The following is a 72,089-nucleotide window of genomic DNA, read 5'->3' as shown; positions in this document are numbered from 1 at the left end:
AACCTGAGAAGGCATCCCGTTTCAGGCAAAACCATAATCCGGACTAGAGCCCGACGATGATAAAATCGGCGATGATGACAACGGTGAGTGCCGTCAACAACCTGCTCAGTCCGATCACCGATGCCGGCAACGACAATGGCACGTCAAGCCCGCTGGCCATGGGCTCGGAGCTATGGTCTCGTTTTTGAATTTTGACGTCGGGCCGCGGGACTTCGTCGCGCTCCTCTGCTCAGCGAACTACAACGTCGCCCAAGTCACGACAGTCACGAGGTCGGCATACAATTGCCCCGCTTCATCCAACAACAAGGTGAATAACGACGTGAACCACCCGTCGCTCATCGCCACGTTCGACGCGAACGCGACCCTCGGAAGGATGCGCTTCAGCAGGACAACGATCAGGGGCGGACCCAACTAAAAACTTGAGAGGGGCAAGAATGCATTAACATATTCAAGAACCAACAAGTCAATCATCCATATTGATTAAATATGGGCATAATCATTTCGTACTTCTATATCATGAGGGGGCGAAGCCCCCCCTTCCCCCATGTTTAATATTTTTCATCTACTACCAGCTACATGTTTTTTCATAGATGTAAAATTGGACATACATTATGTTTACATATGCAACCAGTATTTTTTTTTCAAATATAGACCGTCGCAACGCACGAACATTGTACTAGTTATATTAACATGCAACCTCGACCTGAGAAGGCATCCCGTTTCATGCAAAACCATAATCCGGACTGGAGCTCGACGATGATAAAATCGGCGATGATGACAACAGTGAGCGTCGTCAACAACCTGCTCAGTCCGATCATTGATGCCGGCAACGGCAATGGCATGTCAAGACCGCTGGCCATGGGCTCGGAGCTCTGGTCTCGTTTTTGAATTTTGACGTTGGGCCGCAGGACTTCGTCGCGCTCCTCTGCTCCGCAAACTACACCGTCGCCCAAGTCACGACGGTCACGAGGTCGGCCGACCTTCGGAAGGATGCGCTTCGGCAGGACGGCGACCAGGGGTGGACCCAACTAAAAACTTGAGAGGGGGCAAGAATGCATTAACATATTCAAGAACCAACAAGTCAATCATCCATATTGATTAAATATGGGCATAATCATTTCATACTTTTACATCATGAGGGGGCGAAGCCCCTCCCCCCCCCCCCCCCCCCCCCCCCCCCAATTAGCAATTTTCATTATGCAGGGGTGAACCCACAAAAAGAGTTAAGATGACCGACAATGTAGGAACGAACCCCCTCTATCAATTCCACTAATTCATTCCTTATTAAGAGACATCTTTTTTGTGAATACACTACTATATTATTATTTTTGCATATTATAAAAAATCACAATTTTTTGTGTAGATTGTGTGCGAATTCTCAACTTTTTTCTTAAAGGGTAAGACCAATGACACTACTTTATTATTATTATTAGAAAATGTCACTACTTTTATTTTTAGTTTCTATTTTATTTTCATCCTTTAGAAATTGTATACAATATTCTATGTCTGAGACTTTGTTTGGCATTTTTCGGTGGACGTTTAACTAATTCATATTTCCCCTTTTTCTTGTGTGGACAGTAGTCGTGATGTTCATAACTTTGGAAGTACATGTATTTAATATATGTTGTAATAATTATTAAGTTGTATTATCTATACAAAACAATGATAATGGCGTAGCAAAGTAATGATAATGACGCAACAAAGCCACACATTTTCTTATAGTTAGAACTATCACTGCTTATGCTCAGGCGGCAGTTCATTAAGATCGAAGTCACTTATATTAATGAATGAGACCAGATCCCCTGCCTTGGTGGTTTCCTCCTCCGAACACGAAGGACTTGGATTTGCCAGTAGCTCTGTTCCCCCCATGGGAGCATAGCGCTCCCGTCCACTCTAGGTCTTCCGCATTTCTGCGAAAAGGATGTGTAGAATGTGATAAACAAATTGAAAAAGCGAGAGAATCAATTCCATAATTAGTTCACTGGCTTGATCTGGTGCGATCCAAGAGCAAGAGGGATTTACTAGCAAAAATAAATAATAAGCGGCTATAACAACCGTTAGAGTCAAAATAACATAAAAAAAATACGAAGACGGTATGTTCCTCCTTTTTTTGGAAGAGGTTGAGGCTCCTCTCTTATGTGGAAGTCATCTTATTTATTTTTGATTTTGTTTGCATGGGTTCATGCATAGATTTACGTTCAATAATCCCTGGGGCTTTCACTTCCACCCGTCGTCGTTAGTGATCGCTTAGAGCGGGAGGTTGCACGGTGTGTGCAACTACGTGAGCGGCAAAGTCAGACTTGTGTGATTTCATCACATGTGTGATGGTTGATGTGTGTATGTAAAATCTGACCACTAGGATTGAGTTAAAGAGTTAATGACGGTCGACATGTCTATGTAAAATCTGACCACTAGGATCGAGTTAAAGAGTTAATGAGGTCGACATGTCTATGTAAAATCTGACCATTGGGATCGATTTAAAGAGTTAATGGATGGAGTTAGAGTTATTTAGATGGATGATGAAGGGACCTGTGTACTGTGTAGGATGCATCGATTCTTTAGTTTTTGGCAGTTGCTTCATTGTTTAGACTAACATGGGCTTATAGAAATACACAATAAGCTTAGATGAGTGGGGGCATCTTAATAGATTGAGCGGGGGCATATGTAGTATACATGATTATCAATTATGAATGGAAGAAAAAAATTGAGTGGGGGCAGCTACCCCCACAGCCTCATACGTGGATTCGCCCAACACGACGACCTACGTCGGGGCGTGCGCAACGACGTACCAAGCATCGTGGTTGGCGTCGAGCAATGTGGCCGTGTATCCATGTCCGTGACGCCATGGACGCTGGAATTCTGTGGTGCGGGAGAAAAGGCGACATTCGAGGTGGAAATCATGATGACCACGCCCACCAGAGGGGAGCTAGCGCACTTGGCCTTGCTCTAGGTGGAGCTGACCGGCAAGCACCAGCAGGGGCAGACCCAACTGAAAACTTGAGAGGGGGCAAGAATGCATTAACATTTCAAGAACCAACAAGTCAATCATCCATATTGATTAAATATGGACATAATCATTCCCTACTTTTACATCATGAGGGGGCGAACCCCCCCCCCCCCCCGACAGCAATTTTCATTATGCAGGGGTGAACCCACAAAAAAAGTTGAGATGGGCGACAATGTAGGAACGAACCCCCTATATCAATTCCACTAATACATTCCTTATTAAGAGACATCTCTTTTTGCGAAAATTAAACTACTATATTACTATTTTGGCATATTATAGAAAATCACAATTTTTTGTGTAGATTGTGTGCGAATTTTCAACTTTTTCTTAAAGGGTAATACCAATGACACTAGTTTATTATTATTCTTAGTAAACGTCACTACTTTTATTTTTAGTTTCTATTTTATTTTCTTCCTTTAGAAATTGTATAAGGTATTCTATGTTTGAGCTTTTATTTGGCATTTTTCGGTGAACGTTTAACTAATTCATATTTCCCCTTTTTCCTGTGCTAGACAGTAGTCATGATGTTCATAACTTTGGGAGTACATGTATTTAATATATGTTGTAATACTTTTTAACTGGTATTGTCTATACAAAACAATGATAATGATGCAGCAAAGTAATGATAATAACGCAGCAAAGCCACACATTTTCCTTATAGTTAGAACTATCATTGATTATGCTCGAGGGCACTTCATTAAGATCGAAGTCACTTATATCAATGAATGAGACCAGATCCCCTGCCTTGGAGGTTTCCTCCTCCGAACACGAAGGACTTGGATTTGCCAGCAGCTCTGTTCCCCCCATGGGAGCATAGCGCCCCCGTCCACTCCAGGTCTTCCGCATTTTTGCGAAAAGTGCGTCTAGAATGTGATAAACAGGTTGGAAAAGTGAGAGAATCAATTCCATAATTAGTTCTCTGGCTTGATCTGGTGCGATCCAAGAGTAAGAGGGATTTACTAGCAAAAATAGATAGTAAGCGGCTATGACAACCGTTAGAGTCGTAATAATATAAAAAAAATACAAAGAGGGCATGTTCCTCCTTTTTTTGAAAGAGGTTGAGGCTCCTCTCTTCATGGCCAATGTGGAAGTCATATTATTTATTTTTGATTTTCTTTGCATGGGTTCATGCACAGATTTACGTTCAATAATCTCTGGGGCTTTCACTTTAACCCGTCGTTGTTCGTGATCTCTTAGAGCGGGAGGTTGCACGGTGTGTGCAACTACGTGAGCGGCAAAGTCAGACTTGTGTGATTTCATCACTTGGGTGATGGTCGACATGTGTATGTATAATCTGACCACTGGAATCGAGTTAAAGAGTTAATGACGGTCGACATGTGTATGTATAATCTGACCACTGAGATCGATTTAAAGAGTTAATGGATCGAGTTAGAGTTATTTAGATGAATGATAAAGCAACGTGTGTACTCTGTAGGATGCATCGATTCTTTAGTTTTTGGCAGCTGCTTCATTGTTTAGACTAACATCTATACCTACTAATAAAAGAAATAAGTATTTTTAGTACGTTATGTAATTTTATAAAAAACTCCCTAACAATTTGTAGAATCAATCCGTAGTATGTTCCTGAAAAAACGTTTCGCTGAGGCAAACGATTCACTTTGACGTAATTTGGGCTTAATAACGCACGGGCTTGGCTGACCCGCGAACACTTCTGAGCTTTGAACTCAATACCTCTGTATCAGACTTATTACATACGGAATTTGGCATACCACCGTGAGTCTAGATGCCAAATAAGCGAGCACGGACTTGCGCTATGAGCCTATGACACAGGGTTGCTCACGTTATAATCCCACCTTGAGTCTCTATACCAAAACCTATCAATTTATACTCCCTCCGTTCCTAAATATAAGTCTTTTAAGCGATTTCATTAAGGGTCTACATACGGAGCAAAATGATTGAATCTATACTCTAAAGTATGTCTATATACATCCGTATGTAGTCCACTAGTGAAATCTCTACAAAGACTTATATTTAGGAACGAGGGAGTATATATTTGCGAGTTACCTCAAATATCAGCAAGCCATCTAAACAGAGGAAACAAATATGGGGATAAAACTCCATAAATGTGGGAACAGGCAACAACGCATGCATGCCAGATTTGCTCTCTAATTAATAAGATTTGTGGGCTGATGGGGTTTAATTAAATGAGAGGAGGACGTGATAAAAAGGAGACATGCACGCATGCATATCTATCTTGATATTGTCTTTTTCTCATGAGTATGGTCTATTTTCTCATCATGTATATGTCTTCATATTGTCTTTTGCATGAGCATATATGGTCTGTTCGTACCAAGCATAATTGCTTTTGCGATTTTACTATTTCTAGGATCAAAGCATGTCTTTAGGATATTGGTAGTCCATTAGCATAAATGATCCATATGCATCACCGTGGATAAGATAACACTCCCTTTATTTCTTTTCACTCTATATATTACTCCCTCCGTTCCTAAATATAAGTCTTTAAAGAGGTTTCATTAATGGACTACATACTGATGTATATAGACATACTTTAGAGTGTAGATTCATTCATTTTGCTTCGTATGTAGACTCCTAGTGAAATATCTTAAAAGACTTATATTTAGGAACGGAGGGAGTAGATTTGTCATAAGTCAAACTTTTCATAATTTGACCAAGTTGATAGAAAAAATATCAATGCTGACAGTACTAAATTAGTGTCATTATATTCATGGGTAGTGATAGCACATATCGGTGGGCGAATGGACGTCTGCCTCAATGCAAGGGAGCACCGGAGGCGGTCAATGCTGGTGTGGTACCCGCGGCCGTCCTATGAAGAATTGCTGCCATACTAGCTTGGTACAATACTGGTTGTGGTACCTCCATGATTTTTAGAATGAAATCTTTATTAAGAAGAGCAATCTTTATTTCAGGTGTACAATAAGTCATTCTAACTCTTTGAGAAGATTGTTCAAAGTCCATAAGAAAAATCTCCTAGGTTTAGGAAAAAAGCAATTATCATTGATTTAGGTTATTGGTTAATTAATCTGTCGCAGTATTTAACCCGATAAATTCGCTTTTCTTCCTTCTCTTTGGCTAAGCATGCCTCGCATTAACCAAAGCAATTTGTGCATCATTATTGATGAATAGCGCAGTGGATGTTGGAGACAAACTATGAAACCTGCAAACCAAATAGTGCATATATTTCTTAGCCGTTTTGCAAGGATGGTCATGCTGAAAGCACATAATTCTTATGGCCAGTAAAAAGACAAAAATGCTTTTATTCAAGGGATTTCGGTTTTGGAGTTTGCCTTATACCATCATAAGCGAAAAGCCAAAACCAAAAGCACATTTTTAGGAGATTTTCTGGCTTTTAAGGCAAACTGTAAAACATGAAGCATGAACCCGAAACAAACAGACTTATTCATGTTACGACGAATTGATTTGGATCATAAACCAACTACCGTCATTGTTGCCCACTAACGTCGTACGTGAGAAAGCATCAATGCACAAAACAAACTGGGTCGTGTTAAATTGGGTAATCATAGTTCATGAACTGAACATTTGCACCCTAGATTTAGGCTTAATAACAAATGATATATAAGCTGATAATATAGTTATGTTAAAAGTTCTGTTTGAACGATTAAGTCAACTAAATCCATGAACAGACTATATATACTGCATTGACTTTGGAGCATGTTCTGCTTTGGTGGGTGTTTTGATTGACGAAGCAACCAGCCTTTTCTTCATACTGATAACTCAATTTCTTCTCCGTTGCAACGCACGGGCATTTGTGCTAGTGGTGCTTATAAAAGTACACAATAAGCTTAGGTGAGTGGGGGCATCTTAATAGATTAAGTGGGGGCATATGTAGTATACTCCCTCCTTTTCTAAATATAAGTCCTTTTAGAGATTTTACTAGGGACTACATATGAAGCAAAATGAGTGAATCTATATTTTAAAATTATCTATATACATCCGTCTGTAATCTTTTAATAAAGCAGTTAAAAAGATTTATATTTAAAAACGGAGGGGTACATGATTATCAATTATGAATGGAAGAAAAAAATTAAGTGGGGGCAGCCTCACACGTGGATTCGCGCCCTCAACAGCAGAGACGCTACTGTAGGTCGTGCTGTGACGGCGCCTAGTCATGTCGTTGTTTTTTGGTGTTGTGAACTTGTTAGGCTGGTTGTAATGGATAGTATCATATACTAGTATCATGCATATGATACTAGTCTATGATACCACATCCGTAATGTATAGTATCATATGTTAGTATCATAGGGTAGTTCACTTATTGTCATGCAAGACACATAGTAGCACATCATTTAATATGATACGGTATCATGATATGATACTCAACCCTTTCTTTCTTCATTTAATTCTATGCCACCTCATCAAAATTGCCTAGTTGGCATGCATAATACTACCTATGATACTCCCATTACAGACAGCCTTATTATGCTGGGTCGGAGATGGCGCAATTTGACTCGCGAAGGATCAATGAATGACTGGGCGCCGTCACCTGAGCAGCCACACCTATAGTGCTGCTGAGGTGTGGCTGCCGCGGAGCTGGAACCAGTCCTTTGTTCAGTTGTTCACTGAATCACTTCCATGCGATGCATGCATGCACACAAAGCACAATCTCACGAGCAATATTTAGTTCCTTAAGCACCGGCCATTAACATCTACTCTCCCAGTTCCTAAATATAAGTCTTTTTAAAAAATTCATTAAAAGATCACATACGAAGCAAAATAAATGAATCTATATTCTAAAAAATGTCTATATACATATGTAGTCTTCTAGTGCAATTTTTGAAAAAACTTATATTTAAAAACGGAGGGTGTAATTAATCATAAGAAAAACCAGCCGTCACAACTATTATCCGAAGCAATGTGTTGTATGCAATCATTAGTGACTACTAGACGATTTTCCACGGTTGTTGCGGGAATTGGTGGCAATATGTGTGGAGAGCCTAAAACTCCTCCTCCATGGCAGAACGCCAGTGTAGAATACGAAGGGCCACCTGAAAGTGTCGAGGCTCAGAAGTGAGACCAACATCTGCCTCCGCCACACATGCCGCAATACATGCAACCGTTCCGTCAGTGCGCTCCTTTGGCCAAACAATACCACTCTGACTCCACGTACGAGAACGCAGAACAGCGGTAGGTGGAGGAGGTGGAGCCAACGATGAAGTCGGTGAAGCAGTCGCGCCAGGAGACATGTCTCGCAAAGCGGAAGATGGTGCAGGTGACGAAGAAGCCGCACCCGAAGCAGCCCGGCTAGGTGACCGGCCTGGAGAGGACGACCCTCGCGAGGCCGAAGGGGTACGAACAAACGGGCGAAGTCTAACCAAGCGTAGTGGATGCACTCGGATATACGAGTTCAGGCCCCACTCAAAAGTGCTAACAGCCCTACGTCTCAAGCCGTGAGACTGATGTTTTCTTATGGGGTGTAAAAGATTAAAAAGTGCTGAACCCTTGAGCTAGAGCTTGGGAGTGGCTTATATAGTTGTTGCCACGACCGGCTGAGCTTCATTACAAGGCAATTAATGCTAATAAACAAACGACAACTTTAACCCTCGGCGTTACTGGTAATGTGAGTCTTCACTGCACTTTGTGTGATGGGTTAAGTTCTTCGCCGTTGCAGCCTCTTCGGTGCCTTCTCCTCGCTATAGTCCGAGTGCCAAGATGTATCCGACTGGCACGAGGTGATCCGAGTGACTCCACGCAGACCGAGTGATGGTTGTTGAATCGAGTGAGGTCGAGGCTGCACCGGTGACTTTAAGGACACTGATGTATGTAAGGGGTCCTAGGTAGGCCTAGGAAAGCAGGTCCGTAGGCCTACCCCTAATGTACAACCCCATCAATAACCCCCGAATCGGTTGAGGTTTTCCAGACCGAGTGAATGACTTCCTTCAATGTCTTTGGAGATTCTTGGGCCGCGGCTAGGGGTCGCGTCATTCGGACTCTCGGCAAACCTCCACGGATTCAAGAGTGATGAATTCCAACTGTCTAGTCATACTGGTATGTCAGCAGTCGGTAGTGATGGACTATCTTTTGGGAAGATAGATTCCATGAGTTTGGTGAACGAGAGCTCTAAACTCCACGTGCTCAATCGGTGAGTAGGGATAGATCCTTACTCGCCTTGAGGTAAGGATGATCAGGTCGTCCTCATTGATTTCCCGACTGATCGGGATCCCATAGGGGGTCGTGCGAAAAGATCATTCGGCTCACCTCGTCACACGTCGTGGATACGAAATCCATTCGGGATATTAGGTGGGACGAATTTTTCGCAACTTTTGGAATTGAGGGAGCGCGTGCGTGAGCGGCGGTTTCGGGGGAGACGCGGGTAGTGGAAGTAGTGGGGCGACGCCCCGATTTTCACGCATGTGATGTCGCTTTCATGCTACAGTGTGCGCGATCCTCGGGATACTGCAGATCTTCCTCGGGCCGGTGGTTTGCTCGATGGAAACTTCCTGTTGGGTATTTAAGGCGTGGAGTGAAGGAGAGAGAGAGAACCGCGCCTGAGAATCGGGTTCTCCCCATCTCCGCTTCCTCCTCTCACCACCAAAAGCAAGAACTGTCGGCCGCCTCTCTTGACCTCCGGCCCTGACCTCTTCGTCGTCCGCCATGGTAAAGGGGGCGACATCGAGAGCCAAGCGGGCTAAGAAGGGGTCGCGTGGATCCTCCTCGAGCGCCTAATTGCTCCCGTGAGGATGGATCTAGGGCGACTGGATGTCGTCCCGAGTCTCGGGGGGTGCTGGAGCTGGAGAGTGAATGCTTGATTGCCTGGGGGAGCTGGCGACTGCCCGGGGACGGCGAGGTTGAGCCGGCGCCCCAGAACGACGGGCAAGTGCTCTTGGTCACCCACATTGAGAGAGGTTTTTCTCTGCCTCCGCACCCCTTTTTCCGGGCATTTCTTGCTTTCTTCGGGGCTCGGCTCCATCATTTGCCCCCCAATGATGTCTCGTATCTAGCCGCATTCGTGTCTCTGGGTGAGAATTTTCTCGGGTGTCATCCACATTGGGGCTTGTTCAAATGCTTGTTCACGTGTCGAGTGATGACCGTGAAGAAGTCTTCCTCTTCAGGGGGAAGAACCAAGGTGGCACAACTTTGCAGCAGATTAGGCATTCAGCTCAAGCACAAGAGTAGCTTCCCTGAGATGAGTTTCCCGTACTCGGTGAAGAACTGGCAGGACTCTTGGTTCTATTGCCGAGACGTCCCAGTTGGCGAGGGTTACTCAGGCCTCCCGCCCTATACCGTCGATAGGATCCACCCGGCCCCCACCTTGACCTTGTCCAAGGAGGAGAAGACTGATGCAGATATCTTGATGATAGCGGTGGTTGCTTTGATTCGGAAGGGTGTGAATGGGATGGACCTCCTGGAGGTCTTCTTCCAGCGTAGGATCGAGCCTCCCCATGCAAGAGCCCACCCAATGTGGAAATATGAAGGGTCGGATGATCCGACTCGAGTTCATCGTGAGGAGCTCGGGGAAAAGGCGGTGGAGACAAGCTCAAGGCCATTACAGTGGTGAGAGATAAACCGAGGGGCTCGAGGCAAGTGCCTCCTTAAGCAGCGGATCATCAGCTGAATGAGGTAAGTCGTCGAGCATCTGTACCGAGTGAATTTCTTCGTTGTTCCAATTTTCATATGTGATTTTGCTTCTTCCATTCAGCAAGCTTTTACAGGGCTGGTTAGTTCCATACCGGCAGTCGACCGCTCGCCCGTTGACGTGGAGAGTGACACCGAAAACCAAGACACCGAGCTCTCGGAGGACTCGGAGGGTGGAAAATATGATGAAGGAGACGATGAGGAGATGGAGGAGAGCGAGGAGGAATGCACAGACGAAGCGAAATCTTCTCCGTCTAACGAACCCCAGGTCGGGACCGTTCCAAGGCATGCCAGAACCCTGGATTCCACACGGGCGCCCCAAAGACTCCATTGATGGTGCAGCCGAGTGCATCAGCCATGCCCACTCGCAGTTCCAACCGGGGTCGGAGCGAGCCCGAGGCGTCGCCGGAGTAGGCCGCCAAGCAACCCAAGACCTCAACCTCCAAACCTCGTAAGGCCGTTCTGCCTCGCATCAAGGTCGACAGACAATGTATGTTGTCATGAATTATCAGAACCACCAAGGGAGCATATGTGCTTTCACCAACGCAGCGACAACGCGCGAGTCGGTGCGGCCACGAGGTGAACCACTGAGAGACAGTGGGGATCGTGTACCACACTCGCTAGAACCTGATGGAGCGACGTGGCAGCAGCGTGAGGGTCAGTGCAACCACGACAGCGACCTGGAGTGGACGTCCTAGGGACGGCGGGGGACCGCGGGCCAGAACACTACAACCCAAAGGAGCGATGCAGCGACAACATGCAGATTGATGCCGCCGCCGCAGGAAGAACCATGGGACGACGACGCTATAGTCCGAAAGGATGACACAACTGCAACCCATTGCTCAATCAGTGGAAAGACGCACATACGCGATGATGTTCACACAGGATCATGCGAAGGACGAGGAACTAGGATAGCCTTTTATGTTGCAACACTGGATGAATAAAAAGGACATATCATTACTTCATCTAGAGGAAGTCTAAATCCTCCTCATGTGAATTTTTCTTGTTCTTTGCACGAGGGTCAACTTTGGGAAGACCATGAGAACTAGGAGTTCCTCGGTCCTCAAAGATGGCTTCGGGACTAGAGCTTTCACTCAGCTCAACATTCTCCTGTGGCCTATTTTGATTGTCCTCTGAAGCTCACATGCTGCTCAAGTGACCATGTGAAGTAGAGTAGATTGGATAGAGGGGATGAGGATCACAAAATACTTCTAATTTTGCATAATTTGAGCTCAAATTTTAGTTATAGGTTTTCATAGTTTTAAATTCATAATTACCAATTGAAACATTTCATAAGTTCTGAGGCAACAACAGAAACATGTTCACACATTTTGGTGGCACCGAGTGTGTGAACGATTCCTCCGAAGTGCACATGGAAGTTCAGAAAATCAATTCGGTCACACCGAGTGAATACACATTGGTTAGACCGAGATGTATTCTGTGCAATGGCCAAAGTCACTCAGTGAGACCGGAAAGTTCAATCAGTCGTTACGTGATTAATAAGACAGAACCCTAAACCTAGAAACTTGGCTCAACCCTAAACTCTAGGAATTTTCTTCGGTGGATTGGAGCATGCATACAATGGGAATATAATGGGTGATCTCTTGTGCTAATAATTGGAAAAAGAGAGGCACAAGAGGGATGAATCATACCCTAACTCAGTAGTGATTCTCTGCAGCGGAGGCGACAGGATTTAATGTCAATGGAAACCATGGATTCCGACAACGAGACCTCATAGGAGACACTGGCATCGGTCAAGTGACCTTGGCGATGGTAGAGGACAGGTGCGGGAACAAAACGTTTTAAGAAATTTTGAATCGAATCCTGTGCTTGACTTATATACACACGCACTTTCGGGTCGTCTGAGTGAAACAACTCAGTGGTTCTGAAATGTATAATGCTAGAGGCAGTCATTTTCTGTGACAATGACTGGTTTCAATCGGTCTTTCCGATATCAAAAATTAGTTCAGTCTAGGTGCAAATCGGTGGGTATGAATAGGAATGGGTTGATCAGACCGAAATACACTTAGAAGGTTCTAAATCTTAGCCCTACTTAGATCGGTGGCTCCAAGTGCTCCTCATCCGAAGGGTCCGAATAACAACTTGTTCAAATTTTGTGATGAGCAAGAATGAAATTGAGACAAGTTAAGATAGATAGCTAGAGGAGGTTCTTAGGCATTCTTGTCCATACAATTGGCCAAAATATCCAAATCAACCAAACAACAATTGGATGTCCTCGAATGGTAAATGTGCATTGCAACATGCTCACAAAAAATAGCTAATGAAATATCTCAAAGATGCACAATCAATTCTATCATTAATCAAGCAATGGTCGATGACAAAGTCATCTATATATGAGTATATTGACTTAGGAGCCAAATGTGAACATTTGATCATAGGTCATACTCATCGTTTAAGCACAAGTGGGGTTACCGCTTTTACATAAAGCATTAATGTGTTCACATCAGTTGCTTTAGCTCAAGTCTTAGATCAAAGCTCCCCCTAAATGTATGATACCCCCTAAGAGGGATGAACTAACCTTGGGTTTTTTTCGTTGAAGACTTTATGTAGATGTTGTAGTTGTGGATGCTCAATGTTGATGAAGATCATCAAGAGTTGGGAGAAATCCTTGAAATTTGTGGAGCTTTCAATACCTACATGGGTTAGTCCCGCACAAGGAACAATAAGGATATCTATGGTCATGGAGTGAAATACACATGCGATGATGTCCATGGATGCAATGAATACCTTGTCCCTTTCTTCGCAACAAGAGAGTTTGTGACTCCATGAACTAGTGCATGATGTCGAAGTTCTTTACATCACCTAGCAAATCATCATCATCACTATTAAAGTCAATGAATTCGGGATGTGCCACCTTGGGGCCTTTAGCCATGAAGCATCTTCCAATTCCTTAATTTGGTGAATCAAATAAATCATAGGACTTGGAGAATAAAAGAGCTAGATCGGCAACACCTTAAGATTGACTATAGTCGGAGTTGGAGTGATAGTTTTCTCTCGGATTGGTCATCAGAGTCGGAGCGAGATATCCATTCAACAACCCGAGCTTCGGGTCTTCTTCTTGATTTGCTCTTGGTGTACTTGTATTTCCTCTTTGAATCCTTGATTCTCCGGGAAGGTCTTCGTTCATATCGATCTTCTCTACTCCTTCTCTGTCAACGAGGTGATTCGTCTCTTCTATTTCTACTTCTTTGTAATGCCCCAAGTGTAGAACCTACCCTTTTTGGACCTACTTCATGTGGGACCACCTTGTCAGAGATTGTGATGTTAAGTAGGTACCATGATTTCATGTGTGTCCTTGCTATTCTCCTTCTCATGCATGCATGCATAGCATATCATTGCATGCCCATGTGCTCTTGTTGTGCAAAGTGACCATTGGATTACATGAGGTATTTGTGGTCATGATGTTGGATGTGATCTTGTGATGTTGGTGTGTGGTGTGTAGAAGTGGTGGTTTGGGTTTTCAAAGCTCATTGCATTTTCAAAACCTTTTTCCCTCCTGTTATCTCATGTTCAAATTCCTTCTTCCCAACAGCAACTTAAAAATGTCTTGAGCCTAAAGGTTTTTGTGGAGATGTTGATGTGATGGGTTGGAATTTTATTCTTGGTCTTGGGGGGTGAATACATATCACAAAACAGGTTAATTATATGTTGTTTTGGATTTATGAAGTAGCCCCATAAATGCTGGAAGTATTTTTGTTAAATAGCTATTGCATTTTCGGGTCCACGACATTTTTCCTTTTTATTTTATCTTTGTTATTTTGTTCTATGCCTTTTTTTCCTTTCTCTGTTTTAATCTAAATAGGAAAAGGGCAGAGGGGTCTTATTTCCTATGTGGCGCGCTAAGTGGGCTTCCTCCCACCTAGCGGCCCACTTCTCCCCCCTCCTTTGCAGCCCGTCGCGCAACGTCGTCGTCCTCCCGCTTTCCAGCGAGGCAGTAGGGCCCTGCGGTCAACCTCTCTCTTCCTTTCCCCTCTGTTTCACCGGAGAGAGCACGCGCACTGGCCACCGCGCGTCCCTCGCTTCCCCTCTCGCCCTATAAAGCCCCTTGGCGTCCGTGCCTCGGCTAGGGTTTCCCCTTCCGCCGCCGCTCCACCCAGATCCATTCTCCCTCCTTTCTCTCTCGTCGCTGCAAGGTAAGAGCGATCGGTTCCGCCATGGCCGATCCGTGAAGCTCGACGTTGCCGTCGTCGTGGGGCATCTTCTTCCTCGCCGAAGGTGCCCACAGCTCGAGGGCGTCTCCAGGGGTCCATTCCCACCGCTGGATCGTCTTCATCAACCCCTCTGCTACCTCTTCTTCCCGGCGGAGGACTTCTCCGACGAGCTCCTTCACTCCGAGCGCTACTTCCTCTACTTCCTCTTTGGCTACTGCTTCTTCGCCCCGAACGTAAGCCAGTGCTCCTCCTCCCTCCTTCCTGTGCTGGATCGTGCTCCGTAGCCGTAGGTTCGTCGCGTGCTTCGCCTCTGTCGCCGGAGCCGCCGCTCGCCGTGGATCCGTCGTAGTAGGGCTCCTCGGGCCGTAGTACCGCTAGAAATGGAACCCTGGTTGCCCGAGCAACCTTCCATCTAGGACCCGCAGGTTGGTTTGCGGCACAGCGCCGGCGAGACACCTCCCCTGTTTCGGCCAGTTGCCGGTAGCAGATGAGTAGGGGGGTTGTTTTCTTCAGTTTTGCACCGCATACTAGTTCACACGCCGACTCATAGTGCAGTGGTAGCGCGTTGTTGTGCCTGATGAGAGGGCGCGGGTTCGATCCCCCCCTCGGCCCTCTTTTGTTTTGTTGATTTAATTGCATAGTGACCACAGTAACAGATTACCTTGTTACTTCCTCTACCCTGTCGACAAAGTGACAGTAGTGTGGTGGATTGGTGTTGTTGCTGGTCACCAGAGGCTCTGGGTTCGATTCCCAGGAGCCCCTGTTTAATTTTTGTTGCCTTTTCTTTTACTGCCTATTTTCTGTTTTTCTAACTCTTAGACAAAGTGGCCTTTTAGTTCTTTTTCCTGCTAGTGTAGCTAGGTGCAGATTTCTTTGTGTGTGTGTTTGGCACACTAGTGAAGTGATAGATGGTGTTTTGCTAGCCTTGTGAAACCTATGATGATTGCACTTTTGTGGTGTGAAGTTACACTTGGTAGGAGATTGTGCATTTTGTTTTGGTTACTTATAAGTGGTGTGCCTTAAGGCGTGAGAGATTGCACTAGGGCAGCATGTGTAGCACATCTTATGAGCTTTAGTGTGGGCTATGTTGTTCTTGTAGTTTTATTTGCTTGTATAGATTTAGTGGGGTGTGGATGCCTCCCCCTCACCACATGTATTTGGTGTGTATGTGATGCACTAGGTTGCTAGCTATGATAAGCATGTGTAAGTGGAGCTTACTAGTTAAGCATGAGTAGATTCTTATGGGGGTTGCACCTTGAGGGTGACATGACTCCAAGGGTGATCCTTGTGGTGCATGTGAGGGTGTGTACCATCGCATGCCCATATGTGAGGGTGTGCATACTCTGTTGTTAGCATAGGAGTTATATTTTGTTGTGCTTGATGCTAGTGAAGGTGTGGTATATGTGTTGGTGTTGTTGATGTGCATGACACAAACATGGGGTTCAAACCCCCATGTCACTTTGTCATTGTGCACATGAAACTCAACCTATGTAGTTGTCATCTTAGAAGAATACTTTATGGAGTTGCATTTACAGTTTTGTGAAAGTTTGGTCCTTGGTTCCATGGTATAGGTGGAGCCCAAGGGCATGGGTTTTTGTGTGTTAATAGTAGGGGTTTTGCTCTACACCATAGTGGTGTCAATTATCTCTTGGTGTTATATGTGTGCAAACTATGCCTAGACAAAGTGGGCTTGTGGCTGAAAAATTCCAGATTAGTGAACTCTGAAATTTCACAAAGTCTGGGATGCTGGAAACATTTTCTTCCCTTATAAATGAGGATGTGCTGGTCATTCTGTTGAGAACTGGCCTTAGTTCAGTGCTAGGATTTTGAACCTGGTATGTTTTTGAAGCTCCCTGTCAAATTTCAAGTCATTTGGAGTCCAGTAGGTTGTGTTTTGATTGCTTTCAAAAAGCTTCAGAACAGAGACAGAAACTCAGGTGCAGGAATTTTCACTAAGTCCCTGAGATCTGATGGTTTTGGGAAAGTTTGTGGCCTTGTATCTTCTAGAGTTTAATTCATTCTGCTGTGATTCTTGGTGGTGCTTGTAGTTTTCTTGGTTGGCAACATCCACATATATTATTTGTCATGTTTGAAGACCTGTAGCTATGTTTCATGCAGCTCCCAAAGAGCTAAGATGCAGATTATGGCAGATTATGTAGTTTTGTCATTTTGATCAAAGTATGTGCTTAATTGATGTCGTGGTGTTCTACCCTGCTCCAATTCATTCATGTTGGGTTGTGACATGTCTTGGCAAACTGGGGATACCAGATTTGTGCCAATTGTGAGTGTGGTGTTGAATCTTTCACGTAGAGCTTCATATCTTGTTCCGTTGTTTCCCGTTGATCCGTAGCTCCGTTTGCAATGTTCTTTATATGGTTTTGTACCGTTTTCACGAGCCGCATCTGTTCATGTCATTCTCATGCATGTCAAAATAGCTTAGTGCACAGTTCTGTCCAGAAACTTGTTGTAGTTTATTTTGCTTGTGCTAGTGATAGAAATAGTGGTGCATGCTCAACTTTCATCTCATGCATCATGTGATTGTTGCATATTGTGGTTCTGCTGTTCATTGGCTGTTACTATTATGTTGGGTAGCACCGGGAGCGGAGAACGAATACGTGGAGTCAGGAGAGTACGTGCAGGATGAACCAGAACCATTCCAAGTTGAGGATATCACAGGCAAGATGATATGACCTTGATTCCATCTCTAGACTTGTTATGTTAGTTTAGTTTCCATGTCATATTGCTCGCTGCCTACCACTGAAATTAAATTGCCTCTTCATATGCCATGAGCCCAAACACCGTACTCCTTCCTAGCAAACTTGTATGGCTAAGTAGGCTTGCTCAGCTACTAATGTTAGCGTTGCTAGTTGCAGGTGTTTTGACTCATGTGATAACGTGAGCTTGATATCATTATATTATATTCTGTTATTTATTAATGCACCTATATACTTGGTAAATGATGGGAGGCCTAGCCTTTTGTCGGGTGCTTTGTTCCGTTATTGCCGCCTTAGTTACCGGTTATCGGTGTTTGATTCCATAATGATCGCTCCTAACACGTTCGGGGTTGTTATGGGGACCCCCTCGATAAATCGCATAGTGCTAAGGCTTGTCCGGTAGGACCCAACATTGGTACTATTTGCTAATCACCTAATAAACTGCATAGGGAATAGCTACCCCGAGGAATTTAATCAACAATCCGGGCCAGTGCTCCTCATGAGTGTTGGTCCAAACTAGAACACCGTGCGGGGCCATCCCAGGGCAACTCGGGAGATTTCTCTGGCCACCGTACGCTTCGCTTAACCGGCGTGTCCTGAGACTGAGATACGCGGCTCTTATCAGGGTCGTCGACACGTCGGGAGGTCCTGCTAGCCTTGTCTTACCTTAGCGGTATATCTTGCGTATAGGAATCCCAGTGAAGCTTTGGTTTCCCCTAGAGTTGAGATTTTCCTCTAAGGAATCCGACGAGATCACGAGATTCGTGATAGAGGATGCCTTTGTGGCCTGTGTTCGTTTGTGATGGACTAGTTGGAGCACCCTTGCAGGGTTTAATCTTTCGGAAAGCCGTGCCCGCGGTTATGTGGCAACTTGGAATATTTTGTTAACATCCGGTATTAGAAAACTTAAACATAAATTAATAAAACTGCCAACTGTGTGCATAACCGTGATTGTCCCTTCGAAGATCTCTCTTCGATCGAGAACACAGTGGGGTTATGAATGCCGTAGGTAGGTGTTCAGGATCACTTAGTGATCAAGTAAACCCGGCCGTTAGTATAGACCACCTTTACTTCTGCCTTGCGTAAGTTAGCCACTTATTCAAGCATAGGATGCTGCAGCCTGATACACTTCACCCCTACCTTACCCAATAACATGACTAGTTCTGGCACCAAGGTCTTAGATTGCTGAGTCCCCGTGGCTCACGGATTCCTCCGAAACTCCCAACAGGTACAGGTACCCCAGAGACAGATGATCCCGACGGCACCCAGCTGGCGTGGCAGTACGACGAGGAGACAGACCGCCTTTACGTGAACTATCCAGAGGACTGAGCCGTGGTCGTGATCGTGGGCCTGCAGTAGGGTAGCATAGCATTTTCCATGTTTTGTAGTCCGTACCGGAACTACCTTGTTTGTATCTGTGTTGTACTCTGAGTTATTAATAAGAAGACAGTTGAATACCGAATTGTCTACTTGTATTATTATTTTGTGCTATGTTACTTGCTTGCGAAACGCTTAGATGCGCTTATTTCCTATTCGGGGGCCTCGACCCCCAGATCGGAAAGGACCGCATCTTGGTCGTTACATTCTTGGTGACTTATCTCTTTTCTTACGGGGTGTCGTACACTCATTGGAGCAGTGTCCGGGTCTTCAACAGTTATAGCAATTCCGATCATGACTATAATAACAATTATCATTGTATGTTGAGTTGCACCTTATCTCTTTTTCCTCTATTATTGTAGAATTTGTTGAAGTTTTTGACCATGAGGCTTATCTATTCATTGGACACGAGCTTGTCACTTGATGTTTTTGTTGTGGAGCTCCTCTTTGTACTTGAGTGGCATTTCGTGAGCAAAAATCTTTCGAATGACATTCATGGACTTGATATATTTGTAATTGAGCATTATTTATTTTAATGTGCACACAGTGTGTACTTTTCATCTAAGGCTCTAAGGATTTTCTTGATAATGAATTTGTCGGCAATCTCATTCGTGATGAGAGAGCGAGCCTGGAGTACATTTCTGCAACTCCTTCGCCATCCTTCATCTTTACTTGTCAATTTGACTTTGAAGCAGATCCAACTTGGATTCCTTGCCTCTCAAAAAAAACTTGGATTCCTTGACGAACTCGGTTCCTTCATGCATATCAACCGAAGTATCCCAAATTTCCTTGGCATTTTCAAGGTGACTTATCTTCTTGAACTCCTTGGGACACAAACCGTTGAAGAGAGTGTGGCAAGCTTGAGAATCGTATTTCAACATCTTCAATTCTTCCGCGGTTGCTTCAAGGTCCTTTTTTCATATTATAAAAATTCACCTTGCAAGCCAACACAAACAACATCCCAAACGATGGGTTTATGACCAAGAATATGTATTTTCCATCGTATGCTTCCAACTAGCAAAGTTTGTACCATCAAAATATGAACCATTACGGTGATAATTCCCTCACTAGAATCCATACTCTCCTTGGTGGTCACACCAATGCGATGGAGACCAAAGCTCTAATATCATTTTTAGGATCGCAGGTAGGTCTAGTGGGGGTGATTAGACTACTTGATGTAAAAAATACTTAACCTTTTTCCCAATTTTAGTTGTAGACAAGTTTTAGCGATTCACACAAGTCAAGTAACACCTTACACATGCAAGTCTAAGTAGTAGGCAGCAGAAAGTAGAGACATTGCATATGAATGTAAAGGAGGGATCAAAGAAATCAAACACAATGAAGACACGGTGATTTTTTGCGTGATTTCGATAGGTGGTGCCATCGTACGTCCATATTGATTGAGACTTCAACGCATGGAAGGTAACGGTTGTGTGAGTCCATAGAGGGCCCCACGAAGAAGAAGCCTCGCCTATTCTGCCATGGCTTACATCCACGGAGGACTAGTCTCACTCGGGGTAGATCTTCACGAAGTAGGCGGTCTCCTTGTCCTTAAAAACTCCTTGGTTCAACTCAACAAGATTTGGAGGCTCTCAAGTGACACCTAACCAATCTAGGAGACACCACTCTTCAAAAGGTAATAGGTGTTGTGTTGGGGATGAACTCCTTGCTCTTGTGCTTCAAAAGATAGTATCCTCAAAAGGTAATAGGTGTTATGTTGTGTTGGTGAAATGGAGTCTCTAGGGTTTAGGAAGTGGCTCTGTCTATTGTATCTCGGTGGGTCTAGGTTAGAGTATTTTGATGGGTCCGATGATGACTTTTAGGGTTTTGGACAGATTGGGTTGTGAGAATGTGGTTGAAGGTTTTAGAGCAATATCTTCAAGCACTTGAGAAAATGAGTCTTGAAGAACCTCACCCCTTTTAATAGTATTGGTTTTCCTATGGACTCAATGTGATCTTGGATCACATAACCAAAAACATAGAATCTTGGAGCTTTTCACAATCCATGCCCCTTGCATTTTGAGGGGTCCACTCCACAAGTCCTCCTACATTGAACTGTCCTGAAATAATCATTGAATATGCATTAGTTCAATAATGTATATGTTGTTATTAATCACCAAAACTACCCGGGGATTAGTTGTACTTTCAGATGAGCTTGCAGTTGCTGGTTGTGAAGGGTATAGTGTTTATGGCGAATCTAGTGATTGGGTTCAATCCCCCCATCTCTCTCTTAATGTAGGATTGTACTATGTACGGACAACATGGTTAAAGTGGATTGTACAATGTACTGTGCATAATGTGTATGGAGATATGAGATAATGTGAGGGGCTTCATCGTATGGATACAGTCTACGACCTCTGCATATTTAAAACCTACTCGAGTTCCCATGTCCATGGTATGGTCGGTATAAGTCACACTGGTTGTTTCAATCGAGTCAGGAGGATAATAACTTAGTAAATGTATTCAGATTCATAAGTGGATACTTGTGATGATATGCCAAGCAAATGTATTGGAAACACATGGGACAAGTTGGACTTGTCGGTGACGAGATTGGTGGATTGAACTATGTCATGCATGCTTACCTTGTTTGCTTTCAAGACATTTATTTCGGTATGCACATGTTAGTTGGATAATATGATTATCATGCTTGTATGCATTTATTTTGGTTTTAATACTTCTTGATTTTAAGTACTCACGAGCTAGTTATTGTGGCTACACTATAGCACATGAACCATCTCCCAACCAGCATGGAGTCAAGAGGAGAGTTGCTAGACCGCGGTCCAGCCAATTCCCTTTGGATTGGTACCCAGCTTAGTCCTTGGACCCCAATTTAGTCTTTTGTTGTAAAATCTATTTTTATCAAGCCTTTATCGTGAGTGTGTATTCAGTCACTTTGTTAAATCCATACAAACCCTTTGTGTTGATTTAGTATTGTGTGCATGTTAGCAAGTTTTATTATGGCTCGTGTCAGTGTGATTTATGGACCGACACGTGCGAAACATCAATTCTATAAATTGGTATGTGATAGAATGCCTCCAAAAGTACACTTTGATGTATCACGCATGTTAAAATGTTCAAGCACATCATGTATTGGGAGGGAATGTTGAGCTAGCATCCATAAATGATCTTGATCTTCGAAGGAATTTGTCTTTCCCAAAGCCATGTTAAATCCTTTTCTATTCTATCATTATTTGATGAGTCACCCAAGCATTCAACCAATTAACACTGTGAGAACTTACTTGAAGAGACCTCCTATTTAGCGCCTTAAGAGTCGTGAAGAGTGGTTGCGCTCACACTCGTCGTAGCTGGTCACGACTCATTGGTAGTTATTTTCACTTGCTCGCTCGACAGCATCGCGTACATCATTATTTTACTTCGCTCACTTGGCATTTACAGTTTACCTCTCTCCCCATCGCCAACATGACCGTTTGACTTTTACAAAAAAACTCACGAGTTTAAAAAAATATTGTTGGATGTGGAAAAGGTTCATGATTTGGAATAACAAATGATCAAATATTAGAAAATTTTCACGAGTTTCGGAAAAGGTTTGTTGATTTGGAAGATATATGAAAATTAATAAATCACAAATGTTTAGGAAATTTTAAAACTTTTTCAATTGAAAACATGAATTTAAAATGTTCACGGACATGAAAAATATAGATTTTAAAATTCAGAATTGAAAAGAAAAGAAAACCAAAAGGGAGAAAAGAGAAAAGGAAAACTAGAATAGAAAATGAAAAACAAAAAACAAAAAGTAAATGATAAAATGAAAAAAACACAGAAAAAAACCCTACATGCGAAACATTTAGAATGTTCACAAAACAGCTAAACGGGAACTGGGCAGTATCCCCTACCTGGGTTGGGGCTATATCGGTGTGCGCATTTTTATGATCATACTATATTTTCGTCAGAACTATATCTCGCTTACTACAAGACTGTATGGTCATCAGATATTATTTTTTGAAAACAAGAATCAGCACCGGCCTCTACATTGACCGATGCACTATTGCGTTAATTAACAAGATCTTACAAAATAAATATACCCCCTTTGTCCAGAGTAGCCTCACCAAGCCGCTCGCTGGCTAGTTGGTGCATCAACCGATCTAGCAAACCCTGATATGCATTATTTTAGGAAGCTTTTATGAATGATTCAGATCGATTTTAGAATCTAATGCATGTTTCCTTCTCTCTCTCTGTGTGTGCGCGCGCGTATGTGTGGGTGTTTATGTCAGTTTTTATCTGTTTTTAGTTTTTTGTATCTCTTTATCAGGTTACTCTGATTTCTATTTTTCCTTTTCTTCATTTTCAAACATGCAGATGATTTTTAAATTTATATTTTATATTTTATGTATTCATTAGAAAAAATTATATACACAGTTAACATTTTTTAAATACACAATGACCAATTTTTTAAATATGTGTTTGCATATTTTCTGAGTAAATGTTAATGTTTTTCAATTACACTTTGAATTTTTTTTATGTTTATGAAACATTTATTTTAAAACTACATGAACATTTTTCTACATTGTATAAACATTTTTGGGAAATGTCACGAACAAATTTTTGAAAGACGCGAACATGAGCCGTGGGCCGCTGGAACCTCTTTAGTCGGCCCATCAGTGTGCCGCGCAAACCAACGAAGAGACCAGCACTCGCTGCGCGGGACGTGGCGGCTGCGCTGAAACCCCCAAACCCAACCATGGAGAAAGCCACCCTTCCCGCCGCCGCCGCCGCCGCCGGCGTCGACCTTTCCCCGGCGGCGACCGACCTCGGCCGGGTGCACCTCCTTCCCTGCGGCATCAGGCACAACAGCGCCGCCGCCGTCTCCGACTACTTCAAGCCGAGGGACACCGGTCCGTTCGCTCGTTTCCCCTCTTCTTTTCCTGTTTTCTATCCGTTTGGTTGATGAATTGGTGGGTTGGTGCGTGCGTGTAGATGTGGAGGTGGATGGCGTGAAGGTGGAGGAGGCCTTCTTCCGCGGGAGGAATCTGCAGGGCGCCACCGTCGCGCTCCCCGATGGCTACCGAGGTGAGCTCCCGCGATCTGATGGTGCCATACAAACCTGTTTCTGTTCGGTGGAACGGTGACGATATCTTAAATTTGGAAGCTCTGGCGGAGATTTTCAAAAACTGCACAAAGCAAACTTCTCTCTGATGGAATTACGCTGTCCTTCTATCCATATATATGAGACTACTGCTTGATGTTAAAGCTTTTCTTGAGATCTGAATATTTTTAAAGATGAATTGTCGCCTGATCCTGTGTTAAATTAAAATGTACCAGAGTGTACTTACTTAGATAGGCGTAATTCATTTCAACAGGGTAGTGCTTATACTGGAAACCTTGGCAAGGAAACTGAAATTCGGTTTAGCTTACCACAGAAATGGCCATTGAACTGTGACATGGTCTTTTACTATTTTATTTATTATCTTGCATCAAATCCGCATGGAAACAAAATCTTAGACACCTTATTCCTGGCAGAACCTAATATCTTGGGATACTAGGTTTGCAACTATAACAATGTACATCTGGACTATAGTGATGGTACCATATGATGTTGGCCGCGGTCTATCCTTCCACGCTTTCAGTAAAATATGTGAGTTTGGCACCATCTTCTTCTATGTTGATCGAGTTTGTGGTGGTCCGAATCTTACTTGTAGGTTATGTTTTGGAGAAGAAGAAGAACGAAGAAAAGGATGCTCAGGGCATGGATGAGGAGGCTAGCAATTTTGTATCCCGTGCAGAATTCCAGAACATAACTTACTGGAACCATGACACCATGCCATCAGCAGAGGATCCTCTCCCTCGGTGCTTTCATTGGTTAGCCATTGCGAATGCAGTGAGTGTTTTTCTTTTTATTTTACAGAATCTCTTTGATCTACTTGTAGCAGATGAGTTGTCATGCTTCTCTACTGTTTGGCTTCCATCCCTAAAATATTTGGTACATCACTGTTGACCATGTCAGTCAGGGTAAGGTACATAAGACAAAATTTTGGTGAAGTCAATATGATCTATTCCCATACAATGAATTAACCTCTAATTCCTTGGTGAGTTTGATTATGTTAACCATTGTGAATGCAGTGAGTCTTATATTTCTTCCAGAATCTGTTTAATCCAGTTTTGAGCAGATGAGTTTTTATTCTTCTGTACTGTTTAGCTTCCACCCCCCAAATATTTGGTAGACGACTATTGACCGTGTTAGTCAGGGTAAGTTGCATAAGACATAGATGAAGTCAGTATGAGCTATTCCCATAGAATGAATTAACTTCTACTGATTGTTTGGTGAGTTTGATTATGTTAGTAATTCCGCATTTGAAGTTCCATATTCTCTTCATGGCTGTTCAATGGACACTGCTTTGCAAACTAAACACTATCGTTCGTTTGATTGATTCTGTAGTGTGTTGTTCCTGGACCTACTTGTGCTGAGCTTACAGTTGATCACACATGATGTCTCTTCGTTTGGTCGATATTCCTTTCATTTGGTTAGCCAGTCATGCATGATAACATGTAGTGGTATCTACTGAAAGAACTTCTGAGTTTTTATCAGATTGTCCTAACTCGAGCTTCCTGTTCGTGCAGATGCACAAGCCAGTGACTGCTGAAGACATGGCTAACATGTCAGCCAGGCAGAATCAGAACAGTTGACCAAGATCTATTACATAGTGATTCTGTTATTTGGTTCCAGCAGGTGCATCGTCCAAGCAATCTACTACTCTGATGAACTTGGAATTTCGGAATTGTAAGAGTAGCCATTAGCTGCTAGCCTGTGAGGGCCAGGCTCTCTGCGTTAAGAACTTAAGGTGGTCACCCTCCAGTGCCCCTGTTGAAGAATGTTTGCCGAAGTCCTGCATTTAACGTACTGTATTGATTTTTAGAACTCCTGTGCTCTTTCCTGTTTTACAGACCAGCTCATGTGTCAGGCTATCGATATATGTAATGTTGTGAATGGGTTACCAGTGATAACTTTTTAGTTGTCATGTCTTAATATGATGTTGGAAAATTACATTGTCTTAATATGATGTGGAAAATTCTCAAATTTATTACTGTCAATGTGCCATCATTGCTCTCAGCCTCAGAAATGTGCAACAAAATCAAGTCATCATTTCACAGAAACTAACCAATTTAAATCTAATCTACCCATCAATAAACAAAATGACAAATTTTGTTTTAGTTAGAATTTAATAAGGATGCTTTGATTATGAAATCATATCTAATAACGTCGAAGATAGTCATGTGTATTTGTTCCAACAAAAAAGACTCGCATGACTATTCCTGTCATTTTTTCAAGGCTGATATGATAGCTATTCAGTAGTACAAGGGTGGTAGCATTTGGTTTTTTCAAGGCTGATATGATCGCTATTCAGTAGTTCAAGGGTGGTAGCATTTGATTTTTTTCAAGGCTGCTATGATCGCTATTCAGTAGTACTCCCTCCATAAACTAATATAAGAGTGTTTTTTTTAGTAATCTAAGCGCTCTTATATTAGTTTAAGGAGGGAGTACAAGGGTGGTAGCATTTGATGTCTCCTGGGAAGTGGGAACCGTTCCAAAAAACGAATTCAGAACCGATTATTTCTTGAAACGGCAAAACATCTGCAAAATTACATCTGATTACAATGTTACAACATGACTGCGAGCAGAAGCCTCTTCCAGAACTCGATGAAAATCAAAGGATAACAAACCACTGAACCGTGTTCTAAATTCTAACCCGCAGCGCTAAAAAGACAGAAATACAAATTTAAGTGGTACAGCTCAATATGTGGTACAAAATTCTATCATAACTACAAGAAGATGGTAAAAAACAAAATCAACACTATCAGAGCGTGGTGGATATTCTATTGCAAGCCATCGAAGAAACCAGGTCCAGCCTTTGATTTCAGTTCGTGGCCGGCATCTTGGCCTATCGCGACCATGTCATCAAAAGAATATGTTCCACTTCTTGATGTCTCGTATACTGTAAGCAAAATCATGCATGAGCACAAAAATTATTGCCTCATAAATATGGCTAGTTCATATCATATGGTCTTAACTGAAAAGAAAATTATACCTATAGAGCCATCTGGTGAAGCCAATAGCCCCCGGAATGAACAGTTCCCATCCTTGTCACGATAAGCATATGCCGCAATTGGAGTTCGACAGTTACCATCAAGAACAGACAAGAATTCTCTTTCACATGCAACAGCTAATCTGGTATCTTCATGATTCAAAGAGGATAGATACTCCATCTACAAAAAAAGATGGAAAGAGGGGGGAAGTATCAGCATCTTTAGCTACAAGGTGTAAAACAAAAGAACTCAGGCACTCGGCTGGTGTGTTTTGCATGGCTCCAGGGCATCTATGTACGAGTAGTTTCGAATAAAACTAGTATCATTTTAAAAAACCGAAATATTCAATATCGGGTAAAAAATCAAAAATAATAAAAGGATTGGAGGCAAGCTAGGCAATGGCAAGTAAAGACGTGGAATGTGAATAGTTGGTTGACAACGCACACTTGGATGCAACTGCTTCTGGGTGTTAAGATCATGATGTGGTATAATGCCAATAAAGACCACAGTATAGACACTTGAATTTATCACTTTATCAGGGCACATAGGAATTTGAAGAATTAAAACATGGTGGCATATGACGGCTGGTACGACATTTGGATATGGCATTATGCATGCAGCATCTACGATTTTTACTCTACTAGCAGACTGAAACATTAGATCACCTACCATTTTATCATCATTGCTCCTGCAAGCTATTCCAATAGCGCCTTGAGCAACTGCTGGAAGCATTTCATCTACTGACAATACAGATGTTGCAGTTTCCGCCATGTGTAACCGTTTTAGTCCAGCCAGTGCCAACAATGTAGCATGCACATCTCCTTCTTTAAGTTTCCTTAACCGTGTCTGGACATTCCCTCTGAAGTTAACAACCTGAAAAGCATGCACTATTGTTAAGCCCAAAATTAACCAAGAAGAGTCTCTAATAACAATGACTTGTGAAATTAATAAAACAGTACATATTAATGAAGTAGAAGACCAAGTTAAATTGGGATCGGATGGGTTCAAATTAAGAAACAAAATTACAAGAATGCTGCTTGGCACATATAGGACATGAAACAACTTCCCTTCAAAATGACAATCTATTATATATGTGTTTATACAAGTTCTCAGGCAGTTTTATACAAGGAAAAGAAAAGGAAAAACATGAGTTTATCAGTGATGGGTTAGCAATGTGTACTTTTAGCATGAAGAATAAAACTGAAGGAAAGACATGTATTGCATTAATGCAATCATCGAACATACAAACTTACTTTTAGTGATGGGTATTTATAAAGAATCTGAGATTGCCTCCGCAGGGAAGCACTTCCAACAACACTACCAGCAGGAAGCTCTCCAAGAGTTTTTGCAGTCAAGCATATGAATGCATCTCTCACATCTTCTCGTGGGAGGTTACATGGCAATATCGTGCCTTCTGGTAGATATGTTGGGACATCTTTCATCGAGTGGACCGCGATGTCAATCCTTCCCTGCAAGAGCGCATCGTCTATCTCCTTGGTGAATAAACCCTTGCCTCCTATATCCGCCAGGGGTTTGTCCAGGATCATGTCTCCTGTGGTCTTTATGATGATAATCTCAACGGCACCATCCTCAGCCAACTCCGTGTGTGCAGCTTTCAGTTTGTCACGGGTTTCATGAGCTTGTGCAAGAGCAAGAGGACTGTCCTACATATTCAGCAATTTGAATTATAGACTTGCATGTGCAAGCAAGATACTTTGGTACAGAAGAAAGCAATAAAAGTACATGGAACTGAACATTGAAAAAGACAGCTAAAATTCAATCTACTTTTGAGTTTTTCTCCCACCCCTAAAATTGAAGTCCAAAGCAACGCAAATTTCCACCAAGTCATATTCTGAATTCACTGAGACAAAACAAGCAAAAGGTGGCCAATAGTTACACCGATCTCTGTATACATCCACATGCAATCGAGAGCTAGTTCACCGAACTCAACTGAAACATCTCACGTTGACCCCGAATCGAGCTGCTAACATGTATATATGTGCAATTTTGCTGATTGGAAAAGGTCCATTATTTAGCAGTATTAAGGTCAACGGCATGCTGCTACCGATGTTCCACGATTCCATCAAAGCCCAGCTAAAGTGCAGATCCTGGTAAACGTCCTCAACAATTCGCGTCAGAGTTACTGAATTAGGCAATATCTGGCACCTAGGAACGCAATACGGCCAGACAGAGCCGCATCTGAAAAACCGGAGCTCCTAGTAGGGAAACAAAAACAGGATCTTGCAGGCGCCTCCGCACATTGCCGCCCTCAAATCCAACCGAGTAATAAACAACCTAATGAACAACCGAGACTCTGTGATGAAAGGGTTCGAATTTGATCACCTCCCGCGCGTGCCAATCCGGATGAGGGAGACCTTGGGCTGCGCCTCGGCCTGGACGGCGACGGCGGCGCGCACCACCGCCCGGCGCGGGCGCGCGAGGCAGGTCGGCGAGCCGAGGAGGGTGTGGTTGGTGCATCTCAGCGTCGCCATCTCCGGCGGCCGGGGAGGGGGGTGAGGGAGGGTCGGGAGATGCAGGAGGGGGGTGAGGGAGGGTCGGGAGATGCAGGAGGGAGGGAGGGAGGGAGGAGCAGAGCAGGATTCTGCGCTGTTTCGGAGAGGGCGGAGGGATGGATGAGGGGGAGGAGAGGATAATGTATTGTCCGGATTTGCCAACTACTCCTTTCTCTCTCTCTCTCTTTCTCTAGTGCATAGCGCAGAGAGAACACAGGGAGAGAGAAAGAGAGATGAGGTTTATTGGATCTTCTAGGTTTCTGCTCTTTCCCTCGGCCTTTTTGGTCTGACAATGAGGAAAGTGCGGTAATTTCGGCACATCTTCATGGATCGACGCAGCTTGAGTGAATTTAATTTAGCTGCCAGTCCTCATTATACTCAAATTATGTAAGATATCAAGGGATTGTTTATCTTGTTAAGATCTTTTAGGTACACCCTCTGTTGTGTATTTGTTTTCTCATAACTAGCAAAAAAGACTGTGCGTTGTAATGGAAGAGAAAATAATACATGTTCTGAACGTAATCTATTTTTACATGGCATTACATTTGTGTTGCCGACGATGGCATCAGTGCTCACACAACGAAAACGCGTTTGAATGTACAATCACTCGGAATAAGATGAAAAATATGTTGTTTCTCCCCACGAGATTTTCCAAAGGTGTGCATGTGTGTTTAACGATGTTTTCTTTCCTCTCATTTTGGTTTTTAATGTAATGAATATTTATTACAATTCATATGGTCGCCGGAAAGAGAGAAAAAAAAGGACCGTGCACTACAGATTAAGTTTGCACCAAAAATAATATTTAAGAAGTACTCCCTCCGTTTTTAAATATAAGTCTTTGTAGAGATTCTACTAATAGACTACGTACAGATGTATATAGACATATTTTAAAGTGTAGATTCATTTATTTTACTTCGTATGTAGACTCTTAGTGAAATTTCTTTAAAGACTTATATTTAGGAACGGAGGAAGTATTTAACAGCTAAAAATAACACCCTATTTAGATTCTACAATTTTTTCAATCAAATTTCATATATAACATGTTAAAATCGGAGTTACGGTTTAAAAGATATGGATAATTTTGTTTTAGATAAAATATGGATTGATTAACTGAAAAGTCACGGGCTTTTTTGTTAAAACAAAAAAACGTTTCGGTTGACTTAAATAGGGACGACGGGTTGATTACGTGAAACATCAGGGAGTTTTCTGAAAAATGCAAAAAAGATTCGACTATGACTTAAAATTGGACTGCGGGTTGATTATCTAAAATTGCGAGGGCTTTTCTGCAAAATAACAGAAAACGGTTTGTTATGACTTAAAATTGAACTACGGGTTAATTACCTAAAACTGCGAGGGCTTTTCTGCAAAATGACCGACGATGGACAACAGAAGCGATGCGCGCTTTATTATTAGGGGAGATATTTAGGTGCATTTATTCTAATTTCTTGTAATTACTTTATTAGCTCTTGAGAAAAAAGGAAAGTATCTCTCATCCGATTGCATATATCTTTCCTTTAAGAAAAGGAAAGCATCTTTTTCTGGATTGTCTCTATCTCTTTCTTTTCTAGCCTAATTGATTTACCCGTCGCTAACCATTGAATTAGACAAGCGCAATGTTGTTCAAAAATCTCTATAATCTCATGCCTTGGTCACTGTGCCGGAAAAGTACGCCTTACATAGAGAAATGAAGGGAGTATACAGAAGATGAATTTAGCATGGCGGAAGATTAATCTTTTTGACGTGCATTAAGGGATTGTTTTTACATCGACTAAGTATATGAGACTTTATAGAAAAGTTGTAGGATCGAAAGTATGCCTAGAGGGGGTGTGATTAGACTACTTGATAAGATAAAAATTTAGCATTTTTCCAATTTTAGTTGAGGGGCAGTTTTGGCAGTAATGGCAGGTCAAGTACACCCTACACATGCAGTTCTAAGAGTGTAGCAGCGGAATGTAAAACATGCAAGTGTAAAGTAAAGGAGTAAGGTAAGAGCATCTCTAGTAGAACCCTCAAATCCTTAAATGTAAAACCAGTTTTAAGGGTTGAGAATTGCCCAATTTTAACACTTTTAAGGGTTGAAAAACAGGGGCAAAGAGTAGAACCCTCAAACCCAACCCTTATAACGGAATATTCTTTATAAGGGTTGGGTTTGAGGGTTCTACTCTTTGCCCCAACCCCAACCCTTAAAACTGTCATTTGGCATTGCATAATTTTCACTAGAAAAACATAATAAACCTCCAAACAAACACGGAAATAAAGATCATTGATGCATGGTTTAATAGTTTTTACATCACACAATCATCATCTTCCCCCTCTACTCGGCACCATCACCAAAAAATTACACTTGGCGCCATTTCCTAGACCACTTCCACGTCCATCAAGCACCTCCATTGTCGCCGGTGGTGGAGTCTTCCACATCGCCATCGCCACCACAACTCATCGGAGCGTCACCTCGAAGAGTAGAGGACGCACCACGGAATATCCTCTTCCTCTCCGTGATGTCCTCCTTGTAGTCCTTCCACCATTGCAATTGTTCTTGATCCATGTCCTTCTTGGACATCATCATGTGCTGCTTCTCTTCCACCATGAGTTCTTTCCATACCTTTGCCTCTTTCACCTTGATCATCCTCTCCTCCAAGTCGGCCTTGCGCTTTGCTTCTTCACGCTTTGCTTCCACTTGTGCAAGCTTGACCTTTTTCTTCTTCTCGGTGATAAGAAGCTTCGTCTCCAATGTCTTCGTTGTCAATTCCTCTCTTGCCTTCATCATTTGCTCCATCTTCTCCCTTAGGCTTGACGCCTCTCCTTCCATCTTCACCCTTACCTTGCCCTTCTTGGTTCCCTCGGGCTTGCCCAAGTTCCTCTCCCCCTCCTCATCTTCACTATCATCCATCCTAAGCATTGCCGACTTCTTGGGTGCGGTCTCTTGATCCCTCAACTTCCACTTTCAAAGGTTTGAAGAATTGCCCAAGCATGTTTAAATGGGAATGGCTTGCCCTTGTAAGCGGCCATCTCCTTGTACCTCATGCCGGCAATTGTCTCCTATCAACCACACATAATCACATAAGAACACAACAATGGCCACACATAATCACATAATCAAAATAGTGAAGAGATATGTACTCACATAGTCACTCTCCACGGTTCCACTAGGTGGTGCATCCCTCACTTGGTCCATGGCCGCACTCCAACGAGCACAAGCGGGCTTCATCAACTCCCACCGGCCTTGAAGCGACCGGTAAGTGCGAGAGATGAACCCACTATTCTTCGGCTTGATCCTACAATAGTTGTCCTTGATCCTTTGCCAATACAGTTTACCGGTTTGGTCGGTGCCGGTGGTTGCATCCATCCCCACAGCTGCCCAAGCACGAACCAAGAGGATATCTTCCGCCTCGGTGTAGTTTGTCGACCGCGTGCGTGGATGGGAAGCGGCGGTGAATGCCTCCTCCCCTATCTCGGCCACCTCTTCCTCGTCATCCCCTTCATCCTCCTCATCTTCCTCCAAGTCATCAACCCTAAAGGGTTCTAGAGGCGGAGCCCCGAGGTCCACCTCCGCGTCTTGGAGAAGGTTCATGAACGAGGATGGGGTTGCCATTTCCTCGAACACCTTGTGCGCGACGGGAGGAGGTTCGGCGGGCATGGCAGCAGGCTTCTTCCGCGTCGCGAGCTTCTTCCGCTGGTTGGCCACGGCGGAGGACTCGCCGGCGGCCTTGGAGGCAGCCCCTCGCGGCCCACGGGAGGCGCCTTCGGCCGGCTCTTCTTGAGGGCCGGAGCGTCGTCGGGGGCGGAAGCCGGGGCGGTGGCAGGGGCGGGAGCGGCGGCCGGGGCTGGCGCGGACGGAGGCGGTGGCAGGCCTGCCCGCCGCCGCTTGGCCCCGACGGTGGCGGGGGCGGCCGGGGCGGGCGCGGCCGGGACGGGCGAGGGCCGCCGCTTGGCCGGGGCGGGCGCGGCCGGGGCGGGCGAGGGCCGCCGCTTGGCCGGGGCGGGCGCGGCCGGGGCGGGGGCGGGGACGGCCGGGGCCGGGGCGGGCGCATCGGCGGCCGGGGCCGGGGCGGGCGCGGCGGCCGGCGGCGGCGGGGGGCTCCATGGCGGCGGCTGGGGCGAGGCGGGCGCGAGGAAGGCGACGGCTGGAGACGGAAGCGGGATGAAAATTCCTCCCGCGCTGGAGCTGAAGTGGAGTGCAGGTTGGGAGGAGAAACTCCTCCCAACCCTCACTTCTACAGGCTCAAAACTAGTTTGAGGGTCGGACCTCTAAAAATATTTACGGGTTTAAGGGTTTAAGGGTTCTAGTCTACGCCGTTTTTTGGACGAAAACTGTAAAAAAGCGGTTATTTTTAAGGGTTTGGGGGTTTGAGGGTTCTACTAGAGATGCTCTAAGATCATGTCTAGTAGAACCCTCAAACCCTTAAAGCAGTTTTAAGGGTTGAGAAGTGTCAGTTTTTGGCATTTTTAAGGGTTGAAAAACGGGGGCAAAGACTAGAACCCTCAAACCCAACCCTTAAACTGCTTTAAGGGTTGGATTTGAGGGTTCTAGTCTTTGCCTCAACCCCAACCTTTAAAATTGTCATTTCATATATCACACATTTCATCACATTTCATCATATGACATATCACAAATTCCATCACATTTGACATAAAACAATAATCATTCTAGTAATTATTACATCACCGAATAAAACAATAATCATTCAAATTATTACAATAATGTTTGAGCAAATTACAATAATTATTCGAATCATGTTGTGTAGAATCACACAACATTTCATGATGTTCACCAAGGTTTTTTTGTCCCAAAACCGAGCTGGACCCCAAAATATGGCAAACCTTGCTTGCAAAACACCGAAAGCTCTCTCAATATCCTTGCGGGCGGGCCGGGCGGCCGGGGCGGGGCGCGGGTGGGCGGCGGGGCGGCGGGTGGGCGGCGTCGATGCGGGCGTCGGGGGGCGGAGGGGCGGCGGGCGGGGCGTGGAGGGGCGGCGGGCTGGCGGCGGCGGCAGCGGGATCGGGGGAGGGCACGGTGCGGGGATGAAACTTCCCTCCCACGCGAGGGTGGAAGAGGAGTGCTGGTTGGGGGGAGTTTTTCCTCCCAACCCTCACTTCTACAGGTTGGGAAAATGTTTGAGGGTTGGACCTCTAATTTCTTTTACGGGTTTGAGGGTTTAGGGGTTCTAGTCTACGGTTTTTTTCGACAAAAACTGTAAAAAAGCAGTTATTTTTAGGGGTTTGAGGGTTTGAGGGCTCTACTAGACTTGCTATAAGGAGATCAAACGCATGAGGTTGACACGGTGATTTTAAAATGGTTCCGATAGGTGGCGCTATCATATGTCCATGTTAGTGAAGACTTCAACCCACGGAGGGTAATGGTTGCGAGAGTCCACGGAGGGCTCCACCCACAAGGGTCCACGAAGAAGCGGCCTTATCTATTCCACCACGGCTTCCATCCACACAGGACTAGCCTAACTCATGATAGATCTTCACGAAGTAGGCTATATCCTTGCCCTTACAAACATCTTGGTTCAACTCCACAACATGAAGTAGAAGGCTCCCAAGCTACACCTAACCAATCTAGGAGGCAACACCCTCCAAAAGATAATAGATGTAGTAGAACGATGAACTCCTTGATCTTGTGCTTCTAAAGATAGTCTCCTCAACACAAAATCACTCTCTCACAGAATTGGCATGGGTAGGAGAGATTTATTTGATGGAAAGAAACTTGGGGAGGCTAGAGATCAAGCTTCAAATGATTGGATTGGAATATCTTGGTCTCAACACATGAGTAGGTGGCTCTCTCTCAGAAAAATGGATCTCGCAATGAAGTGTGTGGTCTGAGTGCTTCTGCCACGAATGAGAGGTGGGTGAAGGGTTATATATAGGCAGCACACAAAATCCAACCGTTACACCTAAAGGGGCAAACTCGGTGACACCGAAGTCATCAACTCGGTGGTACCGACTTGCACTAAAGGCAGTAACTTTTGAATCTCGGTGGAACCGATATACCCAACTCAGTGCCACCGAAAAGGTGGCTAACGGTCAGATGACACAACTCGGTGACACCGATACTCAAACTCGTAAATTCTGATTTTGTGTATAGAGGCAACAAAAAGTTGGTCACCTAAACTCGGTAGCACCGATATGGTTTCGGTTGCACCGATTTGGTGGGAATGGCTAGGAATTTGTCTGAGATCAAACTTGATGGTGCCGAAATGGGAAAGTTGGTGGCACCGACTTTGAGTGTGTGGTATTGGACAGAATGGTTATGTGGGAAAAATGACTAGGTATTTTGGTGGCTAACTTTGAGCACTTGAGCAACCAGTTCATTTTAATACCTCGCCCACTTTTAATAGTATTGGTTTTCCTATGGACTCAAAAGTTATTTCTCACAAATATAAAATGAACAGTATTCTAGCTTGAAGCTTGAGCCAATCTTATTCCTTTCTTGCATCAAGGAGCATCTCCACATAAGCCTTTAGCCAAAGCATCTTTTGAAATTTTCTGAAATATACTTGAATAAACATATTAGTCCAATGATGCATATGTTGTTATCAATTATCAAAACCACCCTAGGGAGCAATTGTGCTTTCAATCTCCCCCATTTTGGTAATTGATGACAACATATAGATCAAAGCTTCGACAAAAGATATAATCAATGATTAGCATCGAAGCTTTGAGAAGTATGTGAAAAGCAAGAGTTCCCCATAAATTTGTGCATTATTTAAAATTTGCATTTGAATGCAAATGCACAATCAATTAGGATCATGGGTCAATCTTCCATGTCACATACATCTTGGTGGTGCGCATACAAGATAAGAATGAATAGTAATGCACATGACACCAACAAGATAAGTGAATGATCATCACATAGATAGCTTAAAAGATAACAATGTAGCATCAACCAAGCAAAGCGTATGTGTAGGATCGAAAGTATGTCTAGAAGGGGGGGGTGATTAGACTACTTGACAAGATAATTTTTTTGCCTTTTCCCAATTTTACTTGAGAGGCGGCTAAGGCAATTATAACAAGTCAAGTACATCCTACACATGCAGTTCTAATAGTATAGCAGTGGAAAGTAAAACATGCAAGTGTAAAGTAGAGGAGTAAGGTAGGGAGATCAAACGCATGAGGTTGACACGGCATTTTTGGCATGGTTCCGCTAGGTGGCGCTATCGTACGTCCATGTTAGTGGAGACTTCAACCCACGGAGGGTAACAACTGCGAGAGTCCATGGAGGTCTCCACCCATGAAGGGTCCACAAAGAAGCAGCCTTGTCTATTCCACCACGGCTTACGTCCACACAGGACTAGCCTTACTCACGGTAGATCTTCACAAAGTAGGCGATCTCCTTGCCCTTACAAACATCTTGGTTCAACTCCACAACACGAAGTAGGAGGCTCCCAAGCGACACCTAACCAATCTAGGAGGCACCACCATCCAAAAGGTAATAGATGGGGTAGATCAATGAACTCCTTGCTCTTGTGCTTCTAAAGTTAGTCTCCTCAACACAAATCACTCTCTCACAGAATATGCATGGGTAGGAGAGGCTGATTTTGTGGAAAGCAGTTTGGGGAGGCTAGAGATCAAGTTTCAAATGATTGGATTGGAATATCTTGGTCCCAACACATGGGTAGGTGGTTCTCTCTCAGAAAATGGATCTGGAAATGAATTGTGTGTGTTCTGAGTGCTTCTCCCACGAATGAGAGGTGGGTGAAGGGGTATATATAGACAACAACCAAAATCCAACCGTTACACACAAAATAGTAAACTCGGTGACACCGAAGTGGACAACTCGGTGGTACCGACTAGTACTAAAAGTGTGAACTTTTGAATCTCGGTGAGACCAATATATAGAAGTCGGTGGAACCGAAAAGGTGACTAACGGTCAGATGGCCAAACTCGGTGGCACCCATACTCAAACTTGGAAATTCCGATTGCTCACAAATATAAAATGAAGAGTCTTCTAGCTTGAAGCTTGAGCCAATATTATTCCTTTCTTGCATCCAGGGGTATCTCCACATAAACCTTAAGCCATAACATCTTTTGAACTTTTCTGAAATACATTTGGAAAACACATTATAACAATGATGCATATGTTGTGATCAATTATCAAAACCACTCTAGGGAGCAATTGTGCTTTCAATCTCCCCCTTTTTGGTAAGGGATTTTTATTTCTGTGCCCCTGGTTCGTTAGCTCTACTCATTCTTCCCCGCGCTCTTAACTTTTTCTCACTTTTCCCCACTCCCTTGGTCGAAACCCTTAGAACTGGTCACAAACGGTGGATGCCGTCGGGTCAGTGCTTTGACCGTTAACTCTGACGAGTGGTGTCACGCTCACTGTGTCCCCCGTTGGACCTGATGAGTGGGGTCACGGCGGATGGTGCCGTGGTTAGCCTGTTGGGCCGTGGTTAGATTGTTGGGCCCTGCGCGCGCCGTAACGGCATGAGCCTGCTATGCATGCACCTACCTCCATCGGTCGCTGCTGGGCCGTGCGCGCGCCGTAACGACATGATCCTTATATGCATGCATGTATCTAGCCTGCCTCCATGCGCTGATGCCCGCTGCCACGTACGCTGACCGACCTCTTTCTGCATGCTAGCCGCTACGGACGCAGGGACGGTCGCTGCTGCTGGTTCGTCTCATGTCACGCGCTTGTCTCCCCGGTCCACTCGCATATATTCGACATGGCAATTAAAGCTATGCATGCGCGACATGAACCGCGTGCCTGCCTACCTGCCAGCATGCGTCGATGCACCCCGCCACGGATGCAGCCTTCCTGTGAGCCGCCACGGGACGCAACGTATGTCGCCTCCTTGATCGATTCACAGTTCACACCGTCTCATCCTTTTACCACTGCAACATCAATTTAGCATGGCAATTAAACTCTAGGGCATACCGATCGACGTGCGCTGCCATGATACCGAAGCGACGAAGCCTACTGTGCATGCCATGTGATCGAGCTAGGCTGCCTGCATGCGCCCCGTCACGGACGCAGCGACATTCGCTGCCACTGGTTCCTCTCTTCTCACACGTGTCTCCACCTTCCAGGTGCCACATACCAGCTAGGGTGCAGTGCTGCGTTTAGGGTTAGGTTTTAGGTATTTGAGGGTTTAGGGCTTTGAAGCATCAACAAAAAGCATGTAATATATTTTTTGAAGCATCAGCATTTTGAAGCATCAACAAACATAGCTCAGAGAGCATAATAATGAAATCATGTAATATAGGGAAGCCTACGATATATATCCTACATACTGCCTAGTGCACTATGCGTCTTCGTCGTCGGAGATGGCCAGAGCCTGGTCCTCCTGGGCCACCACCTATGCCTCCTCGTGCGCCGCCCGCCCTGCCAGCATCTGCTGCTGACGAAGACGTCGGGCCTGCGCAGCTGCTTCCGAGCGAATGGAGTTGAGGATCACCACTTGGTCGGGCCACACATAGTAGACCAGCGGCGCCTCCACTTTCGGCTCCTGCGGTGGCGCCTCCATGTCCGGCTCCTGCGGCGGCGCCTCAACCTCTAGCTCTTGCGGTGGCACCTCCACCTTCGGCTCCTGCGGCGCCACCTCCTCCTCTGACGATGCCTCCACCTCCGGCTCCTCCTCCGACGCCTCCTCCTCCGGCTCCCCGAAATCCTCTAGAGGTAGCCCCGCTTCCCTCCGGAATTGGGCCCGCCAAAGGAGGTAGAGACGTTCTTCGATCGTGTAGTACTGGCAGTGTGGTGGCATGGCTGATGGGCTGGGAGAGGGGAGTGCTCGGGCCAGCAGGAAACATATCAGGCGAAGAGCTACGACTGGGGGAGGGGAGTGTTAGTCCGGCTTAAATAGCCATTGTAACCTAAATCCTAAACCACCCCGTTTTCACACCCACGGCGGCATCACGAGTGTACACGCGTGGAAAACTGTGGTTGGTTTGATGAGTGGACTGTGATCGGGGTCAAATGTGAAAGAGCCAGCACATTCACACACGATGCAAAAAAAACGATGCAAAAAACGATATAAAAAACGATGCAAAAAACGATGCAAAAAAACAACGCAAAAAACAATGCAAAAAAACAACGCAAAAAATGATTCAAAAAAACGATGCAAAAAAAACGATGCGGAGTCAGTGATGGGCGAGCAGCCGAGCACAACCAACGGGATCGCCCCACGATCCAACGATGCGGAGCCGTCCTTGTGATCCAACGGCCCGGAGCCTGCACGCAGCCTGCCCACCGAATTCCTTCTAGAAGACCACATCCGAGGGCTGTCGCTTGGCGCCAGGGTGTGATCGAACGGCTGACGTTGGGATCTAGGGTTAGGCGAAACCCCGCGGGTTTTAGAGGGGTTTTGAGGTGGTCAACGGGGTTATGAAAGCTTTGAGTGAGCATAACTAATTTAAAAAAAATTGAAAAAATATGAAACCTTTGTCGTTCGTTGTTTTATAAGATACACTAACAAGGAAAAATACTAAACTTGGTCTATGGCCATTTTCATGAAAAAACCCTAGCTAGCACGATCAAGGTCAAATGAGCACCATTAATTTAAAAAAAAATATGAAACCTGCCCACAATGTTGTCTTATGTGACATGTTACCAACCAAAAATCATAAACTTGGTCTATGGTTATTTTCAGGAGAAAACCTTCACACATATGAGCTATCACCTACAAGATTTCATAGAGTTCAAGGAGATGAGGTAGGGTTACCTTGTGTTTTTGAAAAATTTAAGAAAATCACCAAAGCTTTATTTCAAAGTGAATAAGAAGGATCTGAACTTAGTTTTACATTTTCATATTTTAAACGTGTTTTTTAATAGTTTTTATATTAAAGCATATTTTTCAAAAGAAAATGTAAAAATATGAAGATTAATTCAAAAAATAGTGAGACTTCGAATCTACACTATATAGATTGAATAGGTGTTAATAAAAACATTTGGCTCATTTAGAGTAGGTCCAGAAAAACTTGATTACAAATGGGGCTGTTTACCCTAGCCTCGGAGCTCATTTGGAGCACATTTCTCAAATTGAAATTTCTTTGACATCCTCTAAATCACCTCAAATTTTGCACACATGATCTCCTATACAAACATAGATAGTTACCCTAGATAGTTTGCCAAGGTTTTTTTGCAGCATGTCTAATCAGTGAAGCAACACTAAAACAACATGTGTGATCATTGCAACACCTAAACTCATAGCTCACAACATATAAACAGAAGTAACCATACACCACAAGAAAATTTAAGGACACAACATCTATGGTCATTTTCATGAGAAAACCTTCACACATATGAGCTATCACCTACAAGATTTCATAGAGTTCAAGGAGATGAGGTAGGGTTACCTTCTGTTTTTGATTTTTTTTTAAAAAAAATCACCAAATCTTTATTTCAAAGTGAATAAGAAGGATCTAAGCATATTTCAAAGTGAATAAGAAGGATCACCAAAGCTTTATTTCAAAGTGAAAAATTAAAAAATCAAAAAATCACCAAAGCATATTTTTCAAAAGAAAATGTAAAAATATGAAGATTAATTCAAAAAATATCTAAACAGAAGTAACCATACACCACATGCAAATTTAAGGACAGACAAATATAGATAGCATAATACATGGGTTTCCATAATACATTGGGTACCCTAATACATTACTACCATGGATTTAGTTCATCACATCATAAACAACCACATTCAGTTTATCAAAAGCAACACAAAAGATAAAGATAAAACATGCTGCCACATTCTCTTCATCACATCATCACATCACACCAGAGTCAGTGCCTTCACGAGGACAGCATGCTGCCCCCTGATCATGTAGTCCTCCCCGCGATTCGCTACATCCTCTGCATGAGACACAAGGTGATCGAAGCGGCCATCCTTTGGCTTTGGCTTGGTGGTGCAGTAGGGGCAGCGCCACTTCTTGATCTTGCGGTTGAAGAAGGAAGCAACTCCCTTGGCCTTGATCTTCTCCACCTCCTTCGCTTTGAAGGACTTGAAGTTGCCCTTGTACACATCTTCTCCAGAATCATACTACACACATGAATGAATTGCATTAATACATTATAGATTCATATACACCATGTCGAAGGAACTAAATGAACAATCTAAATTTCAAGTAGGCTTACCTCATATTCTTCGTCGTCACTATGCACTGGATCGTATGGGTCAAACCCAGTAAAGGCCAGCTTCCTCTTTTTGCGCCATCCATCATCCTCCTGAATATACAATTACATCCATCACTAGTAAATACAGAAGCCAATTGAAAATTTAGAGATGCACACATGACACATTGATCATAGGGCTAATATACTAGAGTTATTTGCATTTTCCATTGTCATGCACACACATTGAACAACAAAGCTAATATAACTATATATTGTGGACAAATTTATATACTAATGAATCAAATAACTTCTTAATCAATGGATTCCATTTGGGCATATGACATTCAAAACCCCAATAGGCGTAGCATTCAAAAACAAATCTATTAGGGACCCAATCTAATAAGCATACATGTCTGTAGCATTAAAAAACCCAATTTTTGTAGCATTAAAAACAAATCAAAAAACATACATATGTGTAGCATTGAAGCACACAGATCCCTATCTCTCATATAGATCTAGCTAGCATTTTTGCAACGAAAAAAACCCCATCCCCTCATATAGAAAACCCCGGCCCATTCGTCAAACCAACTACTCTAACCATCTGTACTACCGTATGAATCACAATCTAACCAATGCAACTAACTCTACAAGCTAATATCCTAAATATTGCAACTAACAATCAAGTGCAAATACCTCCTGCTCCTCGCCAGGTTGCGCATCGCGGGTATCGGGATGGACTGCGCCGCTCGACACCGTCACCTTCTGCTCCGGTAGCACTGAGGCGGAGACCGCCACCTCCTTCTCCACATCCGCAGCGGTTGCGAGTTTCCCCGTACCGCCGTGGACGCCACCAACATCCTTCACTTCATACGCGGTCACCGCGCCCTGCAACTCCACTACATCTCTGGCCGCTGCGCTGGCGTCGCCATGAGCTTCCGCAATCGGATAGATGGAGGCGATGAAGGTGAGGAAGAGGATGCGGTGGGAGACAGCGAGACGACAGTTGGAGGAGAGAGAGATGATGTCGGTTGGGGAGAGGAAGACGATGCGGCAGGGAGGGGATTTGGGGGAAATGGTAGGGGCGATGCGCTGGGAGGTGGTTCCCCCTCTTTATATGATGGGACGTTTCGGGCATGTCCCATCGACTGCCCCCATTGACACGTGCTACCCCACGACCGCGGTCAGTTGCATGCGCCCTACGCGGCCCCACTCGTTGGAGTTAACGGTCAAAGCACTGACCCGACGGCAACGTCCGTTGTAACCTGTTCTCAGGGTTTCGAGCAAGGGAGTGGGGAAAAGTGAGCAAAACTTAAGAGCGTGGGGATGAATGAGTAGAACTAACGAACGAGGGGCACAGAAATAAAAATCCCATTTGGTAATTGATGACAACATATAGATCAAAGCTTCGACAAAAGATATAATCAATGATTAGCATCGACGCTTTGATAAGTATGTGAAAAGCAAGAGCTCCCCCTAAATTCGTGCATTATTGAAAATTTGCGTTTGAATGCAGATGCACAATCGATTAGGATCATGGGTTACTCTTCCATGTCACATACATGTTGGTGGTGCGTAAAAAAATAGCAATGCACATGACACCAACAAGATAAGTGAGTGATATTGTAGCATCACACAGGATAAAGCGTAAGATCACGCACACAGATAGGATAAAGTCATCCAAAAACCAAAGTTATTAAAACCAAACGAGAGCAAATAAAGTCAAAATATCTCTCTCACACGAAGTCTATGATCTATACGTTTCTCCCCCTTTGGCAACAAGTTACCAAAAAGTTCAAAAGTATAGAACTACTGGTCTCTCTGGGCAGCTGATGATGGAGTCGATAGAACAACATCCGCGAAGGCTTCTGCTGACGTCCCTGGAGCTGTAGGTGTTGATACTGAAGGAGCTTGAGCTGGAGCGGGTGCATACCACCGACAGCAGGACTCTTGTCATACAAGACAGTCTCATAAAAATCTTGTTGTTCCTTGGTGTGAAACCTTGGATCAACAACAGTTCTTCTTTTGACAATATATGGTTCAATAGCTCTCCACTTTCTTAATCCGACATCCTTCCTCTTCTTCATGTCTTATGCTACACGATGAGCATCATTGTGGAGTGGAAGGAACGGTCTGAGCTTCCTGAGAATTGGATCATTCTCATCTTCTCTATTCTGCAGCATGGGCACTGGATGCACGGCCTTTGCTCTTAGCAGTTATAGGTATATCTTTGGTGGTCTTTTTGGAAGCTACAACCTTCTTAGATTTAACAGCAGGCTTAGGAGCAGACTTCATTGCATCAGCCATGAGCTTCTTCTTCTTGGGAGGAAATGGGATCTCCTGAGGAGCTTCTTCCTCAACTTCTTGTGGGTCTTCAAACATAGAAGTCTTTTTGCCAACAAGATGGATAGTTCTCTTCCTCGACCTCTTCACACCAGCCTTCTTTGCAGGTGCATCCTTGGCAATAGCTTTGCCCTTCTTGGCATAATCAGGTGCTCTCAGATCAACAACATTAGCAGATATCTTCCTAACAACTTTCCTTGGAAGAGCCTTAGGAGGGGCTGAAGTTTCTTCTAGCAAAAAGTCCGAGTCTTCCTCATCAGAAACTAGCTTCCTCCTTTGCCTCGTGGATGCCTTGGGAAAGCCATGGGAACTAGGATAACTTGGGTCTGAAGCAGTATTCTATGGACTAGTGCCTGAGTCCATGTCGACATTCTGCTCTCTAAAATCATTATGACTGTCATCTGAACCTGACATACTGACACACAAGCTCAACAGCAAACAACAGAACCTGTGAAGTGGATATAGGAAAGACAGAATGGATGAGCATCAAAAAGTTCAGATGTTTTGAAAAAATTGAAATCTGAAACTGAGGGTATGATCTCGTGCAGGATGTAAATCGGTGGCACCGAGTTGGCATTTCCGGAGTCACCGAGAAGGTTTACTCGCTTAACAGAGACTTGGCAGTCATTTTTGGTGGCACCGAAAAGAATTGCTCGGTCTCACCGAGTTGCTTCTCAGGAACCCTAAAACAAGAATTGGTGGAACCGATTTAACAAACTCGGTCTCACCGATTTGCATGCTGCGGCAGATTAGATCCAAAATTTCTACTTCTTCTACACTATGAGATTCATCTGGTTGAAGTAAGGATTTGCACATTGTGGTTCGAAGAAAAACTTTCCCAATGTGTAAGAATCAGATAGGGGAACGCAAAGGAAATCGGATCTGTACCCTAACTTGGCGGCGGTCCGGCTATGGCGACGACGGCGGAGCAGATTGCATCGACGGCGGCAAATCCCAGAGGCGGCGGCGCTCAGGTAGACAAAGGCGATGACCTGGGGTCTCAAGGGCAGCGAGGGTCTGGCGAGCGAAATTGTTTTGACGAAGTGAAGTCAAAAGATTCGGTCCGCGGATATATATACACGTGCGCTGTCGGTGTCACCGAGATGGAAAATCGGTGCCACTTAGTTCCTCAGCTGTCAGTAGACACGGAAACTCGGTATAACCGAGTTGGCGATTTCAGTGGTACCAAGATTGGAAAACCTGATCAATCTTTGAAAAATCGGTGGCACCGAGTTTGTGGAGTTGGTCACATTGAGTTTTTCAAATAGGTTTTGGAAGGCAACCTTTGACGATAGGGAACTCCGAGTGCACCTTCACATAGAGGGATCGACAAGTGCTTGTTCAAGTTTTGGGATGAAGCATGAATAGAACTTGAGATGAGATAGCACAAATAGCTAGAGAAGGGTCCTAGGCATTCTTGTCCATCCAATTGGCAAAATATAAATAAAAAGTCAAATAACGACAATTGAATGTCCTCAAATGATCAAACACATGCAGACCAACATGCTCACACAATAAGAATGACGAATAAAACATGGTTAACATGCACCCACATCCGAGCAGCTATCAAGCACGTGGGCGATGACAAAGTCATCTATATATGAGTATATTGACATAGGAGCCAAGTAAGAATACTTGATCATAGGTCATACTCATCGTTAAGCACAAGTGGGGTTACCACTTTTACATAAGCATTAATGTGTTCATATCCTTAGGATATGCTTATACTCAAGTCTTAGAGTAAAGCCCCCCCCCCCTTGATATGGTATCCCCACTAAGAGGGATCAACTAACCTTGGGTTTTGTCGTAGAAGACTTCAAGTAGGTGAAGTAGTGGTGTATGCTCAATGTTGATGAAGATCATCTTGAGTTGGGATCAATCCTTGTTGTTTACATACTCTTCTCACCTACACGGGTTAGTCCCAAAGCAAAAGAACATATGCAAGAATATCTATGGACATGGAGTGAAGCTCACATGGGATAATGTCCAAAGATGGATTAATTACCTTGTTCCTTGCTTACCTTTGAGGGAATGTGCGACTCCTTGAACTAATGCATATGGTTGAGGTTGATTGCATTTAGTTATTGCAAAAATGAATAAGAGTGAATTTCATTGGCAGAGTCACCCCTCAGGAACTTCTAGTTCTTCCTCCTAGGAATCCACACCAAATTGATGGGAATCCTTGGAGTTGTGGTAGCAATTGCTGAGGTAGAGCTAGTAGTATCCTTGGGAATACACTTGACCTTAGCTTGGGGTTCTTCTTCAAATAGGTCAATGTCATCTTGAAGCCTTCCCTTGCCTTTGTGGTCTTGTGGTAGAAGGCCATCTTGTGAGGTTGTTCCTTCAGAAGGAGTGAACTTATCCTCTTGGGGAACAAACTTGGGAGTGGGATATGGACCTTCTTCCCAAACATCTCCGTTGACGTTGAAGTAGCCAACACCTTGTTTATTATGATGTCCTCCTTGCTTGCGCACAATTTCCTCAAATTGCTTACTTCCGGCAAGACTCTTGAAGACACGTCTCTCTATAATCCCTTTCAATAGATCATTTTCTTGCTCAAGTGTAACTTGGCTAAGAGAATCGTTAGTGGAATCAATAGAGGTACTAGCAACAACATTATTGGATTTAGCTTTAGCATTGTTGTTACTAGATGAAGAAACCTTCTTGCCTTTGTTGCTAGTGTTCCTAGGTTTAACTTGTGGAACAAAGTTAGACAAGAGTAATCGTTTGGATAGATAATAAGAACTCTTATTCCGAAGATCATCATTGATTGCTGGTAAGAACTCATGCTCTTTCTCCAAGTTGTGTTTCTCGAAGTGTAGCTTCTCATGGGTTTTTGCAAGCTCTTTATGATCTTCTAGAGTAGTCTCATGATCTAACTTAAGAGTTTTTAATTCTTGAGTTAGTCGTTCATTTTGTTTCTTGCCATCATCAATTGATTTCTCTTGACTAGCATGATAAATAGCAAGTTTGTTTTCAGTGCATTCACTAGCTTTTTCTAGAAGCAAGTCATCTTCACCTAACAAGTCATCCTCATAACTATTGAAATCAAGATACTCAGGATGTGATACCTTGGGGCCTTTAGCCATGAAGCAGTTTTGACTCCCTCAATTGGTGAATCAAATAAGTCGTAGGAGTTGGTGGAAACAAGCGCAATCCCGACAACACCTTCATCTTGACTGTAGTCGGAGTTGGAGTGATAGCTTCTCTCGAAGTGGTGATCAGACTCGGAGCCAGAGACCCATTCACCAACATGAGTTTGATGTTTTCTTCTTGAACTACTCTTGGTGTATTTGTCCTTCTTCTCCGATTCCTTGCCTCTCCGTGAGTGTCTTCTTTCATAGTGATCTTCTCTACTCCTTCTCTTTCTACGAGGTGACGCATCTCTTGAGCTTCGTCTTTGAGTGATTCTTCTCTTCTTTTGTAGGGAGCCGAGCACTCATTTGAGTAGTTGATACGTCTCCAACGTATCTATAATTTTTGATGGTTTCCTGCTATTATCATGTCAACTTTGGATGTTTTATATGCATGAATATGCTATTTTTGGGACTAACCTATTAACTCAATGCAATGTGCGAGTTTCTGTTTTTTCCGTGTTTTTGCCTTTTTCATAGAAGAATATTAAAGGGAGTCCAAACGAAATAAAACCTGCGGGATGATTTTTTCCATAACAAAAGATACACATGGGACTTGAGAACCAAGGCAGGAGACCTTGTGGGAGGTCACAAGCCTCCTAGCCGCGGCCTAGGGGGTGGTCGCGCTTGGCAGGCTTGTGGGCCCCACGTGGCTCCTTTGCCCTACCTCTTCGCCTATAAATTCTCTAAAATCCCGAAACCAAAGAAGAGAGGCACGAAAATACTTTTCCGCCGCCGCAAGCTTCTGTCTCCGCAAGATCCCATCTGGGGACCGTTCTAGTGCCCTGCCAGAGGGGGATTCGGACACGGAGGGCTTCTTCATCAACACCATTGCCTCTCCAATGATGCGTGAGTAGTTCACCACAGACCTACGGGTCCATAGCTAGTAGCTAGATGGTTTCTTCTCTCTCTTGGATCTTCAATACAAAGTTCTCCATGATCTTCATGGAGATCTATCCGATGTAACTTTCTTTTGCGGTGTGTTTGTCGAGATCTGATGAATTGTGGATTTATGGTCAGATTATCTATGAATATTATTTGAGTCTCCTCTAATCTCTTATATGCATGCTTTCGTATCCTTGTAGTTCTCTTCGAGTTATGGGTTTTGTTTGGCCAACTTGATCTATAATTCTTGCAATGGGAGAAGTGCTTGGTTTTGGGTTCATACCGTGCGGTGTCCTCACCTAGTGACAGAAAGTGTAGCGAGGCACGCATCGTGTTGTTGCCATCAAGGGTAAAAAGATGGGGTTTATATCATATTGCATGAATTTATCCCTCTACATCATGTCATCTTGTTTAAGGCGTTACTCCGTTTGTTATGAACTTAATACACTAGATGCATGCTGGATAGCGGTCGATGTGTGGAGTAATAGTAGTAGATGCAGATGGTATCGGTCTACTTGTCTCGGACGTGATGCCTATATGTATGATCATTGCCTTAGATATCGTCATGACTTTGCGCGATTCTATCAATTGCTCGACAGTAATTCGTTCACCCACCGTAATACTTGCTATCATGAGAGAAGCCTCTAGTGAACACTATGGCCCCCGGTTCTACTTCACATCCTATATTAAGATCTACAAAAATACCAAAAATACTTTGCTGCACTTTTCACCTTCAGATCTCACCTTGCAAGTAATCGTGAAGGGATTGACAACCCCTTTATAGCGTTGGGTGCAAGTTTGTTTGTTTTTGCGCAGGCAAATTGGTGCCCCATCTTGATACTCCTACTGGATTGATACCTTGGTTCTCAAACTGAGGGAAATACTTATCGCTACTTTGCTGAATCACCCTTTCCTCTTCAAGGGAAAAACCAACGCAAGCTCAAGAGGTAGCAAGAAGGATTTCTGGCGCTGTTGCCGGGGAGTATTCAAAGTGAAGCATATCCAAGTAACTATCACAAACTCATCTCTTGCATTTACTTTATTTGCCTTTTGCCTCTCGTTTTCCTCTCCCCCACTTCTAAAAAAATTACAAAAATATTTGCCTTTTTCGTTTGCCTTTCCTTTGCTTGTGTGCTATGTGCCTTCAATATGCTTGCATTTTTGCTTGCTAGGTATCTATTGATATGGATCCTCACCCACTTGCTAATCTCTTTAAGAGATCCAATTATGTTGAACCAATTGCTAGTGATTTTTGTGCACTAGATTATCTTTATGAAGTTTTGCTTGAGATGCGTGAATCTGAAAATTGTGATGAAGAAATTTATGAAGTGATTCATGAGGGCTCCTTGAATGAAAAGCATGATTGCAATGGTTTAACTATAAATTCTATTAATGACAATCATGCTAAAAATATGCAAAACCCTAAGCTTGGGGATGCTAGTTTTGCTATGTCCACTACTTGTTGCAATGATCATGATTGGGGTGATGATTTTTATTACGATCTTGGAAATTTGTTTAAGCCTCATGATGAATATGATATTGATAATAATGTTTCCAATAAGATTGAAAGTGGGTTTGAAGAAGTCATGACTTTAGTTGATGATAATCCCACTATTTTTGAAGAGCGTCAACTTTGCATGCATGTGGATCATGAAAATAATATCCTATGTGATAGTTATATTTTTGAATTTGAATATGATCCCACATGTAATTATTATGAGAGAGGAAAATATGGTTGTAGAAATTTTCATATCACTAAATCACCTCTCGTTATGTCGAGATTGTTATTGTCTCTTTCTTCTTCCTTGCATTTGGTAACTATTGGTTGTCTTGATAATTTTTTTCCTATAAAATGACTATGCATAGGAAGTATGTTAGACTTAGATATGTTTGTCACATGTTTCATGATGCTCTCTTAGTGTCCGATTGCTATCTTTTATGTGAGCATCATTGAATTATCAATGCCTAGCTAAGGGCGTTAAACGATAGCGCTTGTTAGCAGGCAACGCAATGAATTTATTTTTGCTTTTTTACTTTATGTTTTGTTGTGTCCACACCATCATAATTCTGTTATGATTGTGTTTTTTATGTTTTAGTTAGTGTTTGTGCTTAGTAGAACCTTTATGATTAGTTTTGGTGATAGTTGTTTGATCATGCTGAAAAAGACAGAAACTTTGCGCTCACGAAATTATTTTTATTTCCTATACAGAAAGAGATTTTGAGTTTATTATTTTTGCTGCTGATTGATATGCGAATTTACCTAATTGTCATAATTTTTCAGAATTTTTGGGCTACCAGAGGTATACAAAGTATACATATTTCTACAGACTGGTCTGTTTTTGACAGATTCTGTTTTTGTTGTGTTGATTGCTTATTTTGATGAAACTATGGTTAGTAATGGGGGGTACTAGCCATGGAAAAGTGAGAATACAGTAATATAACATCAATCTAAACGGAAATCAAGTTCACTACAGTACCTAAAGAGTTGGTGGTTTGTTTTCTTATGCTAATGATATCACGAGTTTCTATTTAAGTTTTGTGTTGTGAAGTTTTCAAGTTTTGGTGATGTTCTCATGGACAATGGAATAAAGAGTGGAAAGAGCTTAAGCTTGGGGATTACAAAGACATCCCAAGCCAAATTCAAGGACACCAAAAAGCCTAAGCTTGGGGATGCCCCGGGAAGGCATCCCCTCTGTTGTCTTCAATCCATCGGTAACGTTATTTGGAGCTATATTTTTATTCACCACATGATATGTGTTTTGCTTGGAGCGTCGTGTACTATAGGAGTATTTGCTTTTTGTTTTGTCACAATCATCCTTGCTGCACACCTTTTTGAGAAGGACACGCACTCATCGTGAATTTGTTAGAATACTCAATGAGCTTCACTTATATCTTTTGAGTTAGGCAATTTAGCTCGCATGTGCTTCACTTATATCTTTTGAGCTAGACAATTTTGCTCTAGTGCTTCACTTAGATCTTTGTAGAGCACGACGGTGTCATATTTTGAAGAAATAAAAACTCTTGATCTTCACTTATACCATTTTGAGTGTGCTCTCTCTAAGTAACTTGGTAATTGGCGTGTGCTATGAAATTAGTCCTAAATTTGATAGGCATCCAAAGAGGATATAATAAAAACTTCAATATTCAAGTGCATTGATTAGTAAGAGAAGTTTGATTCCTCACAATTAGTTTTGAGATATGGATATGGTAATATTAGAGTCATGTTAGTAGTATGTTGTGAATCTAGAAATACTTGTGTTGAGGTTAGTGATTCCCGTAGCATGCACGTATGGTGAACCACTATGTTAGGAAGTTAGAGCAGAATTTATTTATTGATTGTAATCCTTTGTGTGGCGATCGGGATCACGCGATGGTTAACACCTACCAACCCTTCCCCTAGGAGTATGCGTTTAGCACTTTGTTTCGATTACTAATAAAACTTTCGCAATAAGTATATGAGTTCTTCTTGACTAATATGAGTCCATGGATTATACGCACTCTCACCCTTCCACCATTGCTAGCCTCTCTAGTGTCGCGCAACTTTTGCCGGTGCACAAACCCACCATATACCTTCCTCAAAACAGCCACCATACCTACCTATTATGGCATTTTCATAGCCATTCCGAGATATATTGCCATGCAACTTCCACCGTTCCGTCTCATGACATGTGCCGTCACTTTCATATTGCCATTGCATGATCGTAAGATAGCTAGCGAGATGTTTCAATGTCATATGCTAAGCTAGATCGTTGCACATCCCGGTACACTGCCAGAGGCATTTCATATAGAGTCATCATTGTTCTAAGTATTGAGTTGTAAGTAAATAAAAGTGTGATGATCATAAATATTAGAGCATTGTCCCATGTGAGCAAATAAAAAAAAGGCCAAAGATGCCCACCAAAAAAATGAAAAAAAAGAGAGGCCAAAGAGCCCAAACAAAAAAAAATGAGAGAAAAAGAGAGAAGGGACAATGCTGCTATCTTTTTCCACACTTGTGCTTCAAAATAGCACCATGTTCTTCATGTTAGAGAGTCTCTTGTCTTGTCACTTTCATATACTAGTGGGAATTTTCATTATATAACTTGGCTTTGTATATTCCAATGATGGGATTCCTCAAAATTGCCCTAGGTCTTCGTGAGCAAGCAAGTTGGGTGCACACCCACTAGTTTTCTTTCTGAGCTTCCATACAATTATAGCTCTAGTGCATCCGTTGCATGGCAATCCCTACTCATTGACATTGATATCTATTAATGGGCATCTCCATAGCCCATTGATACGCCGAGTCGATGTGACCATCTTCTCGTTTTTGCCTCACAACCTCCATCACACTCTATTCCACCTATAGTGCTATATCCATGGCTCACGCTCATGTATTGCGTGAGAGTTGAAAAAGTTTGAGAAAGTAAGAGTGCGAAAACAATTACTTGGCCAATTTCGGGGTTGTGCATGATTAAAATTCGCTGTGTGGGGATGATAGAGCATAGCGAGACTATATGATTTTGTAGGGATAACTTTCTTTGGCCTTGTTATTTCAAAAGTTCATGATTACTTTGCTAGTATGCTTGAAGTATTATTGTTTTCATGTCAATAGTAAACTACTGTTTTGAATCTTACGGATCTGAACATTCATGCCACAAGAAAGAAGTTACAAAGAACAAATATGTTAGGTAGCATTCCACATCAAAAATTCGGTCTTTATCACTTCCCTACTCGAGGACGAGCAGGAGTTAAGCTTGGGGATGCTTGATACGTCTCCAACGTATCTATAATTTTTGATGGTTCCATGCTATTATCATGTCAACTTTTGATGCTTTATATGCATGAATATGCTATTTTTGGGACTAACCTATGAACTGAGTGCCAAGTGCGAGTTTCTGTTTTTTTCGTGTTTTTGACCTTTTCCAGAGAAGAATATTAAACGGAGTCCAAACGGAATAAAACCCGTGGGATGATTTTTCCCATAAGAGAAGATACGCAGGGGACTTGAGAAACAAGTCAGGAGACCTTGTGGGAGGTCACAAGCCCCCTAGCCATGGCCTAGGGGGGTGGCCGCGTGTGGAGGCTTGTGGGCCCCACGTGGCTCCTTTGCCCTACCTCTTCGCCTATAAATTCTCTAAAATCCCGAAACCAAAGAAGAGAGCCACGAGAATACTTTTCTGCCGTCGCAAGCTTCTGTCTCCGCAAGATCCCATCTGGGGACCGTTCTAGTGCCCTGCCGGAGGGGGATTCGGACATGGAGGGCTTCTTCATCAACACCATTGCCTCTCCGATGATGCGTGAGTAGTTCAGCACAGACCTTCGGGTCCATATCTAGTAGCTAGATGGCTTCTTCTCTCTCTTGGATCTTCAATACAAAGTTCTCCATGGTCTTCATGGAGATCTATCCGATGTAACTTTCTTTTGCGGTGTGTTTGTTGAGATCCAATGAATTGTGGATTTATGACAGATTATCTATGAATATTATTTGAGTCTCCTTTGATCTCTTATATGCATGATTTCGTATCCTTGTAATTCTCTTCGAGTTATGGGTTTCGTTTGGCCAACTTGATCTATAATTCTTGCAATGGGAGAAGTGCTTGGTTTTGGGTTCATACCGTGCGCTGTCCTCACCCAGTGATAGAAAGGATAGCGAGGCACGCATCGTGTTGTTGCCATCAAGGGTAAAAAGATGGGGTTTATATCATATTGCATGAATTTATCCCTCTACATCATGTCATCTTGCTTAAGGCGTTACTCCGTTTGTTATGAACTTAATACACTAGATGCATGCTGGATAGCGGTCAATGTGTGGAGTATTAGTAGTAGATGTAGATAGTATCGGTCTACTTGTCTCGGACATGATGCCTATATGTATGATCATTGCCTTAGATATCATCATGACTTTGCGCGATTCTGTCAGTTGCTCGATAGTAATTCGTTCACCCACCGTAATACTTGCTATCATGAGAGAAGCCTCTAGTGAACACTATGGCCCCCGGGTCTACTTCACATCCTATATTCAGATCTACAAAAATACCAAAAATACTTTGTTGCACTTTTCCCCTTCGTGCATATCAATCAAAGTATCCCAAATTTATTTTGCATTCTCAAGACGACTGATTTTGTTGAATTCTTCGGGGCAAAGGCAGTTGAAGATGATATCGCAGGCTTGAGCATTAAGTTGCAATATATTTAGTTCATCAGCTGTCCAAAGAAGTTACCTTGCACACCAAAACGAATAATAGCCCAAACATGAGGATTAAAGCCAAGTATTTGCATTTTCATTTTATGCTTCCAACTGGCAAAATTAGTGCCATCGAAGTAAGGACCTACACAATGATAATTTCCCTCACTAGAAGCCATACTACCCTAGGTTGCTAAACCAATGAAGTGGAGACCAATGCTCTGATACCACTTCTAGGATCGAAAGTATGTCTAGAGGGGGGGTGATTAGACTACTTGACAATTTCTTTTTTGCCTTTTCCCAATTTTACTTGAGAGGCAGCTACAACAGTTATAACAAGTCAAGTACACCCTAGACATGCAGTTCTAATAGTATAGCAGCGAAAAGTAAAACATGCAAGTGTAAAGTAGAGGAGTAAGGTAGGAAGATCAAACGCATGAGGTTGACACGGCAATTTTTGGCTTGGTTCCGATAGGTGGCGCTATCGTACGTCCATGTTAGTGGAGACTTCAACCCACGGAGGGTAACAGCTGCGAGAGTTCACGAAGGGATCCACCCACGGAGGGTCCACAAAGAAGCGGCCTTGTCTATTCCACCATGACTTACGTCCACACAGGACTAGCCTTACTCACAGTAGATCTTCACAAAGTAGGCGATCTCCTTGCCCTTACAAACATCTTGGTTCAACTTCACAACACGAAGTAGGAGGCTCCCAAGCGATACCTAACCAATCTAGGAGGCACCACCCTCAAAAAGTTAATAGATGGGGTATGTCAATGAACTCCTTGCTCTTGTGCTTCTAAAGATAGTCTCCTCAACACAAATCACTCTCTTATAGATTATGCATGGGTAGGAGAGGTTGGTTTTGTGGAAAGCAGTTTGGGGAGGCTAGAGACCAAGTTTAAAATGATTGGATTGGAATATCTTGGTCGCAACACATGAGTACGTGGTTCTCTCTCAGAAAATGGATCTGGAAATGAAGTGTGTGTTCTGAGTGCATCTCCCACGAATGAGAGGTGGGTGAAGGGGTATATATAGGTGATACGTTGATTTTGCATCATGTTTTCATGTTGATATTTATCGCTTCTTTGGCTATTATTTCACCTCACGGTACTATTCGTATGCCTTTTATCTCTTATTTTGCAAGGTTTACATGAAGAGGGAGAATACCGGCAACTGGAATTCTGGCCTGAAAGTGGAGCAAAGTTGAGACACCTATTCTAAGCAACTCCAAACGCCGTAAAAATCAACGGATATTTTTTCCCAATATATAAAAAATACTAGGCCGAAGAAGCGCCAGAGGGGCGCCAGGGGGTGGCCACAAGCCTGCACGGCCCAGCCACCCCCCAGGTCGGGCCATGGGGGCTTGTGGGTACCCTGTTGGCCCACTGGCCCCCCTCTTTTGCTATATGGAGGGTTTCATCCAGAAAAAAATCAGACGAGAACTTTTTCGTGGTTTCGCCGCTGCCACGAGGTGGAACTTGAGCAGAACCAATCTAGAACTCCCGCACGACGATCCTGCCGGGGAAACTTCCCTCCCGGAGGGGGAAATCGCCGCCATCGTCATCACCAACACTCCTCTCATCGAAGGGGCCTCATCACCATCAACATCTTCATCAGCACCATCTCATGTCCAAACCCTAGTTCATCTCTTGTAACCAATCTCCGTCTCACGACTCCAATTGGTACTTGTAAGGTTGCTAGTAGTGTTGATGACTCTTTGTAGTTGATGCTAGTTGGATTATTTGGTGGAAGAGTTTATGTTCAGATCCTTGATGCTACTCATTACACCTCTGATCATGATTATGATTATGCTTTGTGAGTAGTTACTTTTGTTCCTGAGGACATGGGATAAGTCATGCTAATAATAGTCATGTGAATTTGGTATTCGTTCGGTATTTTGATATGATGTATGTTGTTTTTCCTCTAGTGGTGTTATGTGAACGTCGACTACATAACACTTCACCATTATTTGGGCCTATAGGAAGGCATTGGGAAGTAGTAAGTAGATGATGGGTTGCTAGAGTGACAGAAGCTTAAACCCTAGTTTATGCGTTACTTTGTAAGGGGCTGATTTGGATCCACTAGTTTAATGCTATGGTTAGACTTTGTCTTAATTCTTCTTTCGTAGTTGCGGATGCTTGCGAGAAGGGTTAATCATAAGTGGGATGCTTGTCCAAGTAAGGGCAGTACCCAAGCGCTGGTCCACCCACATATCAAACTATCAAAGTAACAAAAGCGAATCATATGAACATGATGAAACTAGCATGACAGAAATTCCCGTGTGTCCTCGGGAGCGTTTTTCCTCTATAAGACTTTGTCCAGGCTTGTCCCTTGCTACAAAAGGGATTGGGCCACTTTTTTGCACAGTTGCTACTTTTGTTACTTGTTGCTTGCTACGAATCATCTCACCACACAATCACTTGTTACCGACAATTTTAGTGCCTGCAGATATTTCCTTGCTGAAAACCACTTGTCAGATCCTTCTGCTCCTTGTTGGGTTCGACACTCTTACTTATCGAAAGGACTACGATTGATCCCCTATAATTGTGGGTCATCAAGACTCTTTTCTGGCGCCGTTGCCGGGGAGTGAAGCGCCTTTGGTAAGTGGAACTTGGTAAGGAAACATTCATATAGTGTGCTGAAATTTGTTGTCACTTGTCACTATGGATACTAAGCCTTTGAAGGGCTTGTTTGGGGTATCTTCACCTCGAACGGAAGCACAAAGAGTTGCTCCTCAAGTTGCTGCACCTACTGAAAATATTTGCTTTGAATTTCCTTCGGGTATGCTTGAGAAACTGCTGGCTAATCCTTTTACAGGAGATGGAACTTCACATCCAGACTTGCATCTGATCTATGTAGATGAAGTTTGTGGTTTATTTAAGCTTGCAGGTGCGCCCGAGGATGAGTTCAAGAAGAGGGTCTTTCCTTTATCTTTGAAGGATAAGGCGTTGACATGGTATAGGCTATGTGATGATACTTGATCATGGGACTACAATCGGTTGAAATTGGAATTTCATCAAAAGTTTTATCCTATGCATTTAGTACATCGTGATCGAAATTATATTACAATTTTTGTCCTCGTGACAGAGAAAGCATCGCTCAAGCTTGGGGGAGGCTTCAATCAATGCTATATTCATGCCCTAATCATGAGCTCTCGAGAGAAATTATCATTCAGAACTTCTATGCTCGGCTTTCTCATGATGATCGCACCATGCTTGACACCTCTTGTACCGGTTCTTTTATGAAGAGAGATATTGACTTCAAGTGGAATTTATTGGAGAGAATTAAACACAACTATGAAGATTGGGAGCTTGAAGAAGGTAAGGAGTCAGGTATGAATTTCACTTTTGATTGCGTTAAATCCTTTGTTGAGACAAATACTTTTTGTGACTTTTGCGCTAAGTATGGACTTGACTCTGAGATAGTAGCTTCATTGTGTGAATCCTTTGCAACTCATATTGATCTCCCCAAAGAGAAGTGGTTTAAATATCATCCTCCGTTAGAAGTCAATGTAGTTAAACCCACTCCAGTTGAAGAGAAAGTCATTGCCTATAATGATCCTGTTGTTCCCAGTGCTTACATTGAGAAACCACCTTTCCCTGTTAGGATAAAGGATCATTCTAAAGCTTCAACTGTTATATGTAGAGGCTATATTAGAACACCTACACCCCCTGAGCAAATTAGAGTTGAACCTAGCATTGCTATTATCAAAGATCTTCTGTCTGAGGAAGTTGAGGGACATAATATTCACTTTTGTGAAGATGCTGCTAGAATAGCTAAACCTCACGCTAGAGACAAACATAGGCATGTTGTTGGCATGCATGTAGTTTCTGTTAAGATAGGAGATCATTGCTATCATGGTTTATGTGACTTGGGTGCTAGTGTTAGTGCAATACCTCAATCCTTATACGATGAAGTCAAAGATGAGATTGCACCTGTTGAGATAGAACTTGACGAGATTCTCCTACTGGATTGATACCTTGGTTCTCAAACTGAGGGAAATACTTACTGCTCTTGTGCTGCATCACCCTTTCCTCTTCAAGGGAAAAACCAACGCAAGCAAGTCTTCGTCAACGTGTCAATTTCTGGCGCTGTTGTTTGAGAAGTAGCAGAAGGATTTCTGGCACCGTTGCCGGGGAGGATCAAGTCAAGAACTCATCCAAGTAAGTGTCGCAAACTCATCTCTTGCATTTACTTTTTTTGCCTCTCGTTTTCCTCTCCCCACTTCTAAAAAACAAAAATTTACAAAAATATTTGCCTTTTTCGTTTGCCTTTCCTTTGCTTGTGTGCTATGTGCCTTCAATATGCTTGCATCTTCGCTTGCTGAAAATCTATTGATATGGATCCTCATCCACTTTCTAATCTCTTTAAGAGATCCAATTATGTTGATCCGATTGCTAGTGAGTTGAGTGCACTTGACTTTCTCTATGGAGTTTTGCTTGAGATGCGTGAATCTGAAAATCGTGATGAAGAAATTTATGAAGTGATTCACGAGGGCTCCTTGAATGAAAAGCATGATTGCAATGGTTTCACTATAAATCCTATTAGTGTCAATCATGCTAAAAATATGCAAAACCCTAAGCTTAGGGATGCTAGTTTTGTTTTGTCCACTACTTGTTGCAATTATCATGATTGGGGTAATGATTTTTCTTATGATCTTGAAATTTTGTTTAAGCCTCGTGATGAATATGATATTTGCAATAATATTGAAAGTGGGTTTGGAGAAGTCATGCCTTTAGTTGATGATAACCCCACTATTTTTGAAGAGCGTCAGCTTTGCATGCATGTGGATCATGAAAAGAATATCCTTTGTGATAGCTATATTGTTGAATTTGATTATGATCCCACATGTAATTGCTATGAGAGATGAAAATATTGTGGTAGAAACTTTCATGTTACCAAATTACCTCTCGTTATGTTGAGATTGCTATTGTCTCTTTCTTCTTCCTTGCATTTGGTAACTATTGGTTGTCTTGCCAATTTGTTTTCCTATAAAATGCCTATGCATAGGAAGTATGTTAGACTTAGATGTGATTTTCACATGTTTCATGATGCTCTCTTCATGCCCGATTGCTATCTTCTATGTGAGCATCATTGAATTATCAATGCCTAGCTAAGGGCGTTAAACAATAGCGCTTGTTGGGAGGCAACCCAATGAATTTACCTTTGCTTTTTGCTTTCTGTTTTGTTGTGTCCACCCCATCATAATTCTATTATGATTGTGTTTTTTGTGTTTCTTTTTGTGTTTGAGCCAAGCAAAACCTTTATGACTAATCTTGGTGATGGTTGTTTGATCCTGCTGGAAAAAGACAGAAACTTTTTGCTCACGAGATTATTTTTCATTTTTATCCAGAAAGATCTTTTGAGTTGATTCGTTTTGCTGCTGGTTGATATGCCTTTTTCCCAGGCAGTCGTATTTTTTCAGAATTTTTGAGGTATCATAAGTATACGAAGTATACATATTTCTACAGACTGGTATGTTTTTGACAGATTCTGTTTTTGTTGAGTTGGTTGCTTGTTTTGATGAAACTATGGATAGTATCGGGGGGTACTAGCCATGGAAATGTGAGAATACAGTAATCTAACACCAATATAAATAGAAATCAAGATTGCTATAGTACCTAAAGAGGTGGTAGTTTGTTTTCTTGTGCTAATGTTATCACGAGTTTCTGTTTAAGTTTTGTGTTGTGAAGTTTTCAAGTTTTGGGTGATGTTCTCATGGACAAAGAGATAAGGAGTGGAAAGAGATCAAGCTTGGGGATGCCCAAGGCATCCCAAGCCAAATTCAAGGACACCAAAAAGCCTAAGCTTGGGGATGCCCCGGGAAGGCATCCCCTCTTTCGTCTTCAATCCATCGGTAACATTACTTGGAGCTATATTTTTATTAACCACAAGATATGTGTTTTGCTTGGAGCGTCTTGTACCGTAGGAGTCTTTTCTTTTTGTTGTGTCACAATCATCCTTGCTGTACACCTTTTGAGAGAGACATGCACTCATCGTAATTTTGCTAGAATGCTCATCGTGCTTCACTTATATCTTTTGAGCTAGATAATTTTGCTCTATGTGCTTCACTTAGATCTTTTAGAGCATGGCGGTGCGTGACTTGGTAGTTGGCTTATCCTATGAAAGTAGTCCCAAAGGTGGTAGGTACCCAAAGAGGATACAAAAACCTCCATCTTCATGTGCATTGACTAGAAAGAGAAGTCTTGATTCCTCTCAATTAGTTTTGAGACATGGATTTGGTAATATTAAGAGTTATGTTAGTAGGGTGTTGTGAATCTAGAAATACTTGTGTTGAAGTTAGTGATTCCGTAGCATGCACGTATGGTGAACCGCTATGTTAGGAAGTCGGAGCATAATTGATCTATTGATTGTCATCCTTTGTGTTGAGGTCGGGATCGCGTGATGGTTAACACCTACCAACCCTTCCCCTAGGAGTATGCGTTTAGCACTTTGTTTCGATTACTAATAAAAACTTTCGCAACAAGTATGTGAGTTCTTCATGACTAATGTGAGTCCATGGTATAGATGCACTTTCACCTTCCACCATTTCTAGCCTCTCTAGTGCCGCGCAATTTTCGCCGGTACACAAACCCACCATATGCCTTCCTCAAAACGGCCACCATACCTACCTACTATGGCATTTTCATAGCCATTCCGAGATATATTGCCATGCAACTCCCACCGTTCTGTCTCATGACTTGTGCCGTCACTCTCATATTTCCATTGCATGATCGTAAGATAGCTAGCGAGATGTTTCAACGTCATAAGCCAAGCTAGATCGTTGCACATCCCGGTACACTGCCGGAGGCATTTCCTATAGAGTCATAATCGTTCTGAGCTTTGAGTTGTGAGTAAATAAAAGTGTGATGATTGATGGGGTCATAGTCCTAGGGTAGGGTCATAGGCTTGTCCTACAGGTCCTACCCAAGGACTACCCCACACAAGGGACAGGACCTTAAGTATGCCCGACTGTATTAAGGTGCCCCCATCATCCAGTCGGTAACGGTCCCAGAATCATCCAGTCGGAGACTAAGACTCGGAGGACACCGGACCTACCGATTGGATACACTCGGTGCATCGTAACCTCCCTGGAGGGAAACTGCCGTACGTTTCCGGGTGCATTAACTAGCATTTATAGCATACGTTACCTGTAACGCATGCATTAAATCGCCACTACTCCACCCTTGAATCAGAACCGTTGTGGAAGGCAGCGCACTCTATATAAGCCGCCCTCCCCCACTGGTAAAAGGGTTAGAAAAACATTGTACTCCATATTACACTCGGTAACAAGCTCCAGGAGCACTGAGACGTAGGGCTATTACCTCCATCGAAGAGGGGCCTGAACTCATACAACCTCGCCGTAGCTAGGACTCTGCCCATCTCATTCGTACCCTACACATCTACTGTCAGGCTTATACCCATGACAGTTGGCGCCCACCGTGGGGCAGGCGTCTAAGCGACTTCCGGCGAGTTTGCGACTACTTCCTTTCGTCATGTCGTCCGGTGGAGTTTTGAGCATGGGTCACCAGATCCTCTTCGGTGCTCTCTCCTTCGTCGTCGACGATTCGGCGTGGCTTCGGGAGGCACCCCTTGACGTTGAAGCGCTTCCCCGTCGCGGGGCCACGCACTTTCGTGCCGGCGCTCGCGGCGTTCTTCTTCTCCAACAATCGGCTCCATTTCCGGATTACACCCTCGTCACTCGCCGCAGTAAGCGGTCCCGCAGTCCGCGTCTCCAACGTTGGGTGCAGCATGCCCGAGCGCGCCAGATCGCGTCCTCTCAGGTGGCAGTTCTGGAGTCTGTTGTAGTAGCCCCACGCTCCCAGTGCTCGGACTCGGTTCCGACTGAGCTTCATACCGAGTACGTGGGTCGTGGGCCTGCGGCAGAAGTACACATGGCCAACTCCCATGAAGATCCTCGTCAGGCCGACCGAGGTGAAGTTGGCGAAGCATCCGGTGCGCGTCGTCCGCCTCGTCGTTCTGCCAGCCGACACACTCGGCGGAGCAACGTGGAGGTGTTCCGCACACCTCTCCTCAACCTGGCCGCAGCTGCCCAGATTGCCGATTCCCTCCAGCCGACTGATTCAGAGGCAAGAAGGGGAATCGAACAAATCCGAGCCTTGTTGCACACGGCGCAGCAGCAGAATTCGGCAGTCTCCCAGTCACACAATCGGATCCACAATAGTTCCGTCCATGCAAACACGCATAGATCGGTTCACAGCCCTGGATCTCATCAGTATCGCCGTCGCTCACGCACCCCTCCGCGGGGTGGGCCCTGCGGGTCCCGGCATCATGATGATCGGCATTCAGTCGACGACACTTACGACCCAAGACCCGACGCAAGGGGCCGAATCGCTCAGCGAAGAGTCGACAGGGGTCGAGCCCACCGCGATGGTCGCGATATGGACCGTCCGAGTGGAAGCAGGGCCATCGTATCTGGCCCCGAGTGTTTTAGTCGAGCCATCCGCTCGGCTGATATCCAGCCCAACTTCCGATTGGCTGCGGGAATCGGTAAATTCTCAGGAGAGTCCAAGCCCGAAACATGGCTAGACGACTACCGAGTGGCGGTCCAGATCGGAGGAGGAGACGACCATGTCGCTATGAAGCAACTCCCTCTGATGCTCGACGGCTCGGCCCGAGCTTGGCTGAACCAGTTGGCCCCCTCAAGCATTTATAGTTGGGCAGATCTAGCCCGAGTGTTCATCAGAACCTTCGAAGGAACGTGCAAGCGCCCTGCAGGTCTTGTGGAGCTTCAGCACTGTGTCCAGAAACCGAATGAGCCCTTGCGCGACTTCATCCAGCGATGGACGACTCTTTACCACACGGTGGAGAACGTCACCGAGCATCAAGCAGTCTGCGCCTTCAAGGCAGGCGTGCGGTACAGGGAGCTGTACTTGAAGTTTGGTCGAACCGGCGACATCTCCATGAGCAAGATGATGGAGATAGCAACTCGCTATGCGAATGGCGAAGAAGAGGACCGCATCCGGAGCGGTAAACACAAGACAGTCGGCGATGCCGACGGAGGTAACACTCGGAAGCAAAAACCGAAGGTTCCGCCCACACCGCAAGCAGAAGCTGCAGCTGTAACCAGCGCCAAATTCAAGGGTAAAGGGAAAGCGCAGTTCACCCCCAAGAAAAAGCCTTTCAACAATCCCATCCTGGACCAGCCTTGTCCAATCCATACGAAGATGGATGAGGAAGGTAACCCCATATACGCAAAGCACACCACTCAGCAGTGCCGTCTCCTGATCCAGGGATTCAGCGCAGGGCAGCCGAGTGAGAAGAATCATGAACAGGATGAGGAGGACAAGGAGGATCCGTTCCCCCAAGTCCATGCAACCCTCATGATCTTCGCTGACGTCGAAAGCAAGAGTCGACTGAAGCTAGTGAATAGAGAAGTCAACATGGCCGTTCCGACTGCCCCCAAGTTTCTCAAATGGTCTCAGACTGCGATTACCTTCGATCAGTCGGATCATCCAACACATGTCCCCACCCCAGGAAGGCAGGCTCTGGTCGTCGACCCGGTGGTGGAAGGAGTCCGACTACGCAAAGTCCTAATGGACGGCGGCAGCGGGTTGAATATTATGTACGCCGACACTCTCAAGGGGATGGGCATTCCGATGTCCAGACTCAGCGAGAGCAATATGCAGTTCCACGGAGTCATCCCAGGGCGGAAGGCCAAATCACTCGGCCAGATCGCATTGGAGGTCATCTTCGGCTCCGACAAGAACTTTCGCAAGGAGAAGCTCACGTTTGAGGTGGTGGACTTCCAGAGCGCTTACCATGCAATTCTGGGCCGCCTGGCATATGTGAGTTTCATGGCACGACCGTGTTATGTGTACTTGAAGTTGAAAATGCCCGGTCCAAAAGGCGTTATCACCATCACCGGCAACCGCCAGCGAGCCGAGGAGTGTCTGCAAGAGGGGTCGAGGATCGCCGACCAGCAGATGGCTGTACTCGAGCTCGAAGAGTACAAGAAGACAGTCGACCCCGCCGACTTAATACGCTCAAAGAAGCCAGCTTCTGAGTCCGCGTTCCAGTCGGCGGGAGAGACTAAGAAGGTCAGCATCCACCCGACGGACGAGTCTGCCGCCCCGACGAACATCTCCACCACCCTGGATCCCAAATAGGAAGCCGAGCTCACCCAATTCCTCCGTGAGAACTGGGACATCTTCGCATGGAAGCCATCTGACATGCCGGGTGTACCTAGGGAGTTGGCTGAGCACCGACTGCATGTAGATCCCGCTGCTCGGCCCGTCCGAGAGCGCCTGCGCCGGTCCGCCGCGCACAAGAGGAAGACAATCGGAGAAGAGGTGGCTAAGTTGCTAGCTGCCAGATTCATTTGCGAGGTTCACCACTCCGAGTGGCTCGCCAATGTAGTCATGGTGCCCAAGAAGGACAAGTCACTCCGGATGTGCATTGACTTCAAGCACCTCAATAAGGTCTGCCCGAAAGACCATTTTCCGCTCCCCCGCATAGATCAATTGTTGATTCGACTGCGGGGTGCGAGCGTTTATCATTTCTTGATGCCTACTCGGGTCATCATTAGATTCGTCTGTATGGTCCCGATGAGTTGAAAACAGCTTTCATCACCCCGTTTGGGTGCTTTTGCTACATCACCATGCCTTTCGGTCTGAAGAATGCAGGAGCTACCTTTATGCGCATGATCCAAAAATGTCTCCTCGACCAGATCGGTCGCAATGTGGAGGCATACATGGATGATATCGTAGTCAAGTCCCGCAAAGGTTCCGACCTGCTGACTGACTTGGCAGAAACATTCGCCAACCTTCGTAGGTACGATATCAAGCTAAATCCTGCCAAGTGTTCATTCGGTGTTCCCAGCGGAAAGTTACTCGGTTTCTTCGTTTCCGAACGAGGGATCGATGTTAACCCCGAAAAGATCGGGACCATCGTCCGAATGGAGAGGCCGGTCAGAATACACGATGTTCAACGACTCACAGGTTGCTTAGCAGCTTTGAGCAGGTTCATCAGTCGACTCGACGAAAAAGCACTTCCTCTGTACCGACTCATGAAGAAATCAGATACCTTCGAGTGGACAGACGAAGCCCAAGTCGCGTTCGACGACCTCAAAGTCCTACTTTCCACCCAGCTGGTTCTTACTGCTCCGCTCAGTAAAGAGCCCCTTCTTCTGTATATCGCGGCTACAAATCAAGTCGTCAGTACTGTTCTTACAGTCGAGCAAGAAGAAGAAGGCAAAGCATACAAAGTTCAGCGGCCAGTGTACTACGTCTCCGAAGTCCTGACACCTTCCAAGCAGAGGTATCCCCATTATCAAAAGCTTATCTATGGGATCTATATGATTGCAAAGAAGGTGGCTCATTATTTCCAAGACCACTCGGTATCTGTCGTTTCTGATGCTCCGTTGTCGGAAATTCTCCACAATCGGGACGCATCAGGCCGAGTGGCGAAGTGGGCGATGGAGATGCTGTACTGCGACATCAAGTTCGAGGCCAAGAAAGCTATTAAGTCTCAAGCCCTGGTTGACTTTATAGCAGAATGGGTAGAACAACAGCAACCGACTCACATCTACTCGGCTCATTGGACAATGTTCTTCGATGGGTCTAAGATGTTGAATGGATCCGGCGCTCGTGTTGTGATCATATCACCAAAGGGTGACAAGCTCAAGTATGTGCTTCAAATACACTTTGATTCCTCTAACAATGAGGCAGAGTATGAAGCTCTTCTCTACGGATTGCGCATGGCCATCTCACTCGGCGTCCGTCGCCTGATGGTCTACGGCGATTCAGACTTGGTGGTCAACCAAGTGATGAAAGAGTGGGACGTAAGGAACCCCACTATGACAACCTACTGCAATGCAGTCAGGAAGCTGGAGAAGAAGTTTGAAGGTCTAGAACTTCATCATGTTCCAAGACTGAAGAACCAAGCGGCAGACGAGTTGGCGAAGCTCGGATCCACTCGGAGACCCGTCCCGAGTGATGTCTGCCTCGAGCACCTCCATCTTCCTTCAGTCAAAGAAGATCCCTTCACGGAAGAGCCAGTACAACCCAAGAGCGCAACAGACCCGACTGAAGTCGATGTGCCTGCTATGGTTGATCTGGTCACAGAGATTCTGGTAATCATTCCCGATTGGACTGTGCCGATTATGGCATATATCCTAAGGCAAGAACTTCCAGAAGATGAAGTCCAAGCCCGACAAATAGTTCGCAGGTCGAAGGCGTTCACTGTCATTGACGGTCAATTGTATAAGGAGAGTGTTTCAGGCGTTCTCCAACGTTGCATTTCCCCAGAGGAAGGGCAGTTGATCCTAGAGGATATCCACTCGGGAACCTGCGGCCATCATGCTTCTTCAAGAGCAATCGTCGCCAAGGCGTTCAGGGCTGAATTCTTCTGGCTGCAGGCTAACGAAATTGCCAAAGCTATGGTCGATCGATGCGAAGGCTGTCAGTTCTACTCCAACAAGTCCCACAAGCCAACATCTGCACTAAAGACAATCCCACTTGTGTGGCCGTTTGCAGTTTGGGGATTAGACACACTCGGACCATTCAAGACAGGCCAAGGCGGCTACATACATCTGTTGGTGGCAGTCGACAAGTTTACAAAGTGGATAGAAGCCAAGCCCATCAAGAAACTCGACGCCTCCACAGCCGTGAAGTTTGTCAGAGACATCATCTCCAGATTCGGAGTGCCTCACAGCATAATCACGGACAATGGGACAAACTTCGACTCGGACAGATTCAAAGGTTTCTGCGCGAGTCAAGGTATCCGAGTGGATTTTGCTTCCGTAGCACATCCGCAATCCAATGGACAAGCTGAGCGTGCAAATGGACTTATCCTTCAAGGTTTGAAGCCTCGACTCTTGCGAGAGATAGGACATGCTGCTGGTGCGTGGGTAACCGAGTTATCTTCAGTACTTTGGGGCCTCCGCACCACTCCGAATAGATCAACAGGGCGATCACCGTTCTTCCTCGTCTATGAAGCAGAAGCGGTCCTTCCGAGTGACCTGCTTCACAATGCCCCGCGAGTCGAACTCTTCTCCGAAGCCGAAGCAGAACAAGCAAGGCAAGATGGAGTCGATCTTCTAGAGGAGGAGCGCGAGATGGCACTTACTCGCTCAACAATTTATCAGCAAGATCTGCGACGTTTTCACGCACGACATGTCAGAAGCCGCACGTTCCAGGCTGGCGATTTGGTGCTCCGAGTGGATCAGCAAAGACCACACAAGTTGGCTCCGGCCTGGGAAGGTCCTTTCATCATTTCAAAGGTGCTGAACAACGGGGCATACATACTCTACAACATTCAGAAGGAGACCGACGAACCCCGCACGTGGAACGGAGACCTCCTCAAGCGTTTTTATACGTGATCGCCGACTGAAGCAGTGTAACGAACAAGTTTTGGAGAAATAATATACAGCAGATTCAATTTATTTTGCAGATTCAGAGTTCTTCCGTGGTTGCAGACTACGGTCACACACAAAAAAAAACTTAGATGCGATCCCGAATCGCCTAAGTAACACCTACCTTCGAGTGTGCACTTCACGTCGCACTCGGGGACTTAGCTGCGATCCTGCATCGCCTAAGTATTAACTTCCTCCGAGTGTGCACTTTACGTCACACTCGGGGACTTAGCTGCGATCCTGCATCGCCTAAGTATTAACTTCCTTCGAGTGTGCACTTCACGTCGCACTCGGGGACTTAGCTGCGATCCTGCATCGCCTAAGTATTACCTTCCTCCGAGTGTGCACTTTACGTCGCACTCGGGGACTTAGCTGCGATCATGCATCGCCTAAGTATTAACTTCCTTCGAGTGTGCACTTCACGTCGCACTCGGGGACTTAGCTGCGATCCCGAATCGCCTAAGTATTAACTTCCTTCGAGTGTGCACTTCACGTCGCACTCGGGGGCTTAGCTGCGATCCTGCATCGCCTAAGTATTAACTTCCTCCGAGTGTGCACTTTACGTCGCACTCGGGGACTTAGCTGCGATCCTGCATCGCCTAAGTATTAACTTCCTTCGAGTGTGCACTTCACGTCGCACTCGGAGACTTAGCTGCGATCCCGAATTGCCTAAGTAACACCTTCCTTCGAGTGTGCACTTCACGCCGCACTCGGGGGCTTAGCTGCGATCCTGCATCGTCTAAGTATTAACTTTCTCCGAGTGTGCACTTCACGTCGCACTCGGGGACTTAGCTGCGATCCTGCATCGCCTAAGTATTACCTTCTCCGAGTGTGCACTTCACGTCGCACTCGGGGACTTAGCTGCGATCATGCATCGCCTAAGTATTAACTATCTCCGAGTGTGCACTTCACGTCGCACTCGGGGGCTTAGGTGCGATCCTGCATCGCCTAAGTATTAACTTCCTCCGAGTGTGCACTTCACGTCGCACTCGGGGGCTTAGCTGCGATCCTGCATCGCCTAAGTATTAACTTCCTCCGAGTGTGCACTTCACGTCGCACTCGGGGACTTAGCTGCGATCCTGCATCGCCTAAGTATTACCTTCTCCGAGTGTGCACTTCATGTCGCACTCGGGGACTTAGCTGCGATCCTGCATCGCCTAAGTATTAACTACCTCCGAGTGTGCACTTTACGTCGCACTCGGGGGCTTCGCTGCGATCCTGCATCGCCTAAGTATTAACTTCCTCCGAGTGTGCACTTCACGTCGCACTCGGAGACTTAGCTGCGATCCTGCATCGCCTAAGTATTAACTACCTTCGAGTGTGCATTGCACGTCGCACTCGGGGACTTAGCTGCGATCCCGCATCGCCTAAGTACTAATCTTCCTTCGAGTGTGCACTTCACGTCACACTCGAGGACTTAGCTGCGATCCTGCATCGCCTAAGTACTAATCGCTCCTACGAGTGTGCTCTATACGTTACACTCGGGAACTTAGCACTGATCATGAATCACCTAAGTCCTAATATTCTATGAGTACACATTAAGTGTTCAACTCCAAACAGCATTCAAGCAAAAGAATAAGTGTTTTCATTGTGACTACCAGCAGTCTAGAAACGATAACGGACTCGGTGCGGATCAAGCTTACCCGCACCGATCTAAAAGTATGACGGCCAACAGAAGTGGCCAGAATATCTTACAGACAAACACTCGGCATACCGAGGATAGAGTTCGATCATGAGTCAGCTGGGCCCGCGTCAGGACTGGAGGGTTCCACAAAGGTATCCAGGTCGATTCCATTAGCAATGCGGGTCGTAGTCTCTAGGAATGTCTCCATGAAGTCTTCGAATTGAAGCTTCTTCGTGTTGGCGACTTTCAAGGCTTTCAGCTTATCTTCCCGCACTTCTTTGCAATGGACTCGGACCAAGGACAGCGCCACATCAGCACCGCAACGCGCTGCCGATTTCTTCCAAGATTGCACTCGGGCCGGAATCTCCCCCAGTCGCCCCAACAGAGTCTCCATCTTCTCCCGCGACTCGTCTTCCGGCCAAAGCTCCTTCTCAATGCGGCCGAAGATTTCTTTCAGTCGGTTGATGAACGGACCCACTTTGCCTACGCGGATATGAGCCCGGAGTAGATTCCGGTTGGCGTCCTCGCTGAGTGGCACATTGCCCTTCATGGATCGTTCCACGGCCGCCGCTTCAGCTTCGGTGTCACCACAAAAATCTGCAATAAACGAGCAAATAGAAATTACAAACCGAGTGTTCGTCACAAGATACAATCACTCGACAAATCATCAGACTTACCAGCCAGACGACTCATCATCTGGACAGCCCAGTCGTTCACATACTTCTCCTGAGCTGTCCATCGTTTGTTCCGAGCAGCCATTTGATCGTACACTTCGGTCCTCTGTTTCTTCAGCCTCTCCACCTCCGCCACCAACGCCCTGTTTGCCTCCAGCGCCTCCTCCAAGGATTTCTCTCGAACTTCTAGCGCGTTCTTCATGCCAGCCATGGCGAGCGTTGCGGCTTCTAGTTCACCAGCATATTGGTTCTTCTCAGCCCTCAAGGCTTCATAAGCGGTCCCCATATCACAAGTTTTCTACAACACGAAACAAAGGGTTATCAGCAACTTTCTCAATACACACTACGTTCTTCAGACCCGTGCCGACGCAAGCAGTCGACAGCGGTCTCGGGGACTACACCCAGTGGGTTCACTAAGAGTGACCCCACTGGCATGCACCTCAAGCAGGTCTGCCCTATTGAGGTGCACGTTTTCACCTACGCCTCCGAGGCTAAAGCTACTCCACCTGTGTGCAGTTTACTCTAGGGAACTCTTACCGCAAGAGTGCTCCGACTGCAGTAAGTACTTGCACTCAGAAATCTTGTCTACGGACACGACAAAAATAAAGACCAAATGTATAAATACAACTGTCGGTGCAAGCACTCGACACAAGTCTCGAGGACTACACCCACTGGGTTCACTCGGAGTGAACCCATTGCAAACAACAGACTACGACAACACCCAGTGGGTTACAAAATAAAAGTAAGTACTTACTAGACTACTTACTCGGATGTCGTCGCGCAGCTCCAAGCTCCGCTGGTACAAAGCCGCAATGGAGTCATAAGCCCTCTTGGCCTCCCCAGTCATCAGCTCCGCTTGGACCATGGCTCCCTTGGCCGCTCCCACCTGCTCCTCTAGGACACACCGAATGCTGAATTCAACATTCGACGAACCGGGAATCGTGGGAAGATCCTGGGGCATCCCAAGATTCGCCCCAGTCGGTTCGTCGCCCACCGGCACTGGTTCGGTCGGTGGAGGCACTTCAGTCGGCGGAGCGTCGGCGGCAGGGGCAGCAGCAGGAGGAGCAGCCTCAAGGACAGGCTCCACGACAGGCTCCGCGGCTGGATCGGCTCTCCCTTGCCCGTCTTCGTCCGGGTGAATCGCCCCTGACAAGCCGAATGGCACGATGATTCAGAAAAAGAAAAGGATAGTACAGTCTACAGGAATAAAATACCCGGCTCTCTTACAACATACCCGGCTGGGACGAGATGATGTTGTCTGTGTCCATGGGGTCATCCCCTTGGCGGACCGGAGAGGTTGTAGAAGTGGCGACCCTGTCAAGTGAAGCCCATTCGACTTGTAAAGCGGGAGTTCACTCGGGTAACATAAAAAGCCGAGAGTTGGATTCACTTACGTGGATGTGACGGGGATGGCAACCCTCATGCGCGGCAGAGCCCTCCGAGATTTGGGCCCATTCGGTTTGGGCACCCTGGAAGATTGGCCTGCAGGCTCAGCGGGGGCGTCCCTGGACCTCTTCGTGCCTCGAGCACTCGGGACCGCCGGAGCGGCAGGTGGAGCACTCGACAACGCGGGGGGAGCCGAAGGGACGACAGGCTCATGTTGACGCTTACTCCGCTATTCTGGCGGTGGGGCGATGAGTCGCGCTCTTCGTCTCCTTCCTCCTCCTCGCTGTCCTCCTCCTCCGACTCCCTGCTGTCGGAGACATATTCAGCGCTCTCCACGCTCCCCTCCTGGCTACCTTCTTCCTCCTCCTCCTCCGGATCCTCGTTCGAGACAGGGGAGGACCAGTTGGTCCATTCCTACATAAGATTCAGTCGGAAACATTAAGCATCACACGAGGATATAAATGAACGACTAAAATCGAAACAGTTCGATATATTCGGCTAATGCCACTCACCTGATTCGGTGGCAGGTTGTCCGCGCTGTAAGGCGCCACTCGGCGAGCTCCTTTAGGGTTCTCGCAAGGTCCCGTGATTTGGAGCACTATCGAGGTCACCTTCTCCTCGAGTATGCCCACCGCGACAGTCCGAGTGGAATCCTTGGGCCCTGTGTAGAGCCACATAGCGTGGTGGCGAGCTTGTAGAGGCTGGATCCGCCGATCGATGAAGACTTCCAGCAGGTCAATACCGGAGACCCCCCTTCTGACAACATCCACGAGTGCCTCGACCAAAGGTTGGATGTCGTTCTTCTCAGTTTTCGAGAGGGCGAGTTGCTTGGGCGGAGCAGGACGGTCTAGACTAAATGGAGGCAGCCCAGTTGACGCGTTCGGGCAGGCTATATCCTAGCAGTAGAACCACGTCGACTGCCAGTTCCTAACCGACTCACTCAACTGTAGAGCAGGGTAGCTGCTCCGACTCTTCTTTTGGAACCCTAAACCCCCGCAGAGCTGGAGGAGATGCGTCTTGTCATCCGACTG

At 44.8% G+C, this 72,089-nt stretch overlaps 2 protein-coding genes across 2 annotated transcripts; one reads left to right on the top strand and one right to left on the bottom strand.

The window, feature by feature from the left end:
* The first annotated feature begins 23,534 nt into the window (after positions 1–23,534).
* LOC123401112 (ribonuclease H2 subunit C) lies at positions 23,535–25,874 on the top strand. Its single transcript, XM_045094836.1, has 4 exons — positions 23,535–23,716; positions 23,799–23,891; positions 24,521–24,699; positions 25,440–25,874. The coding sequence occupies exons 1-4, from the start codon at positions 23,563–23,565 to the stop codon at positions 25,503–25,505; spliced, it is 492 nt and encodes a 163-aa protein (XP_044950771.1). The 5' UTR covers positions 23,535–23,562; the 3' UTR covers positions 25,506–25,874.
* Positions 25,875–26,407: 533 nt separating this feature from the next.
* LOC123401111 (porphobilinogen deaminase, chloroplastic) lies at positions 26,408–29,626 on the bottom strand. Its single transcript, XM_045094835.1, has 5 exons — positions 29,247–29,626; positions 28,157–28,562; positions 27,573–27,776; positions 26,906–27,083; positions 26,408–26,812 (listed from the first exon to the last, which is right to left on the bottom strand). The coding sequence occupies exons 1-5, from the start codon at positions 29,393–29,395 to the stop codon at positions 26,694–26,696; spliced, it is 1,056 nt and encodes a 351-aa protein (XP_044950770.1). The 5' UTR covers positions 29,396–29,626; the 3' UTR covers positions 26,408–26,693.
* Positions 29,627–72,089: the final 42,463 nt, after the last annotated feature.

Source organism: Hordeum vulgare, chromosome 6H (assembly GCF_904849725.1).
Source record: "Hordeum vulgare subsp. vulgare chromosome 6H, MorexV3_pseudomolecules_assembly, whole genome shotgun sequence".
Taxonomy (NCBI): domain Eukaryota; kingdom Viridiplantae; phylum Streptophyta; class Magnoliopsida; order Poales; family Poaceae; genus Hordeum; species Hordeum vulgare.
Note: the sequence above shows the minus strand (reverse complement) of the source record. Positions and strands in the feature narration are given on the sequence as shown.

Excerpts from the sequence above, each read along its gene's own strand:
- LOC123401112 (XM_045094836.1), top strand. The coding sequence starts at position 23,563 with ATGGAGAAAGCCACCCTTCCCGCCGCCGCCGCCGCCGCCGGCGTCGAC. Across the intron at positions 23,717-23,798 it reads CTTCAAGCCGAGGGACACCG|ATGTGGAGGTGGATGGCGTG; the intron begins GTCCGTTCGCTC and ends GCGTGCGTGTAG. Across the intron at positions 24,700-25,439 it reads GGTTAGCCATTGCGAATGCA|ATGCACAAGCCAGTGACTGC; the intron begins GTGAGTGTTTTT and ends CTGTTCGTGCAG.
- LOC123401111 (XM_045094835.1), bottom strand. The coding sequence starts at position 29,395 with ATGGCGACGCTGAGATGCACCAACCACACCCTCCTCGGCTCGCCGACC. Across the intron at positions 27,777-28,156 it reads ATAAATACCCATCACTAAAA|GTTGTTAACTTCAGAGGGAA; the intron begins GTAAGTTTGTAT and ends CATGCTTTTCAG. Across the intron at positions 26,813-26,905 it reads TTCACCAGATGGCTCTATAG|TATACGAGACATCAAGAAGT; the intron begins GTATAATTTTCT and ends TTTTGCTTACAG.